General features: G+C 44.6%; 4 protein-coding genes across 8 annotated transcripts in view; 3 read left to right on the top strand and 1 right to left on the bottom strand.

Moving 5' to 3' along the window:
* LOC136494014 (ubiquitin carboxyl-terminal hydrolase 3-like) overlaps window positions 1-97 on the top strand; it is a 3,263-nt gene extending 3,166 nt beyond the window's left edge. The window contains exon 10 of one of the 2 annotated variants that reach the window (XR_010768466.1): window positions 1-97. This exon is cut by the window's left edge and continues 264 nt beyond it. The gene's annotated coding sequence lies outside the window, so the exon portion shown is untranslated. The other variant, XM_066490153.1, reaches the window with a different exon arrangement.
* Window positions 98-4,641: 4,544 nt separating this feature from the next.
* LOC136494331 (2-oxoglutarate-dependent dioxygenase 21, chloroplastic-like) lies at window positions 4,642-6,620 on the top strand. Its single transcript, XM_066490495.1, has 3 exons — window positions 4,642-4,832; window positions 5,347-5,585; window positions 5,699-6,620. Exons 1-3 carry the CDS (start codon window positions 4,695-4,697, stop codon window positions 6,276-6,278), a joined length of 957 nt encoding a protein of 318 aa, XP_066346592.1. The 5' UTR covers window positions 4,642-4,694; the 3' UTR covers window positions 6,279-6,620.
* A 24,503-nt stretch (window positions 6,621-31,123) lies between these two features.
* On the bottom strand, window positions 31,124-36,747 carry LOC136492676 (protein ENHANCED DISEASE RESISTANCE 2-like). Of its 4 annotated transcripts, none has more exons than XM_066488672.1 (11): window positions 36,510-36,747; window positions 36,023-36,323; window positions 34,142-34,639; window positions 33,359-33,519; window positions 33,210-33,249; window positions 32,965-33,098; window positions 32,817-32,873; window positions 32,531-32,575; window positions 32,084-32,171; window positions 31,788-31,889; window positions 31,124-31,686 (listed from the first exon to the last, which is right to left on the bottom strand). In XM_066488672.1, the coding sequence occupies exons 4-9, from the start codon at window positions 33,416-33,418 to the stop codon at window positions 32,094-32,096; spliced, it is 414 nt and encodes a 137-aa protein (XP_066344769.1). In that variant the 5' UTR covers window positions 33,419-33,519; window positions 34,142-34,639; window positions 36,023-36,323; window positions 36,510-36,747; the 3' UTR covers window positions 31,124-31,686; window positions 31,788-31,889; window positions 32,084-32,093. The 4 variants fall into 4 exon arrangements, with proteins under 4 accessions (XP_066344769.1, XP_066344767.1, XP_066344768.1 ...); XM_066488670.1 differs by having other exon boundaries at window positions 33,359-33,462; XM_066488671.1 differs by having other exon boundaries at window positions 33,359-33,411.
* LOC136492675 (2-oxoglutarate-dependent dioxygenase 21, chloroplastic-like) lies at window positions 34,706-38,366 on the top strand. Its single transcript, XM_066488668.1, has 3 exons — window positions 34,706-36,250; window positions 36,608-36,846; window positions 36,965-38,366. Exons 1-3 carry the CDS (start codon window positions 36,065-36,067, stop codon window positions 37,539-37,541), a joined length of 1,002 nt encoding a protein of 333 aa, XP_066344765.1. The 5' UTR covers window positions 34,706-36,064; the 3' UTR covers window positions 37,542-38,366.
* Window positions 38,367-70,779: the final 32,413 nt, after the last annotated feature.

The raw sequence follows: 70,779 nt of genomic DNA, 5'->3' as shown, positions 1-70,779 counted from the left end.
TTTGGCAAATAACAGCCCAAACTGATCTCGACTAGTGTCAATCAAATATGTTGGTTTGCCGGAGAATACTGGAAGTAACCACATTCATTGACACTTAAAAGAGATCAGTTCGATTCTGAGGCGTAATGGTAAATACATCCAAATTTGATTCACATGCATAAGAGCTAGATGGCACAAATATCTTATTTGAAGGACTCTCTTGGCGTAAGAGACATAGTACTACTGATATTACAGTCATACAGCTACAGTTTTGATGGTTGATGAGTACATGGAACAGGCCAGAATAAAAAATCCTTTATCTAAAAAACAGTTGCAAATTTTAAAAGGCAGAATAGTTATTTTGGTCCCTGAACTATTCCTTGAGACTCAGTTCATCTCTTAACTTTCAAAACGGCCGTTTTAGTCCTTAAACTCTACTTTTAGGCTCAATTACATCCCAAAACTACGAAGATGATCGTTTCAGTCTACAAACTTTGCATTTTCGGTTCAATTTCATCCATAAAGTATCAAAAGTGTATTTCGGTCTTTAAACTTTTATTTTCAATCCAATTTTGTCTATCCAAAAAGAAAACTTTATATTTTAGGCACAATTTCATCCATGAATTATCAAAATGCATTTTGGCTCAACTTCATCCTTTGTTCAGCACCATGTGCGATTTGAGATGGATAGTAATCGTTAGGTACTATTGTCCCTGGCGTCGCCCTAACTACTGAATCAGATAGCACACTTTCAACATTTATATTCATATTCTAAGATGAATATAAATATAGATCTAAATATTCTTAAATATGACTTATTTTTAGCCTATGGAAAAAAGCTATTATTTTATACACAAATGGTTATTAGTTGAGCCTAACTCTAGAAGTAGCTAATAAAAAAATAGATCTATTATTGTTTTCCATGTTTCTTAAGGAATAAATAGCGTTCGAAGCAACTATAATTACTCTCACAAAAATGAGTTGGTATACTTATACTTTTAATAGTTTATGGATTAAATTGAGCCCAATATGCAAAGTTGAGGACTGAAACGATCATCTTTATAGTTCTACTAGGACGAAATTGAGCCCAATAATATGCAAAGTTTGAGGACTGAAACGATTATCTTTACAGTTTTAGGATGAAATTCAGCCTAAAAATATACTTTTAGGACTAAAATGGCCGTTTTGAAAGTTTAGAGATAAAACCGAGCCTTGAACAATAGCTCGGAGAGCAAAACAGCTATTCCACCCTTTTAAATGTACCAAGGTGCCACTGGACTTCTGTACTCACTGTTTTTTAGTAATAGAAACAGCTAGTAATCTGCTATCCAATAGTACAGCGAAATGCTCTGTACACCAATTGTTTTTCTTATTTCTTGTTTCTTTTAGCCAATGGCTTTGTTCTCATCCTCCATACAGTATAGTTTCTGGTTCGCCACGCTGTTTATAGCAGATATATAAAACAACTCCCACTTGAAGTTATCATAAGAAAAACAAACACAAGTAGCGTCCCATGCTCTGGTAGTTCACCAGCGTGTCGTCGCCGAGGTGGGTTTACTCTTGAAAGGGCTATTTTGGAGGCTACCGGCGACAGGCCCCTCCTGCCTCCATTCATCTCCGCGGCAGATTCATGCCTGCGACTGCCGGAGACACTTGGTTATAAATTACATTATCTGTGATGAAAACCCTGAAATCAAAGACCACTGCAACTGTCCGAGACACTTGGGTATAAATTACATTATCTGTGATGGAAACCCTGAAATCAAAGACCACGAGGTTTTCTGTTGTCATGGGCTCATGGCTGATGGAAAAGGGGTGTGGATAGATAGGAGCTAGGTTTCTTTGCCCCTCCTCGTTAGTGTTAGGTAATTGATGGGGGAGGAGCGCAACATATAAGGCGGGGATAACCCTCACCTGTTAGGCTATCTTTTTTTTTGAAACAAAAGGCAGGAGCTCTGTCGCTCAATTAAGACAAAAGAATGTAATAATGTACCAGAAGGTTAGCCAACCGAGTAGCCAAAATGGCACCCGAGGGGCTAACCACCCCACGCGACGCGATTGAGCACAAACACGACACACTGTCATAGATCATCGTTGCCTAGCATGGAAGCAAAGCTACCAGCAGCTTGGACTTCCCATGGCAGGCCACCCACTGGTCATCTCCCGACGGGTCCAAAGGAACGACCGCCACCGGTCATCGTTGCCAGGCTCAACCATCAAAGAGCAGCTCCAACTTCCAGTCGCAAACCCATGCCTCGCATCGAGGCCGCGACGATAATCCAGATGCGACGCCTTCAGGAAGGGAGCGACGCCGATGGCGCCACCGTCGCACGTCCAAAGTGGACCGGGTTTTCACCCTTGGATGACATGCTAGAGGGGAAACACGACGCCCCCAACAGGGAAGCGCCGCCCAATGGCGTCGCCATCGCCAAGGCTTTCACCCAAGAACCCTCTAGCCCGAGAGGCTATCTTTTGGGTTGAGTTAGGCACAAAACCTTGGTACGTTGTGGGCTCCGGTGGACCTGAGCCCGAGGGGCGCTGGCTCGTGGGTATAGCAAGCTAGGCTGGATTTCGCTACGCACTCTAACAAAGTGGTATCAGATCCCATGGTCGGAAAAACCTAGAAAATCTCAAGGGTCATATGGTGACAGGGGAGCCCGTTAACGTTCCGGAGGTCACACGGGTTATGTGTGATATGGAGCGTTGGACTATGGGCTTGTATAACGTCTTCTGGAGGTCACACGGAGTTGTGTGATGTGAAGGGCCTGGATAATGTCTTCTGGAGGTCACACGGAGTTGTGTGATGTGTGACGGGAGAGATTGTTAGGTTTAGTTCCACATTGGTAATTGATGGTGGAGGAGCACAATATATAAGGCGGGAGTAGCCCTCACCTATTAGGCTAGTCTTTTTAGTTTAGTTAGGCCTAAGACCTTGGCATGTTGTGCTTTTTTCCGATCGTAATTAGTTCGGTTATTCCACTCGTTGCATTGGCTTGGTTGTTTCCGAACGGGAGCTTTACTAGCTTACGTCAAGATTACATTCCTTAGTCACTAATTTAGGGCTTGTTTTGACTTTGGATTTAAGATTATTCTTTCATAATAACAAAATTAGGTGATTTAGATGCAAATGTATGGGATATTTCAAATTATCTTTTACAATGGCAGATGTGTGTAATTTAAATACAGATTTATGAGGTTTTTTAAATTATCTTTTATATGGACAGATGTGAGTAATTTAGAAGCAAATTTATGAGGCTAGTTTATGTAATTCACATAATGGCAAAGCTGGATAATTATTTAGGAAATATATTCAACTTTGTTATTAGTGATGATGATTAGAGTCACCAAATTGAAGTCTATAAGATTATTGTGAGAATTCTTATTATTTATTTTTTCTTAACGTGTCTCATGAGGATTAACGAGCAATATTAAGATTTCCGTAGCCTAAGGGGTCGTTTGGCAGCATTCTTTGGAGTAGCTCCTCCTTGAGAATCACTTCCTCGGCCAAACAATAAAAAGTTGCACAAATTCTGATAGGAATCAGACAAGAGTTACTTCTCCATTTATATAGAATGAGCCCGTGTTTAGTTCAAAAAAAACTTCCTAAAAAGTGCTACAGTAGCCATCACATCGAATCTTGCGATACGTGCATGGAGCATTAAATGTAGACGAAAAAAAACTAATTGCATAGTTTAGTTGGAAATCGCGAGACGAACGTTTTGAGCCTAATTAGTCCATGATTGAACACTAATTGCCAAATAAAAACGAAAGTGCTACCGTGGTCAAATTCCAACTTTCCCCCAACTAAACACGCACTGAGAGCTAAAAAAAACTCCACTCCTTACTAGTCACTACTTAATATTCAATCTCTGTAAATCACTTCACGATCACTTCCACCCTATACCCCATCAGATCACTCAAGCTAAAAGTTAGTTGAGCTCTATCCTAAGAGCATGCGCACACGTGGGAATGGAAACATCTGTAATGTGTTGCTCGCAAGCCGCCAGTGCGGTGCACCAAGCAAAGCACTGTCTTCCACAGGACCACCGAACAAAATGTTTTCATTGTCGTGCAGGTGCCAAAAGGCAGGAAGGACTGAAGCCACCCAAAGAAAAAGGGAGGCTTAGGGCCAGTTTGGAATACGAGATTTTTTCCCTATTTCTGTGTTTTTCCTGTAAAATTGAACTGATTCCTGTATGATTCTCCTGAAATTCCTACGTTACAAACAGACGCTTAGCTTTGTCAGCATCAGCAGCCGGAGCCCCACTTGCCGTCTTGCCAAGGACGGCGAGAGCACATGAGCCGAGCGGAGCCTCGCCGCGCCGCGACGAGCGCGCCAGAAACGCAGAGGCGGCCCCAAGCTGAAGAGGCACCCGCCGATGAGCGGCACTGCCGGAACGAAGCCAGCAATCTGAGCTGAAGCCTCCGTGTCCGACTGTCCGTGGCCTGTTCCTGGGCCGGATCTGGTGACGTCGTACGGTCCTCGTCACTCGTCAGTGCAAGCCTCCAACAATGCACAGCGGGCAGTGGGCGGTGCGGCCATGTGGCTGCCATCCAGCCACCCCTGAGTCCCTGACCCCTGCTCTGTTTTGCTGAATGTTCAGCCATCAGCAGTGCCTAGCTGCCTATAAATACCACTCTCGGCGGTGCACTTGTGCAGCAGTGGGGAGGCTCCAGAGAAGAGCATCAGAACACACGTCTACTCACGGACACGAATGGCGGCGAGCCAGCCGCAGCCACCACGAGGGTCGCCGCCGGTGATCAACTTCGGCCGGCTCGGCAAGGACCCGGCCACGAGAGCGCTTGCCGTCCAGGACATTGCGCGGGCGTGCCGCGACCAGGGATGCTTTCAGGTCAGTGCTTGCTCGCTCGCTCGCTGCCCATGTTCACTGACAGAGTGACAGTGAACTCCAGCTGCGCTGGCCGCTCCAATTAAGCACATGCACGTGCATGTCATGCTGAACTAACGTGGCCGATGGCTTGAGTGCCAATCATACTAAGAGTAAAATTACTACGTACTACTGATCATGGTGTCCTGATCAGTCTAATCTATTTTTTTTTAATTTCAGTAGTAATTAGGTCCTAACTCCAAGTTGCTGCAGACACTCTTAGCCGAAGTTCCACTTGATCTGAACTCAAACTAGCCAATCTGAGAACTAACTTCCTAATCTTCATGAACCAACATTTACATAAATAAAGAACAAAACAAATGAACAAAGTGCATGTCGAATAATTTTCAGATACTGGAACGCCAATGTTGATACTTTGTAGGTTTTTTTTTTGGGAACGAATTGGCGCAGGATAGTGCCAATTTCATTGAACCAACGAGGCCCGGTTTCATACCTTTCTTTGTACTGACACTGACAGGTCGTAAACCACGGCATCAGCAAGTCTGCCATGAAGGAGGCCCTCGAAGTTGCGTTAGAATTCTTTGCACTTCCCAAAGAACACAAGGAGAAGTTTGCTTCACTCGACATCCAACAGCCTATCAGGTACGACACGAGCTCAAGGGATGGGATCAGCGTGGCCAGGTCATTCCTGAAACACTATGCTAATCCCCTGGAAGACTGGGTTCAGTTCTGGCCGGAGGACCCTCCAGCATACAGGTAACCTGCACAATTCCTTCATTTTTCACTAGTCCATCAATAAATAACTAAGTTCACAACCAAATATCATAATTTGTTTATATCGTTTGAATAATAAAAAAAATCACCACCAGGAAGAAGATGGGGGTGTATGCCGTTGAAATACAAAGGGTGTCGATGCAAATCATGGAAGCTATTCTGCAAGGCCTAGGATTAGGACCATCATACATGCAAGAGAAACTGGAGAACGGAGTGCAGTTCCTGGCCCTGAACAACTATCCACAATTCACACACCGAGGTGACGACGTTGGACTGGGTTCCCATTCCGACTATGGCTTCATCACCATCCTTCTGCAGAGCTCCCCAGGGCTTGAAGTGATGCACCATGACGACGTCGCCTGGACGGCTATCCCTGCCATCTCCGGAGCCCTCCATGTCCACGTCGGAGACAACCTGGAGGTTCTGAGCAACGGTCAGCTCAAGTCCCTCGTCCATCGGGCCATCCTCGATCCTGACGAGCCGAGGATTTCTATCGCCAGCATCCATGGCCTCTCCATGGATGAAAAGGTGCGCTGCGCCGAGGAGCTGATCAGCGAGCAGCACCCGGAGATGTACAGGGGAAGCAGCTTCCAGGACTTCCTAGACTTCCTGCTGTCCAACACCAAAGGTTACAAGAGGTTTGTTGAGAGCCTCAAGATCGGCAGAGGCGAATAATGACTGTAAAGGTGGATCAGCTGCACCAGAACGCATGCAGCAAAATTGTATTCTGAATTGGAGGAAAAGAGTGCACAGTTATCTCTAAGGCGTAATTTGGGTGTCATTCAGCTGGATAGATGTCCACGAGTGATCTCTATATTGTATAGTAGAACCCACTACCAGATGCAGATTCATAATGTATCAAGTGCAGTCTTCAGATAGGCGCTGCCAAAGTAAAATATCTTCTCGTTGTTGATGCCAAATTAGGGAGGATCATACATATTTAACTTGTATCTACTAGTACCTGAGTGAGTACACATACGGGTACCTAATGAGAAGTGAAATGAGTATCTTCCATCACTGTATAATGCTTGCATTGTCACACTACCTGTATTTTCTAGTACAACCAAATTCATGGCATGAATTAAATGAAGTCTCCAAAGATTTGCTTTGTTCCTTGAAAAATATAAGAAACACTCTGCTCAAATTCTTATTACAAAGAGTGCCCCTGGTGAGTGGTTCAGGATGCAGCATGTCTGCGGATGCATGCGGTCGAGAGTAATCGAGGACAAAGAGAAAACAGAAGAGCAATCGAGGACAAAGCGAAAACAGATAGGATGCAACATGTCTGCACAGAAGAGGATGCTCGTATGTGGTCGAGAGCAATCGAAGACAAATCGAAAACAGAATGTGTAAAAAACAATATAAGAAAAAGGAGAATGGAATATATAAAGAGAAGGACAGCGGCCGCGGCAAGGGCACATGCACAGAAGGGTCATTGTCACTAGTTTGCTTATAGTTGGAGACAGAGAAAAAAGGGGTTATGTGTATGTCTGGAGAGGAGGCGATCAACAAATTGAACAAGGGGCACGCCATGACTCATCGGCACGGCAGAAGCTGCCTTAGAGTACAGGTACAGGTGGCAAAAGGAAAAGGAGTTGAGGAAATATCAGGAAACGAAAAAGAAGTCTGGTGCTACCTTCCAAATGATAAGGCGTTTTGTTTTTTCTAATTACATAATTTTTGCTAAACAACTAAACATACACTATATCCAGATGCTATAACTTTTACTGTGTATTAGAGAAACCAGAACAACATATAATCTGAAATGTAAGAGCAACTCCAGTAGAACTCCTGCTTAAATCCCTATAGCTAAATATTAGTGTCCAGGCCAAAAACATGGCCCCTAGAGCCCCTAATTTGGGGTGGCCATCCAAATCCACCCTCTACACCCTGTTCCCGTGGAAGAACGGGGGCTCACCCCTCGAACCCCATCCCACCGGTGCGTCAGTTTCCTCCACGCTAGCTTGCACGGAAGCACGGTGACGCCCTCCCCAAGCTCGCGACGCACGCCATCCCCAAGTTCCCGGCAACGCCCTCCATGGCCGTTGCGACAATTTTCAGTCGCCTGCCTCCCTCCCTGGCGCGGCCTCTTTATTGGAGCGGCCTCCTCCACGGCGCGCAGCCTCCGCCTCCCTCCCTCCCACCGCGCGCAGGGGCCTGCTCCGCCGGTGTGCTGCTCCGGCACGCTCGCATAGATCCCGCCACCCCTCCCCTCTCCTCTCCTCTGGCAGTACCCGCAACGACCGCGGCGGTGCAGGGCTCGCGTGGGCGCGGCACCCGAAGGCATGGATCCAGCGTTCTCTACGGGCGACGGCTCGGTCCTCCGGTTGCGGTACCTGTCCAAAGGAAGAAGAAAGAGACAATGACAAGTGGGTCCCATCTATCATTTTCTACCGAAATAGATTTATTTAGGGACCTAAATTTGGGTGCTGTTGTTGGAGTTAAAGCAAAAAAATTGAGTCAAAAAATAGAGAGAGCATCCAAATAAAAAATACGTACTATCTGAGAACTCTAAGGGATCCTTTTTTTTTAGGAGATGGAAATTCCAAGGGGGTTGGTAGCATAGCTCTCATGAAAAAAAAACGGGGAGAGCTGGACAAGTGCTGGGCAGGTGCACTCATCGAGCCAGCGTCACCAACGAGAGGAGGCTTTCGCAGCGTTCCCGTTACTGGCCACGACTATATATGTGCAGTGCAGTGAGGCAGTGAGTTGGGCTCTTGCAGATTTCCATTTGCAGGCAGGACTCGTGGGTCGCCCGCGAGCAGCAACGTATAATGCTTGCATTCTGACGCTACCTGTATTGTCCAGTGCATCCAAATTCATGACATGAAATGAAGTCTGTGAAGATTTGCTTTGTTCCTTGAAAATAGAAGAAAGACTCATGTTTGCATATGCGGTCGAGAGTAATCGAGGACAAAGCAAAAACAGAAGAGGATGCAACGTGCCTGGGTATGTGGTTGAGAGCAATGGAGAACAAAGCGAAAACAGAAGAGTAATCGAGGACAAAGCTAAAACAGAAGAGGATGCAACATGTCTGCACGATGCTCACACTACCCTAGATGTGGATATCACCGCTAGTTAAAAAACCCACTTTATTACCGAATTTGAATTTTGAATTGACAGTGGCATACCGACAGTGATGTTCACTACCGGTTCTTATGAAACAACAATTATGTGTTTTTTATGAAATCCAAAAAACAAGCTGAAAAAATAGGATTTTTTTTTTAATTTTAGGAGATGCCCTACTGGACAGCCACACAGTCGTAAGTCACAAGTCACGCGATTTTTCGCGTGAAAAAACGCGCGCTTCGTGGCCACCGACCCTCGAACTCCTGACCTCTTGCTTTGTGTCTTCGGCTCCTAATCACTCCATCTGCAAGCTGTTTGTGTCCAAATGAGATTTTCGTCATAGCCATTTTACGTTCATCTGATTTTAAAATGAGCATTTGAGACCCTAAACGAATTTAAATGAAAAAGTTGTCAACTACAAAGTTTTATAACTTTTCAAGATCTACAACTTTTATTTTGGTAGTTTCTCCATCCGAGGTCGTTTACAAAATTTGAATTTCAAATTTGAGAAATTCAAACATAGTTTTACATAATAAGATGATTTCGAATAAAAAAGTTGTCAACTACAAAGTTTTATAATTTTTTGAGATCTATAACTTTCGTTTGCGCTGTTTGTCCATCCGAGGTCGTTTAAAAAAAATTCAAATTTTAAAATTTTGAAAATTCAAACACGTAGTTTCCCTTGATAAGATGATTTTAAATTAAAAAGTTGTCAACTACAAAGTTTCATAATTTTTTTAGGATCTACAACTTTTATTTTGATAGTTTCTCCATCCGAGGCCGTTTACAAAATTTGAATTTCAAATTTTAGATATTCAAACGTAGTTTTCCTTGACAAGATGATTTCAAATGAAAAAGTTGTCAACTCCAGAGTTTCATAACTTTTCGAGATCTACAACTTTTATTTTGGTTATTTAATCATTTATTTATCCGATATAGTGGTAGTAGGGGATATGTAACATTTGTGAAAAATGTTACTACCACTTTATCGGATGAAGAAATGACCAAAATAAAAGTTGTAGATCTTGATAAGTTCTACAACTTTTATGTTCATGATTTTTTCAGCTGAAATCATTTAGTGCTCCAAAATGATGTTTGAAGTTGTCAACTTTTGAAATTCAAAATTCAAATAGATAAAACACAATCACATGAAAAGATGGATAAAATAATAGCTGTAAGAATAAAATAAATTGATAGAGCATGATTTCAAAAATTTTGAGGAAAAAATCATTAAATTGAAAGTTAGTACGAGGGAGAAAGATTAGTTATAAGTTTTAGCCAGAGATTAAAAAGAGAAATCAGAGTTCTTTGACAATTTTAAAATTTAATTTTAAATAGCATTTTGATATAGTAAATGATTTCAAATGAAAAAAGTTATCAACTATAAAGTTGCATAACTTTTCAAGATCTACAACTTTTGTTTTGGGCGTTTCTCCATCCGAGTTCGTTTCAAAAATTCAAATTTTAAATTTTAGAAATGAAACATAATTTTTGTTATATAGATGATTTCAAATAAAAATATTTGGACATCCAAACAATTTCAAATTAAAAGTTTGAACTACAAAGTTGTAGATCTCGTCGAGTACTACAACTTTGTTATAAAGTTTGTCCACATCGAACATCATATGAGAAACTTATGAAGCTTCCTTGCAGCATATCACTGTCGGTTCAAGCCATGAACCGATAGCAGTGTCAGTTCTTGGCTAAAACTGGCAGCGATGACCCAATATCACCGCTGGTTCTTGGCTAAAACCGACAGTGATATGAACCGACAGTAAAGACCCAAATATCAGTGTCGGTTGGTCCTATCACTGATATGAACCGACAATAAAGACCCAAATATCAGTGTCGGTTGGTCCTATCACTGTCGGTTTTAGAAAAAAACCGACAGTGACAAGGCCGACAGTGATACCCAATTATGTAGCAGTGTCGTTTGTGGTCGAGAGCAATCGAAGACAAATCGAAAACGGAATGGAAGATTTAAAGAGGACAGCGGCGAGAGCACATTCACAGAAGGGTCATTGTCACCAGTTTGCTTATAGTTTGAGACAAAGAAGAGAATGATCATGTCTGGGAAAGAAGGAGAGGAGATCAACAAATTGACAAGGGGCACGCCATGACTCAGCACAGACTGAGGCCAGAAACAGCCACGGGAAGAAGCTGTAGAATACAGATACATGTAGCAAAAGGAGGAGGAGTCAAGGAGATATCACAAAACGAAACAGAAGGCTTGTACTATCGTCCATTTCAAATTATAAGTTGTTTTAACTTTTCTAATTATGTAGCTTATACTGTACATCTAGACATACACTATATTTAGATAATTTTACTATATATATCAAGAAAAGTCAAAACGACTTATAATTTGGAACGGAGAGGGTACGTACTATGTGAAAATTCTAAGAACAACTCTAGTAAGGCCCCTATTTAAGCCTCGATAGTTAAATATTGGGGCTCATCAGCAGGGGCGGAGCCAGAAATTGAATATAGGGGTAGGGGGGAGGGGTGAATGGACAGCAAACAGAGTATAACCAATAAACCATACCAGATTTTATAGTTACATATAAGAAGTAATATGCTTTGCAATTTGGGCTGAATCATACCAGAGTTTCCGCTTCCACATTCTGAGCTTCCATTTCTACATTACTCCGGCAGCCTCGACCTCTAATAGCTTCAAACAATTAGTAGTTTCACCAATGGGATTAAAAAATTATGAATGGCCTTTCTTTTCTTCATATTATCTAGAATCGGAAAGAGAAAATTAGATAGTGATGGCTGATTAGATAAGGGAAAGGAAATACATTAGCCGATTAGAGATCAGATTACCGGCCGAACAGCGGGTGTGTTGACAAGCTAATAAATCAACAGACCACACTACTGCAAGCAGCTGGCAGCGATGGTGTGAATTTGGACGGCGGCGCTGGCACGGCGCGGCGTCTTGCCTCCGGCATTCTGGTCCTACAGCTACGGCGCCGTCTCGTCCCTGACGCCCGCGAGAACCTGAGAAGGCGAAGCGAATACGAATAGACATGCGGCCGCTCGTCAGGACGAGCGCGATGGTTCGTATTCCCATTGTGAGATGAAGTGAACGTGCCGATATATGCTTACATGGACCAGCCAGTGATCTTGTATTTATCTCCCTCTGAAAATCAATGGGATGCTTTCTAGCTCCTTTCACTTACCTTATACTCGCTTTCTGGCTCCTTGAATCCTAAGAAAAAGATTCTTTTGTTTTCCGGAGATATTTATTTTCCTGAAGAGGCAGATAACATAATATTAGGAGGTTGTTTGGGATCAATTTAGCAACACAACATTGAACTATGACTTGGAAATAGGATTACGCTACGAAACTCGGAAGAAGATCTAGTTTCAAGTCAGCTAGGAAGACCTCTTTCTTAAATGAAAGGGAGGGGGGGGGGGGGGGGGGGGGGGGGGGGAGGGTTGGAAACCAACATAAAATCAAATATCATGTTGCTCCTCGGAAAACGCGTATAGTAGTCTCATTGGCCTTGCCTTCTAGAGCTAGATCCCATCCCGTATCCATGGAATGTAGGAGGGCGAAGAAAGCAGTTGATTCTTCCCTCGGACGTATACATATAAATTGAATTGTCACTAAAAGAAAGTAAAGTAAGTTGGGTGGGTTGAGTTGTGGAAGTAAGTTCCCTTTTCAGAACCTAGATCACTCTACACATTATCGATCGAGAAACAGGAGCTGACCTATCTGTTCGTGCTATAGCAGTAAATGGGGATCGAATTTGTTCGCATCCTAGAGCTTCTTTGGATATTTATCTCATGTGACGGCACGTTTTATAGGCTTTCGCGGTTGGTCTGGCAATCCAGCTTATGTGGGTTATTTGATTTTTAGTACAGGGATGGCAGACGACTACTATTCGGAGAAAGACATTGGTCCAAGGAGTGATCCCCTGGTCGATTCCAAATGCAACATTTCCCGGATCTGCTTTACATGAGTGATGCCCAGGCTTTCTTGGGTAACGAGTCCTTCTCCGGCTTGACTACTGAAACCCGCGCTTCCGGCTCCAAATGTCAAGTAACGAACAAGCATATCTGAAAGCTCTAGTTTGGTTTTGGTAAACTGATAAAACCCTAAGTGCTAACCTAGTTTATCAAGTGATCATGAGATAGGTAGCACATTCCAAGTGGTGAAGCAAATAAAGATCATGACATGATGATGGTGATGCCATGGTGATGATCAAGTGCTTAAACTTGAAAAGAAGAAAGAGAAAAATAAAAGGCTCAAGGCAAATGTATAAATGGTAGGAGCTATTTTGTTTTGGTGATCAAGATACTTAGAGAGTGTGATCACATTTAGGTTTGATAGCCGTACTATTAAGAGGGGTGAAACTCGTATCAAAATGCGGTTATCAAAGTGCCACTAGATGTTCTAACTCATTGCATATGCATTTAGGATCTAGTGGAGTGCTAACACCCTTGAAAATGTTTGTGAAAATATGCTAACACATGTGCACAAGGTGATACACTTGGTGGTTGGCATATTTGAGCAAGGGTTAGGAACTTCACCGACGGAGTGTCCACCCGTAGAGTGTGGACAGTTCGACGGTGCCACCGACGCCCTAGACAGAAAAGACGGAGGTCACTGTAAGTGACTGGACGCTGGTCTCGGTTGGACGGCGCGTCCGGTCAGTGGCAACAGCGGGCGTGCAGCATCGGTCTCTGACCGGACGTTGGGTCACAAACTGACCGGACGCTGGAAGGCTGCGTCCGGTCCTGCTGACGTGGCAACACACAGTGTTGAGGGTGACTAACCGGACACTGCCTGTGTTCGGTCAACTGCCTGTGTCCGGTCAAGCATCATGAAAAGTCATCTCTGGATACTTACTGGAAACGACCGGATGTTGGGGTTCAGCGTCCGGTCACTTTGAGCTGCTGCGTCCGGTCATCACATGCCCGTTGAGATCGAGCGCTCAACATTTGATGAGAGGGGACACGTGGCACGCATCGTGTGACCGGACGCTGAGGTCCAGCGTCCGGCCGATATGACCGGACGCTGAGGTCCAGCGTTCGGTCGATATGACCGGAGCGTCTGGTCACCCTGTGTTGTGCCCAGTGAAGGGGTACAACGACTCTATTTCGTGGGGGCTCACTCCCTTGGCCATTTGCATTGACATAGCAATCTTGTGAGCTTAGCCAAAGCCCTCCCACTCATCTCCATCATTGATTCATCATCTTTATGAGATTGAGAGAGAATCCAAGTGCATTGCTTGAGTGTTTGCATCTAGAGGCACTTGATGTTCGTGTTTCGCTGTGGGATTCGCTTGTTACTCTTGGTGGTTGCCACCACCTAGACGGCTTGGAGCAGCGAGGATCGTCGAGTGGAGGTTGGTGATTGTCTCCGGCTCCGATCGTGGTGATTGTGAGGGGTTCTTGACTTTTCCCCGGCGGAGAGCCAAAAGGTACTCTAGTGGATTGCTCGTGGCTTGTGTGATCCTCATCTTATATTGGTTGTGCGGCACCCTATTGAGGGTTTGATGTGTGATGCCAATTAGCTCGTGAACCTCCAAGTGAGTGAATCGCCACAACGAGGAGTAGCTTGCTGGCAAGCAAGTGAACCTCGGTAAAAAAATAATTGTGTTCATCATTTGATTCCGAGGTGATTGGTCTTCATTGGTATTCATTCTTGTGATTGATTGGCTTCTTCCTCGACACGGCGGTATAAACAAATTGCTCACTCTCTTTACTTTACCGTAAACTAGTTGTCAAGCTCTTTAGTGTAACTAGTTGTGAAAGCTTGTTAGTTTGGTTAGTGTGTCTCTTTAGTTAGTCTTTGAGAGCACATTAACTTAGTGTAGTGTTATAGCTATTGTGTGGATAGAAACTATATAAACTAGAATTATGGTAGGTGGCTTGCTTTTTTAGTAGGCTAGCACAACACTTGCTTCGTCTTATAATTGTCTAACCGGATTGTTAAGTGTTGTTGTAGAATTTTTAATAGGCTATTCATCTCCCTCTAGCTATTAGAACCTTACAATATCAAGGAGCCGGTAGGTGGTCAAGCTAGCGTATCAGTCAATGTTGTAGACGTTCAGTAATAGCCAAGCCTAGCGATGCATCATCCCAGCCTGCGATCTGAGACACCTTTGTCTGAACCAAAATCTAGCTCTTGAGACTTGACTGGCATATTTTGGACTCAATGTCATCATAAAAGAGTTTTTATTGGCATGATGATAACTTGCATATTCTTAGAAATACAATGCCAGGTTTCACAGCCTTTCCGCCGCCTTTCACTTTCCTGGTAGCAAGAAGAGATTCCTCCCAGTGATCCAAGGGCAATACCACCTTACCTTGAATTTCACCTGGGCTGCTTTGAGTGCTGGGTGTGGGTGTGGCATGCAGCCGAGGACAGGTTCTGCTCCCCCGCAGGTCTTGGAGTCCAGACCCCCGAGGCTCTGCTTAGTGCCCATGTCTTTTTACGACCATTCAACTAGCGTGATTGCCAGCGGCGACCCACCCCCTGATGCACCGACCGTCGAGCGAGCCCCGCAGCGCCGGTTCGTCTCGCCGGCCTACGTACCCTGCACTGCTGCGTTCCTGCCTGCCTCCACTGTCCACCCCACTGCCCTTCGCTCATGGCCGCGTTGAGTCACATCACATGCACGAGCCTTTGAGCTTCGTCGCGCTGGCTCGCACACCTTGGCCTCCAAACCAATTGGTTTCTCAGCTCCAGCAGCCCGTGTACGCCATGACGGGTGGCATGAGCATGAACCTCCAGGAAAGCTTGCATGGTTGCACTGGGAGGGAGATCTCATCTAGGCCAAAGGGAGAGCTCATGCTCATTGAGCACCAACCCCCAATATGCATGGCTCTCAGTCTGACACATCGTAAAGCTTGTGCTTTAGAAATACTATGTTCGCTTGAGGTAGTTTTCAGCCATGGAATAATATTTTCTTCTCATAACATTTCAGCATAAATATTAGTATAAGCTAAATTTTAGCGGAAGCGAACATGCTGCTAGAGATAATAGGGGAAAAGAAAAAGGGAACAACCATGCCGCTCTTGCGGAAAGCCAGAAAATCGAGCCGGCGGCAGTGTACTTCGAGTCTCGGAGTGAGTGCTGCCGCTCGTCTCTTGGAGGCGCTGGTTAATCACGGCCGGAAAAGAGGGTTTTTGGAGGCTAGCGGAGACACCACGCGCCGGCAACTGCGGCCACCAGCTGACTTTGAGCCCCTCCTCCGTCCAGCCCTCCTGCCTCCATTCATCCCCGCGCCAGATTCACCCAACAACCTTCGGAGGCCACTCGCAGAAAAATAACATATCAGCGACAGAACCCATGCATGCCCGCTGCGGCCTGCGACAAGGAACGATTGTGGCCGGCCGGGCATTGCATCACGGCTGATGGCAAAGGCATGCAAACATATTTCACCTGTTGCAGTTCGGTGGCCAACAATGAACTAAGCTATAGCGCTTCTGATTGTTTATTTAATTTGTGAGTACTCCCTCGATGCTAAATTATAAGATGTTTTGATTTTTCTAGATACATTGCTATCTATTTAGAAAAATTAAAATATCTTATAATTTGAAATGAAGAGACTATACCCGTGCCATGTAGCAGTGGAGCCTACGGCTTGATACACGCGCCAATAATAATAAGGTGACTATCTTTGTGAAATTCATTAATTAGGCTTGGTCCAACCTTATTTTAACTTATTTGGGCTTAAAACTCAATTAAGTCTACAATATGAGTGTTGCGGTACCTGTGAAGATTGCGTAGCTCCAAACTGGTAGCACAAAGTCTAGTATTCTAGATCCACTCTTATAGAGACAACATCAAAACAGTTAATTGTTTTGTAAATTGAGTTCTACGGTCGTCTGACTTGACTTTTTGCCAGAGTGAGGTAAGAAGACAGAGTGTGCTAGCTCATAAATTGGGGCCAAGAACTCGGGGCCACCATAGACATGTGCGGAGAAAGTTAAAATGATGCTATGTCCTATGTGGGGTTTCATATAAAATCTTTGAAGAATATACTAATATAACATCTATACTGATTGTTAAAGGCCAAATCTTTTATGCTACCTAGGAGACAGCATGGGGGAGCGAAGCTAGCAGGTAGTTATATTTGTTAAACACCTTAAGAAACAATGTAAAGTTGTGCATGAAGGTATTGACTATAGACACATATCTAATGGAATTTCTAATATATAGCAGTCTTCATACAATATCGTGGTACTATGTGTTAATAGTAACCTCACTTCATATGACATGTCATCCTTAAAAAATGTGACATGAAGCACATGGGCTATCCTCTAGAAGCACGCGTCGTAGGGTTTAGTCGCAGTGGCTTTACAACATTGACTCAAATAGTTATAGTATTTTTCTCAAAGATACATGAATGGCGATCTAGTCTCAGAATTAATAGTCACAAGAAGATACCCCGCGCGTTGCTGCGGGACTCTCTTATAAATAAAAATGTTGCATATATGAGTTAAATCATCTACATGTTCTTACATCCATTCTTATCAAAATTGGTTGCATTAAGAGGTTAGAAGTAGTGGGATGACATGGCTATTAGTGAGAGATGATGTGAATAGTTAGTAGAAAATGACGTGGATGACTTGCATTTTGAGATATAACTTGTAGTGGAGATTAGCTTTATAAGAGATATAGATATAGATATAGATATAGATAAATATAGATTAAGAGGTTGGAAGGTAGTGGGATGACATGGCTATTAGTGGGAGATAATGTGGATAGTTAGTGAAAAATGATGTGGGTGACTTGCATGTTGAGGTAGAACTTGTACTGGGGATTAGCTTTATAAGACATATAGATAGATATAGATTAAGAGGTTGATGGCAGATGATGTGGATAGTTAGTGGAAAATGACATGGCTATTAGTTGGAAATGATGTGTATAGTTAGTGGAAAATGACGTGGATGACTTGTATTTTGAGGTAGAACTTGTAGTGGGGATTAGCTTTACAAGAGATATAGATAGATATAGATTAAGAGGTTGGAAGGTAGTGGGATGACATGGCTATTAGCGGGAGATGATGTGGATAGTTAGTGGAAAATGATGTGGACAGTTAGTGAAAAATGATGTGGGACTTGCATGTTGAGATATAACTTGTAGTGATGATTAGTTTTATAAGAGATATAGATAGATATAGATTAAGATGTTGGAAGATAGTGGGATGACATGGCTATTAGTGAAAGATGATGGGGATAATTAGTGGAAAATGACGTGGATGGCTTGCAAGTTGAGATAGAACTTGTAGTGGGGATTGGGATGACATGGCTATTAGTACTGGGAGATGATGTGGATAACTAGTGAAAAATGATGTGGATGACTTGTATGTTGAGATAGAACTTGTAGTGGGGATTAGCTTTATACGAGATATATATGGATAGATATAGATTAAGAGGTTGGAAGATAGTGGGATGACATGGCTATTAGTGGGAGATGATGTGGATAGTTAGTGAAAAATGATGTGGATGACTTGCATGTTGAGACAGAACTTGTAGTGGGGGATTAGCTTTATAAGAGATATATATTAGGCTGTCAAGCTCTTTGTTTTTGTTTTTAGGCGGTGTGCTTTTGTAGAAGCCAAAAATAGATTCATAATTATTGTATCAACTCGATGTAATGCTTATGAATTAATAAAATAAAAATAGAAAATACAAACTCTAATATAGTCTAAGTCAAGCTATCTCAAGCTAAATATATTTTCTCTCATAGTTTGAAATTTGTCTAAGCGACTTATATATAACTTAAAACAAAAGCTAGAGCTAAGTTCTTTTTGAGGCTCATTGAGTAATAGCTAGCAAATATGCACGGCGTGTTGCAACGAGAGAAAAACAAGTCTTACAGACATAATAAACAAAGGTTAATACGACTTAATTTGTTGCCTTCTCTATACCTTCATGGAACAAAATAAAAGGCATTATCTTTTCTCATGACACCGCATTCGGGGTTAACTTACCGTAAATTTCTAGAGCGTTTCACGTGTCCATGACCACTCGATCACGCTAACGCATGGCATTGGGGACCTACTTCTTTTCGTGATGCATAGCAGGACATAAGCATCCCGCATCCTAGTATCGGATTCTCCATCCCATTGTCTTTCCATCTATTCCCTTTTTCGTGGCAAAACGTGTACCGCCATTCACCGTCTCTCCACCTCCAAACCAGTTCTCCTTCTCTTATCTTGCTGCTTGGGAGAGATGAGCATGCTCATAGAGCATAGCTAGGTGCGAGCTCCTCCAAATCCCTTGCAACAGTTCTAACATGTGAGCTTCTAGAGCAGATCCCACCGGAGCACCTCACCGGGGCGTTAGTCCGCAAGCTCAGCGAGGCGAGTAATGGCGGAGCCCATTGCAACGCGGCGGGTCCTGGAGTGTGGGTTAAGGGATCTACGGTCGCCCCAAGTGCAAGGATGGCGGGTCCTGGCGTCAAGGTGTCGACTCTCGAGTCTCGATTGTCGACCGTGCATGCTTGAGGCGATGATGACCTCGTTGCTATGTGCGATGCCGTTTCAAGCAGACATCTGCCATGGCCACTCCATGAGGCCCGCGACGTGTAGCGTGGTGAACGGGTGGTGCGACAGGCCGGTAGCTTTGCCGTGGTGGCTTAGCCATGCGGGCGGTGTGGCAGACCAGCAGCTCGGGCAGTGTTGCGGCAGACTCAGCCCCCGCAACCGTGCTGATGAGAAGTAGCACCAAGGCGGCGACAGGTTAGTGCGGTCCAATTATTTATGGTCGTCTTCATCTATTCTAGATTTTCTCCTGATTTACCTCGCTCTATTAGGTCCGTGTTGGACTCGATTTGGAAAAAAAAAATTGCGTCTATACATGATCCGTGTTACATTTTTATTGAAATGTTGAACCCATGTTTATTCACCACTGATTTTGGATGTTTATTCCTTCTCCTCTACGTTTGGATTCGAATTAGTTTTGGACACGGACGTTGGAGTTGACAGCGGTTATGATTCTTGTGAGTTGTGACGGCGAGGCCCAGATTGTTAGGAGAGAGAAATAAGCACGGAAGAAATTTTGGATTTTTAATGTTATTATTTACAATGGTAGGAAACGTTTCCTGACGCTTCATGATGCCTACCCAAAATAGCTCTTTTTTGTTTATTTTATTCGTCCAAGGGCATTATGGTCATTTCGCACATCTCACTTCCGACCCCGCCGCCCCCCTCCCCCAAGACTCCAATCCCGCACGGCCTCGCCGTACTCCCCCACCTCACCCCACGCCGAACTCCCCATTCCCGCACGCACCTCACCCTAGGTGCCCTCGCAAGGCGTCGCGCCGGCGGCCCTGCCCTGCCGCCGCCCTCGCCCCCAGCGCGAGGCCTGTGGTAGTCGCCTCCGTCGTCGGTGGCCCTGCCCCATGCTGCACCCGCCCCCAGCGCGACGGCGGCGGTGGTCGCCTCTGTCGCCACATTCCTTGAGTCTGACGGGTTCCCACACACCCTGGTCGCCGGCCTCGAGGTACGCACTCCCCTGTACGCTTTTGGTGTTGCCGTTTTGGTGCGCTGTCGCTGAGGCGCCGGATTGGGGAATTTCTTGTTTTTTTCATTTGTACTGAATTATCACATGTCATTTGCAGCTGTGTAATCCTTAATTTGTCTTGTGATTTGATATCTTCTATGAATTCATCTTCCATCACTAGTTACTGCCTAAGACTTATGGATGCCTTAAATATTCAAACCATCAAGTTGTACCAGTGCTTTATGTGAATACACATGAATACATGAGCATGGAATGATCTGTGGTTTGCTTAGGTGTTTGTATTGTATATAAAAATGTGTTTAGACTCACCAAAAATCAGGTTAAATATATGAGTTCAGTGACAAGTCATGTAAATTCCTATTGACAATATATTGAAAGAGAAGTTTATGTTCAAATATACATCCTAGAAAATTGTGCCATGTGAAAATTGACACACATTATCACATTAATGCATTTTTTCTTGCATATATCCTTCCATGCTAGCATTGTGCGTAGAGGGTTTTATCTATTTTTCTAGGTTTTTAGTGAAGTTTCAAATCCATGTTCCTGTTTCAAATGGTGGCAATTATTTTTGCACAATACACGTATGGTATGTTTGGGTGAGCTCCGGTGGATCTGAGTGTCTCTAGCTCCATTTTTTCATGGAGCTTGAGCTGTGGGATAGATTGGGGGTATTTGGGTGAGCCACCTGCTTTCTGAGTTAGATTAGCTAATGTTAAATGCCTAAACCACTTTATTTCAGCCTGCAAACTCCAGTCTGAGAATTCTGGACTTGGCGCTCTCCCAGATAGGGCTTCACTTGAAAATGATGCATTGTATTGTTGATATTATTCTTTCTGGACATGCTTTATTTCATTTCAAAAGAATGGTTGCCCTTTTATCTTAGTGTACTATCTTTGAGCTGTGCTTTGTTATTCTATTGTTTATCTACTTGCTAACATCTGTAGTGCTGAATATTTTTTGACATTGCCGTACAGATGTTTGCTGCTGCTAGTTATAATTTTTTCCAGTACTTTGTTTGCTATATTTAGGCACTTCACCATCAGCGTTACTAGGTAGAGCAACTGAATGACTTGTATGTGAAAATGTAGCATGAAAACGTGCCTTTACAGAACTATTCCTTCAGACTTTTCTCAAATGATGCTGATTGATGCAGGAGGAAATGCCGGGCTTTGATTTTTTGCTAGAGTACAGTGAAATTGTTAGGAAGATATTTGGTAGTGAAACAGAAGGATATCTGTTTTATAACAAATACGCTAAGGGGAAAGGATTTAGTGTTAGAAAAAGCTATTGTGAGTGGGGCAACTATCACAATGAGAGGATCCTTCAGAAGTTTGTTTGCAGTTGTGAAGGTTTCCGCGAAGAGAAGGAGCTGAAGAGGGAGATTAAGAAGCGGAAGCCATGGAATATTACTCGTGTTGGATGCCCTGCTAAATTTGTGATTGCATGGGATCAGAACACAGGGCAGTGGTATGTGAAGGATTTCATCTATGAACACAACCATCTAATGGCGGAACGAGACCTTGCTTGTCTTCTGCGTTCACTTAGAAGAATCAGCGATCAGCAAAAAGCTGATATTGTGGCGATGCAGATTTTTGGGATCCGCAAACACTAGATAATGGATATTATGAAAATACAGTACAGTGGGTATGATAAGGTTGGATTTACAACAAGGGACTTGTATAATTTCTGCCATCGCAATAAGGTGGAGACAATTGCTGTTGGTGATGCTCAAACAGTCATCAGTTACCTGACAGAGTGCAGACGTAGGGATCCTGATTTCTTCATCGACTACAAGACTGATGGGAAAGGGCACCTCAAGAGACTGCTCTGGTGTGATAGTCAGCATTTGGTGATGTCATCGTATTTGACAGCACGTACAAAACAAATCGGTACAATCTGCCCCTTGTTCCTTTTGTTGGGGTGAATCACCATGGCAGCACAGTTCTTTTTGCATGTGGAATTATTTCCCAGGAGACAATTGAGTCATATGTATGGATCTTAGCACATTGTCTGATGCCATGGTTCAGAAGCATCTGGTTTCCATGATCACTGATGGAGACCTTGCTATGCAAAGAGCAATTGGGCTGGTGTGGTCGAATTCATCGCATAGGCTATGCATATGGCATATTGAGCAGAACATTGTGCGTAATCTTCACGATGATGGTGTGAAGGCTGATTTTAGGTATTTCCTTTATGATTGTTGCTCCATAGAAGAGATTGAGAGGAAATTGCTGGAATTCTTGGATAAGCATAACATTACAGATAAGGAGTCGTAGCTATATCAGATGTATGAGAGGAGGGAAATCTGGTGTGCTGCATACCATGCTAATAAGTGCTATTTAGGACTAAGGAGCAACCAGCGGAGTGAGAGCCTAAACTCTAGGCTTCAGGTAAATCTAGATCGTAAAATGACATTGTTCGAGCTGGTTGAGCACTTTGACCACTGCCTTTTGCGACTGCGCAGTAATGAAGCGAATCTGGACTTTGAAGCATCGAATTCTTTGCCATGCTTAGAACTAGATGCTTCAATTATTGAGAAAGAGGTTGCGAAATCGTTCACACCAAGAATTTTTGCCACGGTGCAGTTCAGCATAAAAGCAGCCAAAAAGTATCTTGCGAGAGAGATTCTAGATGACTATGATGCGATTAAGTATATTGTTGGCAGGGAGGATAAAGGAGACAGAGAATAACATGTGGAATGTGAGATATGTGTTGATGAAGGCAATCTGAAGGGAATTTCTTGTTCTTGTCTTAAGTTACAGTCCCTTGGAACCCCCTGCTCACACATCTTCTTTGTATTGGGATATCGCAAAGAACGCTAGCTTCCAGGCTGCTGTGTTTTGAAAAGGTGGACAAGGGGGGCCAAGAGTGCATTTCCTCCTATAAGGAAGAGCACCATGTATGACTATTCCGATAACCTAGAGAGGTACCATGAGCTACGCAATATCAGTAACACTGCATCCTTTGTAGCATCTTGTTCCCCTGAGGCATATGAGCGGCTGAAACGTGTTCTGCATGAGGAAGCTGCTATGATCCTACCAAACGGAGGAGAGAACGGAGACAAGAGGTATGGTCCGGTGCTGCCGTAAGGCCTGGATGTTGATTCTGTAGAGTCCAAAAATGTCTTGGATCCCATGCATGTTCCTGGCAGAGGGGCCCCGAAGAAAAAGTTGAAGTCAGTTTCAAATAAAAAGAGATCTAAGGTAAAATGTACCATGTGTAAGGGTAAGTGTCACAATCGGCGAACATGCTCCATGAGAGAAGAGGTAGTTAAGAGTAATGTTTATCAAAGCTAACAACTGCCTGTCTGTGAGGATTGTCTAGTTATGGCTAATGTTACTCTTCATTTGTAGGAAACAAAGCTCCCTGAAAATGTGCTAGATATATGATTTGCCAAGGATTTGCTTGTTGTTGCATAATAGGTACGCTAGTGTATAACTCATTTAAAATGATGCTTGTGTTGTTATGCTACTCAAGCGCAAGCCTAGCAGTTAGTTGGACCTTGTGATGCTGCCCTCAACTAAACTGAAACTGAAACATTGCACTCGCCACTTTACTGGAGAATATAGCTTTTCTTTCATATCGTTTGAACATTGTCACATGATCATCAGTTTCTTTTCCTCTGGTTTTTGTTCGCTAAGAATATGTTAGTATTGTAATCTGTACAATTTTACAGCCTGGAAATTTACATGGAATGGATAGTGTACTTCAGTTGGTGAGTACAGTCACTATCATGATGCTTGCTTGGCAATTGTAAACATTTTTCTTGAATTTTTGTGTTGTCTTTTACTTGTTCATCCCAATTTTAGCTCAAAATGTTCTGCCTCTAATCCTTTTAGCTACTAAAAGTTCACTTTACATGTAGGGAGACAGTAGAGAACTACTTGGTGGTTGGTTATTATTTTTGGTTCTATTGTATTTCTGTTAAGATTAGCTCACAACTAATTTTCTTTCCTAGCAAAATGCAAGCCTACTAATCGGTTTTGAATTTCTTGCATTTCCAGTTACTGAAGCACCAAAGGTTATTGAGGAACTGCGGGAGGAAAATGAAAATCTGCGTCAGATTCTCATAGAGGAGCGTAAGGTTTCACCAACCAAATTTCAGTGCCGCCGCAGAAGTCAGAAAGCAACCAGATAGCAGTGGGCATCGCCTTTCTGCATTTTAGCAAAATTTTGATCATTTATTCAGTTGCTTGCAGTAGTTGATTTCATTAGAACAATATCCTCTTTGAGAAAATGCAGAAGATGTAGGAAGTGGGGGCAGTTGTTCTTTTTTTTGTTAGTTTCCTGTTAGAGTTGACTGAAAGAAGGTAGAACATTCAGGGAGAGGTGGTCTGTGTGTTTCATCTTTATTTATGCCGTATATTAGATGGAACCCTTTAATATTCTTTATTCCTCTGTTTGAATGATGCACTAAGAAATCTGTACGTATGTTTGAAATCTCCACTTGGTCTATATGTATGAATGAGCGAACTGTACATATGTTACTTGATTGAAATTGGTCTTATGCTTCGCGAAGAAGTGTCATCTTGAATTCTGATGACTTATGTGCCTGACTTATGTACCATTGAATGCCCATGTTATGTACCATTGAATGCCCATGACAAGGTAGTACCTAGTCTTGCTCATTTTGGAAGAATTTCTGCTTTCTTGTCCTGGATTAAGCAATGTGATCAGTCATCCAAACAACTAGCGCAATTTGTGGTTATCTAATTGACTGAAAAGTACTTGCCCATTTCATCCATGCATTACAGAGACAAAAGGGACTGATAAAACATATGCAAGAACAAAAGGACAACTAATAGTAGAGAAGCATAGCCAGCACCACGGCATCATTAGTGCTGCACAAAATGTTACCCTTAACTATCTAAAAAATTAGAGGCAACCACAAAGTACGACCTCCGTGAACTACTTTTTCAGAATGCGCCGTCTTTTGTAGGATTAGGCACGAGTATTCTTTTCGCGAGTATCGTTACCCGTTACTTAATAAGAAGCACGAGCTAATCTCTAATCCCCTGAGGTTTGGCACAAGTTCATGCTGTGGCTCAAGAATCTGTGTTCTGTTATTTTCTGTATTGCTCTTTTGTAGCTGAAGTTTAGAACCTGTGTTCTGTTATTTTCTGTAATGCTCTTTTGTAGCTGGTAACCCCAGCAAGATCTTGTATGGTTACCTTGCTTTCTTAAAAGCAGAGTTATTCTCCTTTAAAAAAAAAGGTTTGCCACAAGTTTGTTCTCACTTGCATAACCAGTGATCGACTCACGGTTCAACTTACAGTTCATGGCTGCTTGTGTACATAAATTCTCTGATGTGGTGACATTAGTGACGCGTAAAAACTTAGACACTGTCTTTATATACAGCAAAATAACAAACAAATCCACACTATTTCAAAGATTAACTCAATGAATACAAGATTCACAATTTCAATTCCATCCAAATAGGCCAATAGGGTTACTAAAAACGACTACACTGCTAGTAGCCCCATTATCTGCAAACTACTGCCATGCCGCTGTAAAGATGCCAGCGTCCTTGCAGTAGTCCAAGTAGCCCACCATTATCTGCAAAGTTAAGAAAAACAACACTTTCAAACAAAAATGATGAGAGCTGAAGATCCTTGTACTTACAGCTAGCATTCTTCAACTTGAGATAAGCTATACTCTGTCCACATATAAGTAGGTACAAACTAGTAAGGTCCCAGTCAAACAAAAGAAATTACCAAGTAACATCTTATAGCAAATTTGGATCTGCCAAAATTACAAGCTATCAGTAGTATACATAAAGGTCAATTTTGCTCCATATTAACATATTCACAAATCACAATTTTGTAAAGTCCATAATCTGTCATCAAGCAGGTCCTAGCAATTAACTTCCCAAGTTCTAGAATAGACATCAGTTGGAGTTCTGGCAACCTCTTTCAGCTTACAAGAGTTAAGCATATGTACTGTGGCTTGCGAACTGTTCCGAGAGACAGCACTACGAATAGTAGGTTAAAAATTCCGCAGAGCACCATCTAACTAGACCATTTCCTTCTCTTCCAGCAGCCCAGTCTTTCGCAGCACTAGATGTAAAATTGTAGTCTACCTGAAATATAACACGATCAGTACATTAGATTAACATTTAAAAAATTACATTACCAGGTAAAATTTTCATACCTCAAATTTTCTCAGCTCTGAAAACACCAAGGTGATCACCAGTTCCTGTGCCAGTGATAGCAAAAAAATGGCACAGGAGAAAACCTAGCACGAACCAACAGAAAGATGAGCTGAGCAGCTTGGGTGACTGTTGGGTAGTAAAAGAAAAGGCAAACCATAAAAAAAGTCAATCCAGGCACATCTAAATTATTTATAAAATCCATTGCAAGTTCTAATTTTCTGTTGGTAACATCTTGTATATATCCTATGTACAGGATTTGCTGCCCTAACCTACTACTACATAGTTTAAGTTTCTTGACAAGTCAAACGACCCAAATCTTAGACTACAAAGTAACATAGAGACTTAGAAAGACACTATATTAATTTGCTAATGCAGCTGCTGCTGTAAAAATTTGCTAGCATAACGCAATATCTTTCCTGGAATAAATTGAAAGCAAAAGTAAAGAACATGTCAACTCACATGTTTCAAATTAGAGATATAATAGGCTGAGAAGAACTGCATTTGCAACTGAAAAACCTTGTCGATTTCCATCAACAAAACCAACAATACCAACATAAGAGATACACGAATGGCAATTAATATTCATAACCTGGAGGGTTGGACTGTCAATAAATGGAAGATATTAAATTCTGCACCCATTTTGAGGCTTCTGGAGCAACCAGACAAAGAATGAATCATCATGTGTCTCTAGGAAGCTTGTAATTTCAGGATTGCACTATAGTGTTAAGACTAACATAGGGAGAGATGGTAAATAAGAAAGAAATGTCTGGATGAGAACAGAAATCCATCAGAAAAGCATACATGTATTTGACCAACCAGTGATAAATTCATGAGGGAAGAACTGAACTTGAATGATAAATTGAAAAAGAAAGCGTGTAAACAGGGAAATAGAGCACTGCAATCATATACAGTGAAATAAGATGTTAGCAAACTTATACATGAAACCCACTTACTACCGAGCAAAACAAATACCTGATCCCAAAAGCTAGAAAAGGGCAGAGGAAAGTTGCAGGAGGGAGCTGTGGCCACGAGAGGCAAGTTCATCATACAGCTTCTGCCGTCTCCGCAACAACGTACGCGAGCACTTAGCGAGGCGTGACCATTGCGATCAATCGGTCGGCCTGTTGTGCGCATATCAATTCATTAGAGTCATGCAAAACGAGGAAACAGAGACATAAAATCTACTCACATGGAAGGCGGACAGTATTAGTTTTTTCATTTACAAGAAAGGCTGACAGTAATAGCATTTTCACTTACGTGCAAGGCCTAATGAACGGTAATAGTTGCTGTTGGCAAATCTCCTACGGGGTTTGCATGTTAATGCACAAATTTAGTATATATGCAAAGTAAGATTAGGCAAGTTAGGAAACTAAGGCGATAAGGATGTTATATGTTCGCTTTTATTCTGGAACTTTTAAGTACTACATCAACTGGTTGGAGTTCAAAAACAACACGGGAGAGAGCGAGAGAGAGGGCGGGAGGGGCACCGACGGACTGCTCACCTCACTGCGAAGGTCGTGGAGGGTTCTAGACGCCGGTGACGCGGTGAAGGCGGAGATCAGCGGCGGCGGCGGGTAGAGCTTCGGGCGGCGGCTATGGCGGTGCGCGGACTAGGGCTAGGGCTCGGGGCGGCTCCTTTAGGGTTCAAAGGGGCGGCGCGGTGCTCTGGGCCTACTCTTTATAGGCACGGGTGCGGGGAACCTCGAGGGCGCATTCGAGGGATTCGGGCGGCGGTGGCTTCGCTCGGTTGATGCAGCGCAGCGGGGAAGAAGGGACCGGGTCGCTGACGTGTGGGCCCAGCCACGGTTGCTGGGCCTAGCGGCCTGCGCGCGCACGCGTTGAAGCGAGGAGGGGGAGCGTGCCGTGGCTGGGCCAAGGCGGGGCGCTGGGCTGCGGGAATGTGTTTTAAAAGATTTTTAAACCAAAATTTGATTCATATTTTGAGATTATTTTTGGAATGTGTTTTAGACTATTTTGAAAGTGTTTTAGACTATTTTTAAACCCTAAACCAAAATTTTGAAAATTATTAAATCTTTTATTTTATTTAGTGTTTTCTATTCACAACCCAAAATAGGAATTTTGGGGTGTGACATGTATTAAATTGAGCGCGCTTGTCAAGTGGAAGGCTATAATGAGGGCTTCAAAGAGAGCAAGACTTATGTTTGATCCAGTGCTTCTTGTCAGCCGTTCCACAGGAATGTCTATGTGGAAAAACATCGAACAGTTGGTGTCGGTGCGAAAAGTGACCAACTAGTAAATATTTATCGTTTTGCCGTATGTTGTGATCGGATGTGGCCTAGCACTCAATGACACAGGGTTTATACTGGTTCAGGCAACATGCCCTATGTCCAGTTTGAGTCGGTCGGTGACTTTATTCCTGAGCCCAGGTGTTCGAAGTTTGATGTGGGGTTACAAACAAATGGGAGTAATATGGGGGTGTTAGCGGTCCGGTCGGACTTTGGACCGAAGGGCTGAGAGTGACAGGAGCTCCTACGTGCGCTAAGTATTGAAACGTGTGCTCTGTGTAGCTTTAGAATGTCTAAAGCTAGCAAAGAGTGAGTCGGGGCGATCCGTCTGTTGTCTGTTGTTCGATCGTTTGAATCGTCCGTCCCTGTTGGGAGAGGGCGCATCCCCTTTTATAGATGAAGGGGACGGCCTTACAAGTGAGAGAGAGTGTGTGCTACCTAGTCTTGTTGCCCACGCTGTCGGGTACAAGACGGTTTGTCGGTGCCCATAATACTGTTGACGCCCAGATGCATGTGGTTTGGTTCCATCGTGTTCTTCTGGTATGGTAAATATCGGCGCCTACCATACTGTAGGACAAATGTTGGCGTCCACAACACTGTTCGTTGTTCTAACAGGTCTGGAAGATTATAAAGTACCCTTCTGGCATGACCTGACAGTACTATCCTGCAGGTGTGCTGGGTACGGTCCTTGGTATTGCAGTTGACTTGAGTGCCCCGTCTTACTTGCTCTGCCTGATTCTCTAGGTCCTTACCGAGCAGGTGTCCCTGTTCGGTCTTTTCCTAGTCGGCTCCGACCGCGCTGGTCGGAGAAGAGCTATAAGCAGAGGTTCGGTGTACTCTCGATCGGAGAAGCGGGTCAGAGTCGGAAGCGAGTGTCGTCCCCTCCTTGGCCAGGCCTTCCGGTCGGAGAGGCGGGTCAGAGTCGGAGGCGAGCGTCGTCCCCTCCTTGGCCAGGTCTTCCGGTCAGAGACTGGATTGCTCTTCTGGCCTGTCGTTCGGTATCTGGGCCGGCCCAGGAGTTCTACGTCGTTCGCAATGTCGTCTGCTGGGGCGAGCTTTTGCTGAGAAGCAGGTCCATTAGGGACCCTAGGGTTATGAACCCGACAGATGGCGTCCACCAACATCCACCCAAGAACAGGAAGCAACGAAACAAGCAAGCTTAGTTACTCACAATGGCTTTGAAGAGGGTGGACTTGCCGACGTTGGGCAGCCCGACGATGCCCGCCCGGAGGCTCATGCTTATCCATGCCGCGTGTCCGGACGAGAACCGCGGGGTGCGGCTGGCTCGACTCCAGTGCCGGGTGCTGGAGTAGCACCGACGAGCCACATGGGGGCAAAGTGCTGGAGTAGTGCTCCCCGTCGTCTCTCCCTCCGCTCTGGCAAGGTTCGCGGGTCGTTGACTGGACCTCACTGCTGCATCGGCCCCACCCGTCAGCTCCATCCCTCTCCAATGTCTCTCCTCTCCGCTCTGGCCGGGCTTCCGAGCCAGCCGGGTGACCGCGCTCCCCACCGCTCGACTCAGCCCGCGTCCGCGCGCCCCATGCGTGACCGAGCAAACCACGCCGCACCTATCCGGTCTCTGCTCCACCTCCTCGACCCTCGTCCACTCGTCCCGCTCACACCGAGTCACGGCACCCGCCATTGACGAGCCGCACGAGCTCCTCTAGACCGATAGGCAAAAACTAACAAACTTGTCCAAATTGGGCCAGCCCATCGCGAGGTTGTGGCCCAACTAAGCCACGTTTTTAAGGTAGTCAGCCATCCGCGTCGAATGGTTTAGTCCCACTTCGCTCGCAGACCAACCAAGAACGTAGCATAAAAGAACAGGCGAAGTGACAGCCATCGAACTACTGAACTACAATGCCTACTCTCACTCTTGTCACTTGGGCCAATTGGGCTGCCGCGGCCTAGTTAGGCTCCCTCCGTGGTCGAGCCCGGCCTAGCTGCTGCTGGCACTTTGGCCCGTGGCAACATTTTTTTGCCCCCATTTATTTTAAAATAAAAAATTGATTTTTTTATATATCTGCACTTTGGTGTGGCGGAGGAGCGCGGAGAGGGAGGACGAGGAGGCGCGGCGGGAGAGGAGCCTCCGCGCGGTGGCGGCGGCCATGGTGGTAAAACCCTAGCTGGCGGGGATAGTGGACGGGGGCAATGGTGGAATGAATGTGGAAGCGGAGTGTGTGTGGGGATCCAAATTTAAAGCTGCTTGACGGCGAAAGGTTTAAGCCCAGTGGGGTTTGGGCTGTGAATGGGCCTAAAGTGGCATTCATTGACCGGATCTGATGAGCAATCCAGAAAGCCCAACTGATGAAAGCATAAAAAGGGAGTTTCAGCGGTTCAGGATGTGCATGAATTTCAACGAGTTAAACTTCAGTTTCAGAACTTACTCGTACTACTATTCGATACATTGCAAAAAAAAACCCCATAACTTCTTATGCCCAGTACGTAAACCTACAATACAAACTATAAGTTCTTATGACCTCGTGTCTTTTTTATTGCAACATGTCTCAAAAATAGTTCTAAGTTTTTGAAATTTACTCAACTTCATCTACACTGCCAATTGTGTGTCTCCATTGCCCTTTTCTTTGTTTTATCAAAAAAAAAATTGTCCTTTTCTTTTTTGTGAGGAATAGAGATTTTCTTATTGGATACCTGAATTTCAAAAAAAAAAGTGCACAATGCACAAAAGGTCATCTACCAGGCTTGTGTATATTTTTCAACCAATATACTATAGCACATGAATTGGTTTCCGAACCATGCTGTATCTGTATATCTCACTTCGGTGTATCTATTGCATTACAATATCTGTAAGAAGCCCAAGCTACACCAGTAAAGTAATAAAAAAAGACCCCAAAAAAAGTCAAAACTGTATGAAGGCGAGGTACAAGGCACTTGTGCATTGCTGCAGTCTGTCTGAACCTCACTGTATCGAACTGCAAAATGCTGCAGTGACTGAACAAATTGAGACCATTTGGGTCTTTGGGGGAAAAGAATGAAAGAATCTGCACAGATTGAGTTGTCCCGTTCAGGAAATGTTTTCAAGGTCAGGATACACTGCTGCGGAAGGTTTGATGTGTGATAGCCATGCTAGGAGCTGCTCTGGGAGCTCGTCGTATGTGTTTGCCTACAGGTGCAACGCAACAGTCAGAAAACAAGCATTTGGCAGAGAAGTCACTGAACTAGAGCCGGAAAGAAACAAAGATTGTCTATGGGGGTTTCATTTACCTATATAAGAAACGCCATGTCAACTACCAAGGTGGTAACAACACCAAACACCAAGTCCAGTACCCCATTGGCTACCGCGGATGAACCAATATCTACATCCACCTGCAGAATTGTCACGTTGTAAGAATGTATTCATCATAGGTTTGTAGTCCGTGCATGACCAAAAAGAATGCGACGTTCTACTTGTTCAATCTGAATTCAACTGAACCATGTTCACACATGACCAATAGAATGTATTTCGCTGTTCATCAACTAAAAGAATTTAAATTGGAACTATTACTGATGAAGGGACTTACTTCTAAGTAGTCAGGACCACGCAAATAGCTGCAATCCACGGCTTTCCCCAGTAAGCAAGGTGGGAGACAGTGACTTAAAGAGCATAACCTAAGTATAGAAGAAAAATCAGCAATAGGAACAAACTTGGAAGAAATCCATAAGTTTATCATTCAATTCTCAAAATTAGTTGAGAAAGTGATAAATAACAATCACGCAAAGAATGTCTGTCATAAGTAAATTTTTAATGTATTCGCACCTGCTCTTGTTTGTAATGTTTATGAACTACTCTGTATGATTTATGAATCAAATACCAATTAGTCATTTAAAAAAAACATGCAGATTATTGTGCAAGGCACAAATTTATCTTTATTTTCTTTTGTGCTCTGTGCGGTCACGTTTCTGTGAGAAAAGATCCAAGCAGGACAGAAAGAAATGAACATGGAGGGATTTTTAGAACAGGAGCTTACTTGTATGTTTACCAGGAAAGTGAACATTCCCTTATCAGCAGCAACCTACATTAGTAAAGGTTCAGTTGAAATCATCATGTAGCAGAAGCACTGTATTAGTTAGGAGCAGGAACACTAATCTAAATCCATATGCAACAATGGTATTTTATTTGAAAGGAAAGTTTTGGTTGAACCAACAGTCCTCCGAGACAATGGTATTCTACTATTCCAAGTTTGCATTACGGTTATAGAAAAAGTGGGCTAAGATAGGAATGTGCCATTAAGCAACCATGACAGGTTTTCTGACCTGAGCCGCAGATCCTTTCCGCCTAGCAACGTGATCAAGATACTTCCCTGCTGATACCTGCAAGTCAAATGACAAAATACTAAACACTTGATTGCCTGCTAGGCTACAAAAAGAAAATAAACCAATTGTGTCACTTGAACGCCTGGACCTTTGATTTGTCATGTGGAAAGGTCTTGCTACGAACTTTAAAGGTCTTGCTATTGGGTACTGCCCAACAGTTACGACTTTTCTCATTTGTATCCTGACAAATAATGCCCGAAAACCAAGACAAATCTATTGCGTCTGAAGGACCACCAAATATAATGGCAAAGGGGTCAGGTTAAGACATAACTGGGCAACCTATAAAGTCATCAATCAAACTAAAAGAATGGAAATTTGAAAAAAAAAATTAACCTGAGCTCTTAGCATCACTGTCGGATTTGGTAGGTTCTTCCTGTACATGAATTGCAATGAAACTGTGAAGTGATGAACAACAAAACTTTTGGCAAAGTACAAAAGTAGGGTGAATGTTTTTGGGGCGTGACTGTAAAATAGGTATTCACCTCCAAATCAGCTTCAGGGACTTGATAGTCATCGTCATCTTCCGACTCTTCATCTACCATATCCAAATGTTTGCTATCAGTTTGTTTGGTCTTCGAGTCAGGTTCTTGAAGGTCCAAATAACACAACTAAAATATTTTAGGCTTCTGCACTTAGCTTCACACTAGTGAAAATAACATCAGTTTCGAAAGTACAGACCAACAATTCTGTACTGAAATTTCAGAAAGCATACAGGCAATAGGCAACACGAATTGGCAAATTCAGAGACTGATTGAACACACTACTTCTTGTATGTATTACTTCCGGTATCATTTTTCTGATATATAGTTGTACTATATATAAAGCAAACACAGGGAATAGAATAAGCACAATTGGTCGTGCTCAGAATGGCAGCAGAGGCAACTACTACTATGTGAACAAAAACAGATAAGAGGCAACATGCTATTTATCTAGTGGAAATACACGCTATTTATCTGAACTACTATTTTTGGTCAGGTACACATTATCACATACACAACTCAAGCTTTTTCTCAGCAAAGATTATATTGTCCATCACCAGAATGTTTAGAGAGCAGCTCAATTTATCATATACACAATTCACAAGAAGCTTAATAAGAACAAAGCTAAAAACAGAGTAATCTTGTTTAGAACTAAGTTCAAATAAAGTTCAGAGCTAAGTTTAGGGGTCAATAAGTTTTTGAATGTCACTGTTCACATATCTATTAGTCGGAATGTGCTCTAGTCAAGTATGGATGCATTGATTTTAAGGAGACAACAGGGGCAACCTTCAGATAGAGCCACCTTCCTTGCCTCTGCGGCTCCATGAGCAAGGGAAGGACGACAAGAGGCTGAAGAACTCCGCGGCAGCATCTTGATGACCCGCACAGCCGCGCCGTTAGCCCACCCGCGGCCACTCGCGTCGCCGCCGCAGCCTGTGTCTCCTGCACGGCGGGTCCGTCGCAGACGAGGCGAAGGGAGCCATGGATGCCGGCGCGGACGAGGCAGAGGGACACTATGGGACTTGGGAGCACGCGACGGGACCCTCCCGGCAGCAGGGACGGCCGCCGCCGCTGTGATCGGGAGCGTAATCCTGGTTCAACTCCTTGGGACGGGCGCCACCGCTGTGACCGGAGTCGCTGCCGCGGCCTCCATGTGCTCGGTTGGGGAGCTGAGGGCCGGTGAGAAGGGGTCGGGCTTGGATCTCGCCGGAGACGACGCAGGAGCGGCGCAGCGCGTCGAGGTCCTCCCGCGGACGGATGGCGGACGGCGGCGGCGAATGAACCCTAAAAAGAAAAAAAATATTCATCTTTTTTTAAAAGCAAATATTCATCTAACTATAGTACTTAAATCATACATCCCAACTATACTACTCAAAACATTATTTTTATAATTGTGGATTTACCGTTTTACCCTTGATTAAAAAAATAGCTACGAAAAAGAAATTGTCACTCTTTTATTTGAAGTCCTAATCCTCTCAACTTGGGAGGTGTTACGGCGCATATGGGCCCACCGACCATAGACACATCAAACGCCTCTCGACGCCTCCCTCATTGACGCCTCTCAACGCCTTCCCTCATATGGGTCCATCAATCATTGACACAGCTACTGCTTCCAGACGTCTCCCCAACCATAGTAAAAAAAAGTTCATATCTTGTGTCGTTTTCTAGTTGGATTCTTATTCAGACTATTGAAGATAAGAGAAATTTATTTGGATTAAGGTTCCTAGCTATTAAGGTTACTTTCAAAAAAGTCCTACATATGCCAAATATAAAATAGAAGAGGTAGACAAACATGAACAGAAGCAATTTCCACATTTACGGAGTTAGTTAAGGAATGTCAGACGAAACAAATGCGAGAAATTTTGCTTCTTTATTACTAGCTATATATAATATATGCAGTCCGAACAACTGGACGAAAATAGAAAAATATCTTCTCTCAATATGTAAATTGTAGTAAAATATACTATCCATTCCCCCGTATCATGAAAGCTATATACTAGTATATCCCTGATCATCCGCTACAACGTCTGCCAACAACTTGTACGCCAAGCGGCTTGTGCTACATCACCGAAAAAGATCCCCTGTCTTACTAAAAAGGAAAATGAAAAAAAAATGAAAACAAGAAGACGCCCCCTTATAACAATCCACAGAAAAGGTCCAGTTGCAAGCCACAGAAAAAATGTTTATCGTGACGCTTCTGGCAGTCTGCCACTGACAAAAAAAAAAAAAAAAAAAAAAAAAGAGACAGTTCGCACCACGTAGACGGGTTGTCTACCCCCAAAAGAGCGGCTTTGTCAGCATCCGGCAGCCGAAACCGGAAACCTCCCAGTCCCAGTCCCAGTCCCAGACCTTGCCGGCGGTCGCCGTGGATTCGGCGTCCTCGCTGCCAAAAACTATCTGGGAGCCGAGGTGCGGGCGCGTCCAGTCCGCGTCAGCCGTCAGCCACACGCAAATACACTGCACTGCAAGAGGGGCGGTGTATGTGCCCGGCGCAACTTGGCGCGAGAATAATAGAAAAATGGCCACCACCACAGCTGGTGACCACTGCCAAGCGAAAGGAACCGGAGCGATGTGCTTATAATGACAGCCGAATAGAGCCATCTCAGCCACCTCGACCTCGGAGAGAGCTAAACTGACGGGAAGAAGAGCATTAGCGTGAGCACACACATTGCTCGCCTGGTTTGCTGGCTTGGAGGTTGACGACGAGGCATGGCGGCCTGCTTCTTACCAGCATCCATGGCAAGTCAGGTGCAGCGGATGCTGCCGTCCTCGTCCTCGTCCTCGCTGCGGCCGCTGCCGGTCATCAACCTTGCCAGGCTCAGCAAGGACCCTGCCACACGGGCGCTCGCCATCCAGGACATTGCGCGGGCGTGCCGTGAGCAAGGGTGCTTCCAGGTCAGTTCGTGCTGCTGTGTGCTGCTTGTCTGTTGCTCTGTCTATCATCCCAACACTTGTTCGCTGGTCTGCACTGCGTGATCAGTTAAAACAAGTGTCAGACATGGGTATTCTCGAAAAAAAAATACAAAGACACACATGTCTTGTGTGTTCTTTAAAAGAAAGTTAAAACAAGCGTTGCAATACACATGCAGCTCATGCTGTGACCCAGGCTGACCAGTTTTACTTATTAAGATGGAATTTTGAAGTGTCACGTTACCAGTGATCGAGTGAACAGACCACGTGCATGCAAACCCAATTCTGATCTGATGCTTCAGTGCCAATGCTGATCGATACCGCTGTGCTGACGATTGACAGGTGGTGAACCACGGTGTCAGCAAGAACGTCATGGCAGGCGCATTCGAGGCCGCCTCGGAGTTTTTCCAGCTCTCGCCAGAGCACAAGGAGCTGTTTGCATCAACCGACATCCGAAGGCCTGTCAGGTACGACACGAGCTCAAGGGACGGGATCAGCAAGGCCAGGTCGTTCCTGAAGCACTACGCCAACCCTCTGGAAGACTGGGTCGAATACTGGCCACTGCACCCTCCATCATACAGGTAATTAACCTGCAAAAAAACCTGCACACATTGTTACACAGATGAATAGATAGGTCTTAGTTTTCCATCAGCTATCCTAACTTCTGTCATTTTTTTTGTTGTCTAAAATGATTGACAGGAAGAAGATGGGGGACTATGCAGTTGAAATACAGAGAGTGTCAATGCAGCTCATGGACGCTATCCTGCAAGGTTTAGGGCTAAGGCCATTGTACATGCAAGAAAAACTTGAGAAGGGAGTGCAGTTCCTGGCCCTGAACAACTACCCACAGTTCTCACATCGAGGTGACAAGGTCGGATTGGCTGCTCATTCCGACTATGGTTTCCTCACAATCCTGCTGCAGAGCTACCCAGGGCTCGAAGTGATGCCCCACGACCGTGACACCTGGACGGCTGTCCCCGCGATCCCTGGGGCCCTCCACGTCCATGTCGGGGACCACCTAGAAGTCTTGAGCAATGGTCGTCTCATGTCCCTTGTCCACAGAGCCATTCTCAATCCTGACGAAGCAAGAATTTCCATTGCCAGCATCCATGGCCTCTCAATGGATGAGAAGGTCTGCTGCGCTGAGCAGCTGGTCGATGAGGTGAACCCAGCAATGTACAGGGAAAGCAGCTTCCACGACTTCCTCGAGTTCCTACCGTCAAATATCAACAACTATAAGAGGTATGTTGAGAGCCTCAAGATCGACAGAGCTTAGAAGGAAAACTGGTTCCGCCACACCAGAACATAGATAAATGGCATTCTTCAAATCAATATATCTGTCAGGTGGGGGATGCTCTCCCCTCCTGTCAAATTATCAAAAAAAAATGGCATTCTTCAGATAAGAATGGAAAGCTAGATGAAACAAAAAAAAAATGGATGTCTTTCAAATGGGTATTGTGATGGCAAGAGGAATCTATATGGCTTGCAGCACTGCTACATGCAGCCAGTTCCTATTGGAAGATACAGATTCATATAGACATAGCAAACACTTTGGCTCTACAATATATATTCGGCAGAGCAGATCTCTCCAAGTGATATCTGGCTGATGCTTCTCTGGAAGTTAAAGAGTCTAGTCCTACATTCTTAGTACTAAAATGGTCATTTAGTTATGTCTAAATGGTGGAGAGCCAGACTATTTACTGTTGTGTTGTACCATATGTGTATCTCTTATTATTACTACTAGTCTACTACAGTATCTGCAGTGTATATGCAGTCAATAATCGCTGCAGGTAACTTAGGTAAGGTAAGGTAATGTATCAGTAGAGCTGCACCCGCGCTCAGCCTGGGTGCATCAGGCTGGACAGAGGTGGGTTCCCTTTTTCCCCCCTTTTTGTTTCTTTGGGGAAATGCATCGTAGCTGTATGTCTCTTTCACTAAAAGGAGGACCTAGGGAACCTTGCTAGGTTTTTCAGGTTGTTTGGTCCTACACTATGTGTTTATCAATCTTGTATCAGTTAAATGAATAATAAAGTGTAATAATTATTGCATGAGATTTGCTGCCCACCATATGTCCATATCATCATATCATAAATTGCAAAGATTTTTCAGTTACCTGGAAAAACAAAAGAGAACTATGTGGAGACCCATGAAAAGATTGATCAGCATGATTGAGGACACGACCCAAGTGTGTGTGCTTGTCGTTCCAGTCAGCGGTATTGGCCGACAGAGCAAAAGTGGTAGATGTAAACCTAGAAATAAAGGAGGTGGACAATGCAAAGAGAAAGAGAAGTACACTGACACAAGGCACATATAGAATAGAAGGGTCATTTTCATGCAGTCCCTATTAGTCAATAATTCAAGACGACAGAGGTGTCTGCTTCAGCTGCGGAAATTCAACAAAAGCTGCTATGTTGCAGCTACAGAAAAAAAGGACAGCAAATGATCCTGAAGGCACATGAAAGTTCCAATTGAATGACAACCAAATCCACATGACACCACATCTTCTCTTGGTTGAAAATGAAGAGAGGACTGACGAACTGTTGATTTTATTTTTCAGATCCAGGATAAGCCCAGTATCTGTTGAAAGAGATTGTCAGCTTATGGGGGGAGTTGGGACACCAGTTAACTATAATACTACTGGAATGGAATCAATTCCTGTGTAGTTGACTGCAAAGTGCGTTTGTCAATGGCAGGTGGGGACCATGACAAAGTCGCATGTGACGTCTCATGGCACTGGAAACTAAACCACTCGCTGAAAAAAAAGGAACAACAAAACGGAGTAACTTACTCCCTCATCCCATATTAACGTCCCCGTATGTTAAATGATGTTTTAGAATCTTTCATGGAAACCAAACGCAAAAGTCAAAAGACCGAGATGTATTGAGAAAGAAAAGTATATTAGAAAAAGGAAAGGATGCAATGGAAAGTGAGAAGGTCAAATATTTTAGAAAAATTTGGATACTAACTAGTTTGAGACGGATGGAGTAGCGTAAAACCCTGAAGGTCAAAATGAAAGACAAGGAGGCAGCACTGAAACCAAAATTCGTTTGGGGTACCTTTTTGGAACTTCTCAAATTTCCTTCACTAGATAAGGGCAATAAGAGCATACCCAACACGGGCTAACAAAGATGGTGGTCTCAGATAAAAGTTGCTGCCATGCTAGATGTTGAAAACTTGAGACTATCAAGTTCCTAACGCAGACTAACACTTCCACTCTTTTACGGTCCCACGAGTCTGTACTTGTAGCAGACAATTTGCTTCAGCTTTTGTGCCTAAAGTAGACTACCCCAGACAAGATTCACCCCAAACCACCGGTCTGTATTTCACAACGCAAGCCATAGCTAGTGCTTCTGCATTTCATCAGACCAAGTTGTAGGTGCTCCTGCAGGCTGCTCTGCGCAGCTGGGACTACTATACAGCGTGTCGCGTTGGGGTGGCCTAACAACAACTAAATTCTAACCTAGTCAGCGAAAATCAAGGGACCCCAAAAAGTCTAAGGGCAAGTATATCGCTATATCACAGCAGTCTTATACATGCCGTGCTACTTAGGATTTTTGCTAATATGAAGTGAAGAGAGCTAAGAGAGAAAAAGGTCGTGGACATTAAAAAAAAGAAAAAGATCGCTCTCATGAGTTAAAATTTAGGATTATAAAAAAACTATTGTACTATCGTAGGAGTTGCTGGTGCAACTTACAACTTTAACTTTTTACCTGTGAGTTACTGTAAGACAACTAGCAACTTAAAAGACAATTATGATACATGTTGTCTGTTAATAAGTGTCTTAAATTAACGTGGCATTATATAAGACTCCTACAAGACAAAAAGACTCCTAATTGACAGCAGAACCAACATTTCTGTGGCACTAAAGCGTATTTTCTTTCTTTTTTTCTAAAGAGAAAAGAAAGGTCTCTTTTTAGCACACGTGGGCCACGGCGTGTGGCAACGTGGCCGTCTGCAACTCGTCGAGACGACTCCGCTAGTCTGCAACTGCAACTGCAACTGCAACGAGCGAGGAGAAAGTTGGATCACGAACTACAACCCTGAATGGCGGAACCGGAGCACAGATTCCTAAGGAACGGAGAAACCCTAGGGCCAAATCAATCACCGGCGCAAGCACAATCAACCATGGCATATTGCACCCCAGAGCAGAGCTCACGTCTGCACCAGCAATACTGACGAAGGAAATGGCGAGGAGAAGCAGCAGGCGGAAGAAGAAGAAGGGCCGACTGGCCGAGGGCTGAGGCTGACTGACCTTCGCTGCCAGTACGCCGAGTCGACCAGTCTGCCCCCATGCAGGCAGGCAGAGGCCGCTATCGCCACTCCCACTCCTGAGCAGGGGCAGGGGCAGGGGCAGGGGCAGGGCGCTGGAATCTGGGAGTGGGAGTGGGAGTGGGGTGGAGACGCGGAGTGGATGCGCGCGCGGTGGCCCGGCGGTGCCGCCCAAAACGCTCGGAGCGTCAACGCGGACGTGTCGAGGAGGAGACGGGGGCCGGAGGGAAGGGCCGGCGTGCGGGGGCGCGGACACGTGGTGCACGGGTGGGTCCGTGGGTGTCGGGTGGGCAGCCCTCACTACACTCGCCGCGCGACGACGACGGAACCACACGCGTCTGGTCTCGCGCCTGTTTTTTTTCTTTTTTCTTTTTCTTTTCTCCTCTCGACTGACTGTTGCTGATCCAGACTCCAGAGAGCAGGGAGGGACAGTGCATCTCGCCTGCCGAACGTCCCAAAGCAAAGCAGCCAATGAGTGATAGGCCGCAGGGCCGCAGGGCAGGTTATGCCCCTCCATCTGTCTTGGAGTTGGAGGGAAGGGGCGGAAGGGGTTTGGTTTTGGTTTGATTTCTGATTTTTTTTCCGTCTCGTCTCAGCTCGTCACGACCCGGTTTAAAGATGAGATAGGACGAGATCGGTTTTTTATATGTGATCGTTCAGTTTTTACGACGTGTGATCATCTATAATTCTATATATTGTGTGTGTATGGTTAAGAAGATAGATTTATTTTAGGAGGCCGTTTCGATCCTTTTATTTTGAAGAAATTAGAATATATTTAATGGATTAAGCTATTTAGTTTAGAATTTAATATTCTATAACTTTTTCAAACTCACAAATAAGACTATCTTAAATTCATAGGGCGGGAGATAGAAATTAATTCTATAGATCACTATGTTATATTTTTACTTTACAACTTATAGCATGCTCTTCAACTCACTTTTCTATCGTAGAAATACAACATATAAGTATCTCCCTTGTATGGCTATCAATAATATACAAATATATTTCATATACAACCATATTAGCTAAATTAATTTATGTCTAAATTATAATTATTAAAATGAATTCAATTCTAAGGATCCAAAGATTTAGACGGATAAAATACTATATTTTAGTTATCACTGTGGACCCTATGTCTTTTAACCATTACTGCTTTTATCTCATCTTATTATTTTCTTCTTCCTCCTCCGTCCCTTAGTTGCAAGAAGCCAGTGTCGCCCATTGCCACGCACTTCCTACGGCTTGTGCCGCCACCGCTCCCTTCCTCTACGCCACCGTCCTCTTTTCCCCTGCTGAAAACCCTAGTTTGGTTTTGGCTAATTGATGAAACCTAAGTACTAACCTATGTCATCAAGTGTAAACATGAGCTAGGTTGGTACATCCAAGCAATGGATCTAGATGATGGTGATCAAGATGGTAGTGATGACCAAAAGAGATGATCGAGTGGTCCAACTTAGAAAAAAAGAAAGAGAAAAACAAAAACCAAGTGTTGACCAAGGCAAAATTATCAAATAGGTTTTTGTTTTGGCACTCAAGACATCATAGAGGCTGTGAGTGTATTTAGGATCGATAGCAGTACTATAAAGAGGAAAAGTCTTTGGCTAAGCGGTTATCGAGAGCCACTAGGTGAAGTCATAATTACATATGCATTAGGGACCTAGTGTGCTAACAATTAACCCTTAAAAAATGCTAACACACGTGCGCATGAGTTATACATACTGTGGTTAGCAACTTGGAAGCAAGGGTGAAGTATTTGAGGAGATAGAAAAATAAAAGGAGGAGACTGTCTAGGACCAGACCCTGACAGAATGAGTCCGGTCAGTGCTGTGACCTGGCCGAGAGGGCCAAGTTAGGACCGGACCCTGCGATGTGGAGAGACTGGACCCGCGTGCGGGAGTCTGGTTATGCTGTAGAAACTGCGGAGATGACGTGGAGAGGACTAGACCCTAAGTCCAAGTCCGGTCATGTTTGATCGGACCCAGTCCGAGGGGTTTGGGAGCTCTCGATGTGATTTTGCGCGAGATCGGACCCTCACGAATTTGAGCGATCGGACCCAACCTCGGTGAGTCTAGTTCTAACGATGTGGCACGAAGAGAGAGGCTCGGGAGGGTACCGAACTCTGCTGTGGGTCCAGTCGGTCGTTATTTGAGCCTTGGGGAGCTCTCGGTTTCCCATCGGACCCAGGGCGCACGTAGCGATCAGACCCTATCGCCTGGGCCCGGTCCAAAGCTGTTGACTGCGTGCGACTTGAGTTAGCCATTGGAGATCAGTGGCTACGCTTAAACAGAGAGACATGTGGCAGGATCTGGAGGACTAGACCCTGACTGTGCGAGTCTGATCTAAGGGTCCGATCAGCCCCAAGAGTGCAACGACTAGTGGACTCCTTGGGAGTCTATAAATAGACTTGGGACAGCTTGGGTTCACTCTCTTGCACATTTTCATTAGTGATATATCCTTGTGAGCCTAAGAAAACACCTCCTACTTATTTTCATCATTGATTCATCATCATAGTGAGACTGGGAGTGATTTTTGGTGTATTTGCTTGAGTGATTGCATCTAGTGGCACTTGAGATCGTTGTGGCTGCGGATTTCTTGTTACTCTTGGTAGTTGCTGCCATCTAGATGGCTTGGAGCAGCGGAGGAGCGTTGGCACGAGTTGGTGATTGTTCGTGACCATCTCCCGGTGATTGTAAGGGGTCATGTACCTTTTCCGGCGAAGAGCCGAAAGGTAACTCTAGTAAATTGCTCATGTCATCGAGTCACCTCACTTCGGGTAAGTTCTTGCAGCGCCCTAGTATGGGCTTGGCGTGATGCCAATTAGCTCGCGAACTACGAAGTGTTGGTCGACACAACGGGAACTAGCGTGCCGGCAAGCACGTGAACCTCGGGAGAAAAATTGTGTGTCTCATTGTCTCTTGGATATCTCCCGGTGTTCATTGGCATTCATATTGATTGATTGATCATCTCGCTTGCCACATGCGGTATACATCTCTCTACCTCCTGTATTTACATTTCTAAAGCCATCTTGTGTAGAGGTAGTTGAGTAGCTAGTGTAGCTTAGTTGGTAATCTAGTTGTGGTTTGTTAGCTCACTAGTTAGTGAAGTAGAGACATAGCCTTGTTTGTGATTAGTGATCATAGTAACTAGAATTGTGGTATAGGTGGCTTGCAACCCTTGTAGAGCTAGAGCAATATTGTATTTCGCCATTTAGGTATCTAACCATTTGCTCTAGTGATTTTGTAGAGATTTTGTTGCCCCTCCAAATTAAGAGACTAGCGCGGTGCGGATATTTGAGGAATATTCTAAAGAGACTGCTTTATTCTCACTAGTTCCACGACCAAACATAGATAAAGTGGAGATCACACCATCGCATCCCTAGTGGTCCTCCCAACCAAACACACTTTGTCACCAAGAGTTTCTCTTAAACTCACTCTATAAATCATCACTTAGATAGTCACTTGAATAAAATTACTCACTATATCTTTTGGCCATCCAATTTCTTTATTTCCTGTGTGCACTCTAGCAGCCTGTTTGGGAGGTCGTATTGTATCGTGGATTATTTACTGCTGGCTGGTTTGGTGTGAGAGAAAAACACTGTTCCCGGCTGGAAATTTATGATCGTTTACGAGCAAGCGAACAGGAGGTAGATAGCTAGCTCCATTCTTCATCTTTGACTAGCGAGAAATCAAAATAGAGGATGACTATAGTTGGAGGGCCAATTAAAGAAGCTATTGGATGGTATTTTCACTAAATTTCTATTTCTATCAATTAAGAAGGATTTAAAGAGGCTCCTAGAGTTGCTCTAGATGTTTTTTTGTTCCCTGGCGCCCCATGCAAATATCGACCGGTGCGTATTCTTTGAACTAGCCTTGTCAATATAAGCGACCTAAATTGGTTTTTCCAAGTTAGTAAAGTAAAACCCTGCATACATAAAAACAATTATGTAGGTAGACAAAAAACAATCAAATACACTACTTATTCTAGGTTCTTGTCTAGCGAGATGGGTTGAGCTCGAGCAAGAGATCCAAATAACGCTCCTTACGAGATTAAAAGTAAAATACACGAGTGGTCCTTAAACTTATCTTGTAGGTCCTTAAACTCTCGTAATGTATTTTCAAGTAACTCACCTTGTCTTCGGGTGTCATCTAGGTCTAGAACCCTTAAAATTTATTTTAGGCTCTCAAACTTGTCACAATGCGGCATATAAGTCTAAACAAGCTTCAACTAGTCCACATGTTGGTTTCTAGTGCTCCATCTAGATGCTCTCTCTCTCTCTCTCTCTCTCTCTCTCTCTCTCTCTCTCTCTCTCTCTCTCTCTCTCTCTCTCTCTCTCCTATAGCTCCATCTCCATGCTCTTCCCCTCTCTCTGTCTTTTAATCTAGTGTGGCCTCGCATCACAATCGCGAACTCACCATCGCCAACCTATGCCTTCATCATCCTCCACGTCAAAGGCCACGATGTTATCAATAATGGTGGCAGTAAGGTCAAAGCTAGTGCCGCTTAGACTAAAGAGGTAGGCGAATGATTGCTTTGCCATTAAGTTCCTGCCTCGGTCAAGAATGGATCCAACCGTTGTGGCATGTGGCGTCATGAGACAAAGTAGATCTGGTCTATTCGAACCTAAGTGTCATGCTATGGCAAGTTCAGGGATTTAGATGACACACTAATACAAGTCTCGATACCTAAAATAGCATTTTGAAAGTTTGGGACTTAGACGGCACACAAAGATAAGTTCGGGGACTAAAAAAATACATTTTAAGAGAGAGACTCAAATAACATCCGGGACAAGTTTAGGTACCACTCACATGTATTTTACTCAAAGTCTAAAACCCACTACACATTGGTAAGGACCAGCTGCACCTTGTCACTAATCTAGTGAGACAAATTCAATATGATAATAAAGAATATACCATCTTATTGCCCACAAGATAAGTTTTGTTGCACTCCTCGCTCCATGACACAGTCAACGGGAATGCCAAATACAGTAGGTTTGAGAAGCTAGATGACATTATGCATGAGGATTCCTTTAACCATTTTTTTTTACAACAAACAACTTTATATTAGCAGCAAGGAGCTGCAAGAATTTTTACATCGTTCAAGCTTACAGTATGAAGAGCTTGAAGTAAAGGGCAGCGAGTAACATGATTCTCATTGGAGCAGGAGAATTCTAAGTTGGTGCTCTGAGAATTGTGGTGTGCTTCAGCTTGGTGCGCCAGGGCATCAGCCGTGGAGTTTAATCGCCGGCTCACCTTGAAGAGCCTGGATGAAGTAGTTGTTGAATGTTGGCGTAGGTCTGAGTAAAGTACTTGATCCTCCAGTCAGGAGGATTGGATAGATCATCCTTGTTGAGTCGAACCAGCTGCTCGCAGTCGGACAAGAAGCTGATGGCGGTAAGATTGAGTCTGTGAAGGATACCCGAAGCAAGGGCTAGGCTGGCTGCCTGAGTCGGTTGTTCCTGGAAATTAAGAATGAAAATGCCCAGTCCAGCAGGCCTGGACAGTCCATTCGGTTGATCCGGTTGAGTGGAAGCATCCACATAGCATCTGGAGCCTTGTAGTAGTGCCGGATTGATGATTTCATGCCTGTTCTCCAGTGATACCTGCGGAAATGTAAGTGTGATACCTGTTTGCAGAGCAGGCAGGCTTGGCAGCGGTTGTGGTTGTGTGCCTGTTTGGTCATCAGAGGGAGGGCTGAGGGCAGCCGGTACCACGCCTGGAGTGTGGACAGCTTAAGTACCTGTTTCCGGAAACATTGCCTGGTGGTGGGTGTTTATGGGCGTGTTTGGTTTGTTGGTTTCTTGAGCCTGGCTAGCAAACGTAGCCTGGGCAGCCCAGGCCTGGCCCTAGGTAGCCAACCAGCGTTTGTTTGGTTGCGGGTGAACATGAGGCTGGCTACGGCGAGTTCCTGTTTGGTTGGTTGGTTTTCTCAGACAGAATCACCACGTCTAGACTTGGGTAAGTTTACCCAATAGAAGCAATTCGTCGAACACCTTCCGAGCGCGGAATGAGATCCTCTGCAGTCAGTGCCAGCGACTCTTCTCTGCAGTCAAGCGTATCTGACCCTCCGTTTCAATCGAACGGTGATCAGGTCGCACCAGACTTTCAAGCGCCCCTTCCTTCGTTGCGCTGGGCCTTGGCCCAACAAGCTCACGGCGCTGCTGGGTTTGTGCGAGCGTCTCTCTCTCTGAGGAATAGATGCGTTATTATTCTTAACCGTAGTATGTAATCTCTTCCTGTGTGCTCAGATTGCATGTGCCACTAGTAGAGAAATGACTTTTGATCCACTTCGAAATTTGGCTTTAGTCCCGATATTTTTCGTGCCCGGGACTAGAAAAACCTTTAGTACCGGTTGGTAGCTCTAACCGGGACTAAAGGTCCTGCCCAATGGCTACTGTGGCAGCCTTTTGTTGCAGGGGACCTTTAGTCCCGGTTGGAGCTACCAACCGGGACTAAATGTTAACTTTTACTCCCGGCTGGTCCCTCCAACCGGGAGTAAAAGTCTACTTCCGGTTAGGCTCCGTCCAAGATTAGAAATGAACCTTTAGTCCCGGTTGCTGTCTCCAACCGGGACTAAAGGTCTCCAACCGAATACGGGAGCGACATTTTGTTCAACCGGGACTAGTACGTAGAGTAGCTGCTACATTAGCTAGCTAGTACATTAGCTAGCTGTTCACCGTCAGGACATGTCAGTACGTGTCTCTCTGCTAGCTAGCTGCTACGTACGTAGGAAATCAATTAGTCCCGGCTGATCCCGGCTGACCATCGAGGACTGCTAGCTAGCTGCTACACTAGTATGTAGGAAATCAATTAGTCTCGGCTGGTATTACGAGCCGGGACTAAAGATATACTTTTAGTCCCGGCTGGTATTACCAGCCGGGACTAAAGGTCTTTTAGTCCCGGGTGTTTATAGGAGCTTCGATGGGCCGGCCCAGTACGCAATATACTGGAATTGCTGGCCAGTCCCACCTATTAGCACCACCTCGCTTGTTCAGAAAAGTGAAAGCTAACTTAAAAGCTCAACTCTCGAACCATGCAGCACGAACTTGAACAGGATCTGCTCTATGGGATTGTACCGCTGATCCTTGACTAAAGGTCCTTCGTACTATAGTTTATACAAAATGTTGAACATTATAAACGTACGTATATTCTAGCAGCGTAGAATGCGTATTCAAAAACCAAAACGAATCATCAATTAAAAAAAGAAAAAAAATAGAAATAGAAACAAAAAAAAAGAAAACCTTTAGTTCAGTAGCAGCGTGAAAATAGAAAAAAAAGGAAAATAGAAATAGAAACAAAAAAACCTGGTAACAGCGTGAAAATAGAAATAGAAACAAAAAAAAGAAAAAAAAACCTTTAGTCCTGGTTAGTATTATCAACCGGGACTAAAGGGTTTAGCCCCGGTTGGTATTACCAACCGGGACTAAACCCGGGCACGAAACCGGGACTAAAGGAGGGGCCCTTTAGTCCCGAATTCGTGCTCTTGGTTCCAAAACCGGGACTAAAGGGGGTTGCGAACAGGGAGTAAAAGTAGTTTCTCTACTGGTGTGCGTGTAATGACATGGCTGTTTCTTTTTCTCCGCCAAATTGGACACCTATTTAACAGTACAAATAATACCATGTCATATTTATTTTGCAAAATAGCACATTGTTACAAAATTGAAGCCTGTACACTTCGCTCAGGTTTTGCCGCTTCTATACACAATTTGCACAAAATTGCTAGTACAACATTTGCTTCATGTCCAATTTCCTGCATGAATTGCTGACAATACTATGCTTCCTGTACAAAGCACAATGCTTATAAAATATAACAATTATTACAAACCTCAGTGCTAGTAACACAAGCAGTAGCAACGAACTGGACGTAGGGATATTCTGCCCAAACCGGTATAAACCTCGTGTCCTCTTAGCACACCATCCGAACCAGACACGTAATATTATAAATTTACTCGTTGGTGTTTACTCGAAACGCCGACACAATCTGTGTTTGTAATAATTGTTATGTTTTATAAGCATTGTGCTTTGTACAGGAAGCATAGTATTGTCAGCAATTCATGCAGGAAATTGGACAGGAAGCAAATGTTGTACAAGCAAATTTGTGCAGATTGTGTATAGGAAGCAGCAAAACCTGAGCTAAGTGTACAGGCTTCAATTTTGTAACAAATTGTGCTATTTTGCAAAATAAACATGACATGGTATTATTTGTACTGTTAAATAGGTATCCAATTTGGTGGAGAAAAAGAAACAGCCATGGCATTACACGCACATGCAATCTGAGCACACAGGAAGAGATTACAGACTACGGTTAAGAATAATAACGCATCTATTCCTCAGAGAGAGACGCTCGCACAAACCCAGCAGCGCCGTGAACTTGTTGGGCCAAGGCCTAGCGCAGCGAAGGAAGGGGCGCTTGAAAGTTTGGTGCGACCTGGTCGCCGTTCGATTGAAACGAAGGGTCAGATACGCTCGACTGCAGAGAAGAGTCGCTGACACTGACTGCAGAGGATCTCATTCCCCGAGCGCAGCAGGCAACTCCGCGTCACCTCCACCATCATCGCGAAGCATCAGCTCGAGCTCCTCTATCCTCATCACCGGAGCCTCGAGCGACCACGCCGGAGAGGAAAGCTCGTTGCTGCAGCCATCGCGAGGGCGCAGAGGAGGAGCAGCGCAAGGGGCGTGGAGGAGGAGCACTGCGAGGGCCGAAGGAGCAGCACGACGCGCGAAGAAGGACGACGGCCTCGCACTGCAGTACCAGGAGGTGGCAGCGCTCTGCCTCGCCGACGATGTAGACGAGCTCTGCCTCGCCCACCTCGCGGATGGATCCAGCCAACCGACGCCGCAGAGCTTGACTGCTCCGCTTTGGCGCAAGGACGCCTCCATCCACTTTGGGGCAAAGACGCCACAAGTCAAGCTCCACCACCTCCCGTCGGAGCTCGACGAAGGCCGACGAGGAAGAGGAGGGCTTCGGGGTGGTGGTGGTGGCGTCTCGACAAACTCCGACCAGATGTGGTCGGCGCCGGCAGCGTCGGAGGCGGAGGATTTGGGGGATTGGGGTCCCACTCGAGGTGGAGCTCATCGGTAGGAGGTCAGGCGGCGTCGGGGCAGGAGGTGACGAACTGCTGGTGCTCGGCGTGGGAGGTGAGCCGAGCGAGACAAACGCTAAGCCAAGCCTGGCTCCACGGATTCGAGCGTTTCCAGGAAGCCACCCTGGCCGTACAGACTGGGCTTAAGAAAGCCTGGTGTCAGCGTTCCTTCTCATGGACCATGCCGGATAAGCTTCTGGGCTCGGCGGCTTCAGCTAAGGAAGGAGGACGCGTGAAGGATTAAGAGCACCAAAGTGTTCAGTCCGGAGTGGGCCGTCTAGTGAGCCCAGTAAGAGTAGGTGTGAGTTCCTATATGTGCTATGTTCTCTGCCGTGGAAAAGCATGAAGATTGTAAACAAAGAACTCTGAACTCGAACCTGAGATTCATCCGTTTCCTGCCCCTGCTGTTCTTCTCGCCCCTTTTGCTCTGTTCCTCCAATCCGTCTCCCCTTCTGCTGCTAACAAATTGGTATCCAAAGCCTATCCTTCCTCGGCTGAACCAACGATTCATCCACCTAGATCGGAGGTTGCAATCTCTGCCTTGATTTCCATCCTGGAACCCCACAAAATCATCCACGACCACTTCACCAGGTTTAGAAAACACACCGGGGCCATGGATTCCAATACCAAGCTTCTTCTCAATGAGCTCAAATCGGTGAAGGTCTCCCTCGAGTCATCTCTCGGCGGCCAAATCAGAGAGGTGGAGGCATCGCTGGGCAAGCGGATTGGGGCCGTGGAGCATTCCATCGCGGGCCGGTTCAATTGCTTGGAGGAGGCCGCCAAGGTGCTCGACGAGTGGAAGCCCAAGGTGGATGCGTCGGTGGCGGAGCTGTGCGCGGAGTTAGGCGAGGTCCGCAAGTCCGACGCCGTGGTGGAGCAGATGCACGAGGAGATGACCGCACTCCGCAAGACCGTGAGTCGTGTGGTGCTCGACTCGGATCCGTCAGCATCCGCTGGGGTCCTCAAGCCTCATCCCGTGGTGGCCACGGCGACATCATCTGCCGGACACCCAGCCATCGGCCCGTTTGTTGGGCACGGCGCGGCACATCACCACAGGGGGTCTAAGCCCATGGCTCAACCCTCGGTCAAGGGTAAGCTCATCGAGACCCTTCCCCGGCCCACCCATCAGTATGTTCTTCACAAGTCGCTTTCTAGCTCGGTGTTGGAGTTGGGGGATCCGTAGTTTCATAGTGCTGGGGGCGCCTCGCATGAGCATCGCATGCATTGGGGGGCTACAGTACTCTTGTAGTAAATTACCCAAGATGGATTTTCCAATTTTTGATGGGGAGGATCCGAAGTTGTGGCTTAGCCGTTGTGATGACTATTTTGACATGTATATGGTTGAGCCCAGTCAATGGATTCGTGTGGCCTCCATGCGGATGACTGGAGCCGTGTCTCGCTGGCTGCAGTACTTAGATCTCAAGGTGAAGAAGATGAGTTGGGAGGAGTTTTGTCAATTGGTCCTTGATCGTTTTGGTCGGGATCAATATGAGTTGCTGATTTGACAGTTATTTCATATTCGTCGGTCTAGGGCTATTCAGGAATACGCTGACCGATTCACTGGCTTAGTTGATCAGCTCCTCGCCTATGGCAAAACTATAGATCCTTTGTTTTATGCTTTACGTTTTGTGGATGGGTTGCGGGATGATATACGCTCTGCTATTCATATGCAACGACCTTCTACCGTGGATGATGCCTGTGTTCTTGCCCTGTTGCAGGAGGAACTAGTGGATCCGTGTCGCCGGAAGTCACCATCCAGAGCCGTGCCCATGCTGCTGTAGGCACCGGTTCCTGATCATGGGTGCCGTTGCTGGAGAGGAGCGATGTCCTCAGGGCGTCAAGGACAAGCTGAATACTCTTTGCTCCTATCGTCGCGCCCGCCGCCTCTGCATCCACTACGGTGAAAAATGGTCTCACGACCATAAGTGCCCCGACGCTCTTCAGTTACATGCACTGCAAGAATTCTAGGATGTGTGCAACAGTGAAGACTCGGAGTGTTGTGAGGAGATCACCCCTGGGGATGATTGTACTCAGGTGTTTGTTGTCTAGGTATTGACCACAGTTGCTGCTCCCACACCTGTTAGGTTTATTCATTTTGAGGGCACTGTTCAGGGCATTCCTATTCAGATTCTGGTGGATTCAGGCAGCTCTTGCTCCTTTGTTAGCACCACTCTAGCCAGTAAGCTGATAGGTGCTACATCGCTGGACAATCCGCCAAAGGTTTGCATCGTTGATGGCAGTTTAGTTGAGTGCCCACAATCTTTTAGTGCTTTGTCTTGGGAAGTTGATTCATGACAGTTCACTTCAGCTTTCCTGGCTCTTCCAATGCCCTCTTTTGACATGATCATTGGTATGGATTGGCTGGCTACCCATAGTCCTATGCAAATTGATTGGCAGCACAAGTGGGTTATGATTCCATATGGTCAGTCTACTGTGCGGTTGTAGGGCAAGCTCACGGAGTTGCCGGTGGGTTCAGTTATTCAGGTTACTGCATTGTCTTCTGATGATCGTACTCAGCAGGGGTCTATTACTCTAGTTGTATCAGAGTTGTTGAAGGAGTTTGAGTCAGTGTTTGCCCCTCTAGCTGGTTATCCGCCCGCTCGGCCATTTGATCATGCTATACCACTCATTCCAGGAGCATCTCCTATGCAAGTTCGTCCCTACAGATATCCACCTTTGGTCAAGGACAAAATTGAGAGGCAAGTCACTAAAATGCTAGATGCTAGCATTATTCAGCCTAGCAAGAGCCTCATTTCCTCATCTGTTCTCCTGGTTAAAAAGAAGGATGGCACATTCTGGTTCTGTGTTGATTTCCACCACCTCAATGCGATCACAGCCAAGGCTAAGTATCCAGTTCCAGTAATTGAGGAGCTGTTGGATTAACTCACCCATGCATCATGGTTCACTTGTTTGGATCTCACTGCTGGTTACCATCAAATTCGGCTACAAGTGGGCGACGAACTGAAGACGGCTTTTCAAACTCATTCGGGTCAGTATGAATTCCGTGTGATGGCGTTTGGATTGACTGGTGTCCTGACTACTTTTCAAAAGGCCATGAACACTACTTTGGCGCCCTTGTTGCGTCGCGGGGTACTAGTCTTCTTTGATGACATCTTGATTTATAGTAGGTCTCTTGAAGAACATCTGGTCCATCTTAGGCAAGTGTTGGAACTCTTGCGCCGTGACCAGTGGCAGGTGAAGGTGTCCAAGTGTGTGTTTGCTCAACGTCAGTTGAAGTATCTAGGGCATGTGATTTCTGAGAACGGAGTGACCATAGATCTTGATAAAGTGCATGTAGTTTTATACTGGCCTGTGCCCTCGTCTGTCAAAGAACTCCATAGTTTCTTAGGGCTGGTAGGGTATTACTAGCGCTTTGTTAAGCATTTTGGTGTCATCACTCGTCCGCTGACGGAGTTGCTCAAGAAAGGGGCTCTGTTCGTCTGGTCCACTGTTCATGATGCTGCTTTTCATGCTCTCAAACAGGCCTTGACTTCTACACCTGTGCTGGCCTTGCCAGATTTCTCCAAGCCATTCTCTGTGGAGACCAATGCAAGTGGGACATGAATTGGCGTGGTGCTTACTCAGGATGGCCACCCGCTAGCATTTCTTAGTAAGTCTCTTTCCCTCCGTTCCTAGGGTCTCTCGACCTATGAGAAGGAATATCTTGCCATTTTGATGGCATTGGACCATTGGTGCAGTTATCTACAGCACACTGAGTTCCACATTATCACTGATCAGAAAAGTCTAGTGTAGCTCTCAGAGCAGCGTTTGCATACCCCTTGGTAATAGAAGATGTTCACCAAGCTCATCGGACTGCAATATCAGATTGTGTATAGGAAAGGGGATGACAACAAGACTGTTGATGCTCTGTCCCGCATGCCAGCTGGGAATTGTTCAGCACTTTCTGTGGCTCAGCCTCAATGGTTACAGGAGGTGGTTGCTTCTTATGCGTCTAATTCTCACGCCCAGCAACTCATCGCTAAGTTGGTTATTGATCCTTCCATGGTGCCCCGTTTTACATATAAGGATGGTCTGTTGCGTTATGATCAACGAGTTTGGATCAGCCATCAGCTTGATCTGCAGCATCGCATCATTGCGGCTATGCATGACAGCGCCATTGGTGGACATTCTAGCATTCCTGTTACTTACAGGCGCATTAAGCAGTTGTTCGCCTGGTCGGGTCTCAAGTTAGTTGTGCAGCAATTTGTTCATTCTTGTTTGACATGCCAGCAAGCCAAGCCAGATCGCTCCCGCCTGCCAGGGCTGCTACAGCCATTACCTGTTCCTAATCGCGCCTGGCAGGTCATTTCTCTGGATGTTATCGAAGGTCTTCTGGTCTCCGAGGGTTTCAATTGCATCTTGGTGGTAGTGGATACATTCTCCAAGTACGCCCATTTCATGGCCTTGAAGCATCCTTTCACAGCGGCAACTGTGGCTAAGCTGTTTTTGTCTCAAGTTTATAAGTTGCATGGCCCGCCCAATGCCATTGTGTCTGACCGCGACCGCATTTTTACCAGTCACTTCTGGAAAGAGCTCTTCAAGTTGGCAGGTGTGGATCTGTGTATGAGCTCGACGTACCATCCGTAGTCGGACGACCAAACTGAGCGTGTCAACCAGTGCTTAGAAGCCTTTCTTCGGTGTTATGTTCACGCTTGTCCCTAGCAATGGAGCTCTTGGCTTGATGTGGTGGAATTCTGGTATAACACCTCCATGCATTCTGCTTTGGGCCGATCACCTTTTGAAGTGCTCTATGGCTTTGCTCCCCAGCAGTTTGGCCTACATGCTACCCAAGACTCGCCCATTTTAGATTTGTCTGAGTGGCTCCATGATCGTGAACTCATGACGGATCTGATGAAGTAGCATCTCCACCGTGCTAAGTAGAGGATGAAAAAGCAAGCGGATGAGAACCGTTCAGAGCGCGAGTTTTAGCCGGAGGATTGGGTGTTCTTGAAACTATAGCCTTATGTGCAGTCCTCTTTGGCTACTCGTTCTAACCAAAAGTTGGCATTCAAGTATTTTGGGCCTTTTTGCATCATTGAGCGCATTAGGTCAGTCGCTTACAAGTTAGAGCTTCCTGCTTCCTCTTCCATTCACCTCGTTTTTCATGTATCATAGCTCAAGAAGGCCGTGGGTGCTCACCAAATTGTTGAGAAGCTACTGCCACCATCATCTGTTCGCTGGAGTATTCCAGAGAAGATTCTTCAGCACCGAACAATCATCAAGGGCTCTGCACCTGTCCGCCAAGGTTTGGTCAAGTGGTCTCACTTGCCTTCTTCTTTGTCTACCTAGGAAGATTTGGACTATCTTCAGCAGCAGTTTCCTTGCGCCGCTGTCTAGGGGCATCTAGGCGCACAAGAGGGAGGGGATGTCAGCGTTCCTTCTCATGGGCCAGTGTCGGATAAGCTTCTGGGCTCGGTGGCTTCAGCTGAGGAAGGAGGACGCGTGAAGAGGCCCAGGGTTAAGAGCACCAAAGTGTTTGGTCCGGAGTGGGTCGTCTAGTGAGCCTAGTAAGAGTAGGTGTGAGTTCCTATATGTGCTATGTTCTCTACCATGGAAAGGCATGAAGATTGTAAACAAAGAACCCTGAACTCGAACCTGAGATTCATCCATTTCCTGCCCCTGCTGTTCTTCTCGCCCCTTTTGCTTTGTTCCTCTGATCTGTCTCCCCTTCTGCTGCTAACACCTAGCTAGCAGGCTTTACAGGGAACAAACATGCCTAAGTTGTATTATACAAACCTGGCTAAGAGCTAAGAGTGATCAGTCGCTAGTGATAGGGATTTATAGATTTCTCTCTCCCATTCCACGTGAGGCTGTTTGGTTCGCTATTTTCATCCCACCATCGATTCACAGTACGAATTGCTAGTGTTGTTCTGCGTTTGGATGGGCCCGGTGGTAATAGATTATAGTGCGAACTGATCTAGTCCAATACAACTTCGTTCCCACTCCCCTCCCCGTGTTATCCGCTTGCGGAGTCTGATGAAAATCAGCGCCGCCACCCCAATACTCGCCCCCACATGCTCTGAGCTATTTCTCCATGCACTCCCATTGCCGCATCCGCCTCCATGGTCGTACCCACGCTCAAGTCCTCCAAGGCGAGACGAGCACCCACCGCCACGCCAACCACTCCCGGCTTGCTCGACTCCTATCGGGGCACCAGCCAAGGTTCCATGGCGACAATGGCCGCGTGCCTATGACCGTGCTAGAGGCGCCTGCTGCAGTTTGTGACACCAATTGAAGATCAAACCCGACCATGGCCCTCGCCCTCACGCCAACCAAGCAGGAGTCTGAGGTCGTTGTCATCATTGAAGGACATGAAGAAGAACAGTGTTGTGATGGTAAGGTAAGGGAAAGCACTCCAACCCAAACCAAATAAATCGTCTTTTCGGTTCCCTACAATGGCTAACGTCAGTAGTTGATTGCATTGTCGTCCCTGCACCCACCACGGAACCAAGCAGCACCTTAATTAGCTATCTTGGTGTCAGACCTGGTACACCTATGACCTGAAGAAGAGGTAAACCAAGAGAAGTACGCTAAGGAAGTCAGAAGACGTATTTAGGCAATTATTTAATACATATAGTATGACATGTGGGCCATAGGCCAATGGGGTGTTTTAAGCATGCATTGTATCAGATTGAGGACGATCGTATTTCTAAAATTGAACTCGGTGAAAGAGGAAGGTTCCTCTTCCCGTTCCTCGTCTCTCACGTGCTCTCTGAAGCTCCTCACGTCGACGGCGTTGGTCGGCGGCAACGGGGCGTGACAGTTGGTATCAGAGCACTTACAGGAAAATGCCACCAAATGGTGGCAAGCTTACAAACAGGGTCGCACTTGGCCCTCCTGAACTGCATTTTGCTTAGTAGTTCTATCTAAGTTTGGTACAGATGATTTTCGTACAGCCATCATTGATCTGCTAGGCCTTAAGCAAAGTGGTACAGTGGAAGACTACACTTTGGCTTTTTAGATGCTGCAGTACAACATTACCATGCACAACAGCCATTATGATGAGGTTTTCTTTGCTTCAGCTTATGTAGCTGGTCTCAAGGATGACATCCGAGCAGCTGTAGAGCCCCATGTTCCACTCATAGTTGACAGGGCAGCTCTAATTGCCAAGATCTAGCAAAGAACCCAAGAAAGAACCAAGGCAAAGTATAACAGAAACAATGCTGCTCCCAAGCCATAGTTTCAGAAGCAAGAAGCTTCTAACCCTTAGACAAACGATGCCAATCTGCAAAGAATTAGGCAGTTGAGGGATTACAGGCGTGCTAACAACCTGTGTTTTGCTTGTGGTGATAAATTTGAACCTGGCCACCAAGAGAATTGCCCCAAACATCACAAGGCTCAAGTTCATGCATTGGTTATCAATGATCTAAACACAAACAAAGAGGAAATTACAGAAGATATGTTGAATCAGCTAGCTATTGAAGATACTCTTGCTCAAGATTTCTATCACTTATCTCTGAATGCACTCTCTAGTATGGATACTGACAATTCTATGAAGCTCAAAGCCCTCGTGCAGGATAAAGTTATGCTTACCTTACTAGATTCGGACAGTTCACATAGTTTCATCAGTTCCAACTTTGTGAAACTAGCCAAGTTAGCTATTGTACCAATTCCAACAAGGACAGTGAGGTTGGCTAATGGAGACATGTTGACCACTACAGCCAAAGTACAGAACTTACAGTGGTATATTCAGGGGCATACTCTATGCAGTGACATGATAGTCTTGGACATGACTACCTATGATGCCATCTTGGGCTATGACTGGCTTAAGCAACAGGGCCCTATGGAAGTGGATTGGTCCAAGAAAACCCTACAGTTCCACATAAAAAACAAACCAGTTAAGCTCCAGGACATTATCTCCCCTCCTTTGCAAGCCAAACCCATTTCTGCCACTAAATTATACAAAGACACCAAAGGCAATAATAGTTGGGCTTTTGTTATTGTCAAACCCACCCATGACACCTTATCTCCACCCAACCTTCCACCAACAGAACCACCTCTAGCTATACAACACATTCTTGATCAAAATAGCCAAGTTTTCCATGATCCCCAGACACTACCACCATCTAGGAGCTATGATCACTCCATTCCACTCATTCCTAGAGCTATACCTGTCAATGCCAAACCCTACCACTATTCTCCTCAACACAAAACTAAATAGAAGATCAGGTCTAGAAATTGTTACAGGCTGGATTAATCACCCAAGCCATAGCCCTTTTGCTTCCCCTGTGCTCCTAGTCAAAAAAAGATGGGTCTTGGCAATTTTGTGTGGACTACATAAAATTGAATGACATGACTGTCAAGAACAGATTTCCAATGCCTGTTATCGAAGAAATTCTAGATGAGTTATCTGGAGCAGAAATATTCACCAAGTTGGACATGAGGTCAGGGTATCACCAAGTGAGAATGTTACCTGAAGATGGGTATAAGACTGCCTTTAAAACACATCAGGGCCACTACCAGTTCAAGGTAATGCCCTTTGGGCTCACAAATACACCAGCTACTTTCCAATGCATCATGAACCAAGTCCTCCAACCTTTTCTGAGGAAATTTGTCCTAGTGTTCCTAGATGATATTCTCATATATAGCAAATCATTAGAAGAACACCAGGAACATTTACAACTGGTTCTCCAAACACTGTTGGCAAATCAACTTTATTTGAAGTAGTCCAAATGTTCCTTTGCTCAAAGCCAGTTGGAGTACTTGGGGCACATTATATCAGCTAATGGGGTGGCCACTGATCCCCAGAAGACAGCAGCTATGGTTCACTGGCCAACACCCATAACATTTACGAAGCTGAGAGCCTTTCTGTAGTTAACATGATATTATAGGAAGTTTGTGAAGGGTTATGGCATCATTGCAAAACCACTAACCAATTTGTTAAGGCACAAACAGTTCTAGTGGAATCCAAAAGCCCAGACAATATTTGATGAACTCAAGATTGCTATGTCCCACACCCCAGTCCTCACCCTACCCAATTTCCAAGAGCCATTCATTATAGAAATAGATGCTTGTGCAGATGGCATTGGGGCAGTCTTGATGCAAAAAGGCCAACCAATTGCTTTTCTTAGCAAAGCCTTTGGTGAAAAACACAAACACCTATCTATTTATGAGAAAGAGTTCTTGGCATTGATTATGGCAGTGGAAAGGTGGAGACACTATCTACAAAGACAAGAATTTATTATTTTGACAGACCACAAATCCTTAGCTTATCTTTAGGAACAGAACCTGCATTCTGATATGCAAAGGAAAGCAATGACCAGATTGATGGGGCCGCAGTTCAAAATTGTTTATAAGAAAGGAAAAGACAACCTAGCAGTAGATGCGCTGTCTAGGGTGGCACACCTCCACACCTTACAAGTTGTTTCCATAGTTAGGCCTGATTGGTTGCAGGAAGTACTTCATTCTTATACAACTGATCCCAGGGCCCAGAAGCTGCTGACCCAACTGGCTATCCAAAGCCCTGATATGGTAGGTTACAACTTGGACAATGGTATCATTAGGTACAAGAACAAACTATGGTTTGCCCAAAACTCAGCCCTACAGACAAAGATTATAGCAGCTTTCCATTCCAGCGCTATTGGGGGTCACTCAGGTACTAAAGCAACATACCATAGACTCAAGACTCACTTTGCATGGAAAGGAATGAAGATGGCTATGGAAGATTTTGTTAAGCAGTGCTCTGTCTACCAACAAGCCAAGCATACTAATCACTCCCCACCTGGACTACTACAGCCTCTACCAATTTTTGAGGGGGTGTGGATGGACATATCTATGGATTTCATAGAAGGCCTACCTAAATCTAATGTCTACAGTGTGATCATGGTAGTAGTGGACAGACTTACCAAATTTGCTCATTTTGTGGCAGTTAAACATCCATACACAGCATCTATCATAGCTCAGCTTTTCATGGATAACATTGTCAAGCTTCATGGTCTCCCAAACTCCATTGTCTCTGATCAAGACACAATATTTGTTAGTGCCTTTTGGAAGGAACTCTTCAAGCTTTACAGAGTGAACCTACAGCTTAGCACTGCCTACCATCCACAGAGTGATGGACAGACTGAAAGTGCATCTAGCCCTTTAGTGGGTTTTTGATGATTGAATGACAACGTGATTAAAGGACTAACCCGTTTGCTAAGTGTGAACAGGTAATAGGTTATCTCACAGGTACTTAATGAAAGCCAAAATGATTTATTGTTGTATAAACAATCTAGTTCAAGCACAAGACAATAATACAAATGGAATTCATGTGAAGGCTTATTTCTTGTGGGATTTCCATGTACTATGTGAAAGCAAGCTTATGATTATTAGTTAATGAGACATGAGGGATTGCATATGGAATGGTCTCATATTTGAAGCTTGCTAAATTAAAATGAAAAAGATAACAATACATATGAATGGATGATTCAACATAAGATGTGACTTGATGGCTTGAGATGGTGAAGATAGCAAGGAAAGGCTTCGAGGTACTAAGCAAGGGTGAAGGGCAAGCGATGGCTTGGCGGCCGAAGAACCTAGCTAGGGTGAAGAAGAAAGTACTTGCATTTAGTTGAGGTACTAATCAAGCTAAGATGGTCATATTGATGTGAAGGATCAAATCTATAATGAAGTATTTGATGGAAGTGACTTGATACATTTGGGATTATTCAAACTTGATGAATGGAATCAAGTCACATGCTCAAGATGGCTATGCTCAAGTGAAAAGATCAACATCAACATGTTAGCACCCTTACTTGATGAAGATTGGAAGGGACGGCATCAATTCAAAAGAACAACTCAAGTGGTACAAATTCATATTTCCGTTTATCTTGAGTTTAATAGGTATGTCGTACTATTAAGAGGGATACATCATGTTGATAGATAATGTTTCATAAGTGCTCAAGCCAACCCATATGAGTTTTGAGTATTTGAGCGACAAAAGAGCTGACTGGTTTTTTGCTGGTCTAGCAATACCGGACGTGTCCGGTATTCATACCGGACATGTTCGGTATTTGTCCAGCAGCTGTAAAATTGTTGTTCTTGGGTTGGTTCGTTGGGAGTTCCGACGTAGGTCGGGAGTTCCAACGATCGAGAGTCCCGGCATGGGTCGGGAGTTCTGACGTCTCGCACTTCAACTGATTTGGAGGGTTCACTGTCCTGGTCATACCGGACGTGTCCGGTATTCATACCGGACGTGTCCGGTATGGATGACCAGAAGCCAACGACTAGTTTTCAAAAGCCGTGAGGGTCAGGAGTTCCGACGGTCGGGAGTTTCGACATGCATCGGGAGTTCCGACACCTCACTAACTTTAACTCAGTTACATGTTTTTCAAATATGCTAAGGGTTGGGAGTTCCGACGTGAGTCGGGAGTTCCGACGGTCGGGAGTCCTGGCATTCATCGGGAGTTCCAACGCCTCACAACTTCACTGTAACTTAGTTACCGTTGGCGCAGTGTGAGTCATACCGGACGTGTCCGGTATGCATACCGGACGTGTCCGGTATTGCAACAGCTGTAAAACGGCTAGTTTTTCAAGGGGCTATAAATACTCCCAAGCCTCCACCTTTGGAGGCTGCTGATTCTACTGTGAGAGACACACGTTTTTGAGTCTTGCCAACTCTCCTAAACCCTCTCTTAGTGAGTGTGTGATCCAAATTGCTAAATCAATTTGTGGGTTGAGAAAGAATTTGAAAAAGAGAGCAAGCCACCACTTGAGCACTTGTGCATATTGTCAATCTCATGATTCACATTTGTTACTCTTGGACTCTTCGGTCCTAGACGGCTAGGCGTCGCCGAAGAGCAACCGAGAGATTGTGGTTGCTTCGGAAAGTTTGTAACGGTCGATTCCGCCGCCTCGGAATCATTTAGTGGAAGGAGGAAAAGGAGTTGGAAAAGACTCTGGCTAGAGTGACCTTCATGGTACCCTCTAGGGCTGACCTTCGCTGGGTCGCCCGCAGCCCCCTCAATGGAGAGTAGGACTCGAACGAGTCCGAACTTCGGTAAAACAAATATCGTGTCTTAATTCGCATTTCATTTGATATTTGTGTTGCTCTAGCTATTCTACAGGTTCTCTATGTATATTACTATCTCTAATAGTTTTCTGTAGTTTGGATTGAAGATAGAAATCAAAAGGAGCAAGTTCGGGGCTGTTCCACTGAAGTCATGAATACCGGACACGTCCGGTATTAGCCCCTGTGCCAAACTGAATTGCATTGTGTTCTAACTCTTTGGTTGCAGGTGTTTGGCTCCTAGATTCATTTAGTATCTTTTATATACTCTGTGGCTAACTTGTGAGGGGTGGTACTACTCTTTATTTGGAGTTTCCATTTTGGAAACTCCCTTTACTAATCGTTTCCGCATTTAAAGGTGTTAATTTTCAGAAACGCCTATTCACCCCCCCTCTAGGTGGCATCCTAGGTCCTTTCAATTGGTATCAGAGTGAGGTTCTCACCTAAAGCTTCACCGCCGTGAGAAAAGGATGTCGACGCCTATCGAGTTGGAGCCGGTGCTTCTCCAAAATGATGGTTCAAACTTTCTAACTTGGTCAATACATGTACTCAATGCTTTTAGAGATATTAGTCCTCTTGTTGAGCATATTGTGGATGTAAGCATACCTCTTTCTATAGTTGATTGGAGCAACTACAAAAATTTGTGAAAAGAGGAAGAGATATGTGTGCAACTCAATGCTCAAGCTATTAATATTATTTTGAGTACATTAAGTGTAGAGGTTCAAGATGAGGCAATCTTCAATGGACAACCACCTCCGGAGAGTGCTCATCTCATTTGGACTAGACTTTTTGATTTATATGGAAAATCCAAATGTGATGATGCACTTGAGATCGAGTCAATGGAAAGTATGTCCATTGTGTCATCATACAGCGAAGAAGCCTCACAAGACCTCAAGAGCACCGAGCCGGAGCAAGAAGTGTAAGCAGCGCATGACCAGCTATATGCCTGCACATACCGGACATGTCTGGTATGCCTACCGGACGTGTCCGGTATGGCCGAGGCAGCAGACCAGCAAGCTGCTATTTGCAACGATGCTCAAGCCCGGTGGCGAACAAGTGATGAGTCAACCTCAATATCTCATGATACTCATCACTTGTGTCTCATGGCCAAGAAAAGCAAGAAGAAGAATAACAAGAAAGATCAAGAAAAGGAGAAAGCACAAGTAGATGATCAAGATAAGAGTAATGTTGAAGTTGAAGACAACTACAACCTTGATCATCTTAACCATAAATACAAGTTCATTATCATGAAGATAGTTGAAAAGAATGATGAGCTTGAAGAAGAGATAGAGAAGCAAGAGCAATCGCTTTAAAATCAAGAAAAGTTTCTCATCTCCAAATTGCAAGAGCTAAAGGCAATAAATGAGAGGTATGAAAAATTATCAATTGAGCATGCTTTAATTACTAAATCCTCTTCTAGTGTTCCACAACTAGAGAAGGAAAACTTCGAGCTCAAGGCAAGGCTAGATGAACTATCAAGCAAGTATAATGTGCTACAAGCAAATTATGTTCATCTAAAGTGCTCTCATGAGGAAGTAGTAGAATCAAGCATTATGCTTGAGGTGGCTCATGAGGTTGTGATTACATCGGTAAAATTTTGTCAACCTCTCACACATCCGCTCACTAGTACACCATCTCAATTAAATATTTCTTGTACTAATGAGTGTGCTCCTCAAGCAAGCCAATCTTCGATTGAGCTAAATCTTATAGAAAACATAGAGCTCAAAGAAGAAGTGCAAAGATTAAAGAAAGATGTGATTCGATTGAAGGGTAAGGAGAAAGCATAACCTTCTCAAGATAACCGTGATAACATGGTGAAGAAGCTTGAGAAGGGTTCAAACCTTGCTTCCTCCAAAGCCCAACAAAAGAATCACATCTCAAGCAAGGCCAACACAACCAAAAGCAAGAAACATGGAAAAAGGATGTGCTATGGTTGTGGATTGTATGGACATGAGTGGGCTATGTGTCCACACAAGAGTTGGGCCGACAAGGTTGAAGCCGCCAATCAAAAGGCTTCTACCAAGGAGGACAAGCAAGTGAAGAGTCATGGACAAAGTGCTTGTCTCATGAGCAAGAAATTGGGGCATCCTACCAAGAAATGCCCAATGTACAAAGAAGCAAGAAAGGAAGCCCAAGTTGCAACTAGAAGATGCTATGGGTGCAATGAGATGGGCCACAAGGTTGATAGATGTCCATACAAGCAAAGCAAGCATAGAGCACACAAAGGCCGCATATGCTATGCTTGTAGAAGAAAGGGGCATCTAAGCTATGAATGCCCAAATGGTAAAACTCCTAAGCCAAACACATTTGTTTATAATGATATGCTTAGGAAGACCACAAATGGAGTTAGCACTAGTAAGGTGATGTGTTCACCACAAACTAATGCTAAAGCCATTTGGGGGCCTAAGCACTTGTTGACTAACTTAAAAGGACCCAACAAGAGTTGGGTACCAAAGTGTGCTTAGGTTAATGATGTAGGTACTTGGTGATGAGATGAAATCTTCGGGGTGGTTGAGCAAGCAATTTGACTATATTCACTCAATCTATCAACCAATTTTTATATGGTTGACCCGAAGATAATTCAATGAACATCTCATATATTTCATCCTCACCATTCGTAACAAGTACCTAAACCTTTTAGGATAGTCACTTTGTTCGTTTCATGTTCTATAGTTCACAAATAGGTACATTTGTGAAATAATGGAAGTGGCTAATTAATTTCACTTGAGATTTATCATGTTTGCCATATGATGCTTTTGATCGCTCTCTAGTAGAGTAATTTATTTGTTGAGATGCTAGTATACAATAAATAATAAAGCTTTAATCAAGTTGTCATCAATCACCCTAGTATACAATAAATAATAAAGCTAAACAAAGAATCACAAGCAACGAATTAATTGTGTCTGTCCTGCACTTACCGGACGTGTCCGGTATGCCTACCGGACATGTCCGGTATTGTAGGAACCAGAACACTAATTGAATAAGCAACTGAGTTTTTGGATTCATATATTTTCATATATACTCATTTTACTCAGAAGTTTGTGGTTTACCAAATCTTAGTGGATTGTGAGCATCTCTTCAACTCAAATTTAAATATGGCAAATTATTTAGTTGTGGTTCAAAATAGAAAATTGACTCCCAAATTCTCAATAGAACAATGTGCTTGTTGAAAGTCATTCAATTACTTGGAGCACTTATTTAGGGGGAGCTAAATTTCTATTTTGCACCATTGTGGACTAACAAATTTATCTAGCATTCTTTGTAGTTCTTTAGATGAAAATGTATCTAGCATGATTATTTGGCAATTGAGGTCAACATAAAGATCATCATGCTGCTTGTCTTCTTAGTGGTATTCTTGTGGGCTCAAGGCAAAGATATGTGTTTACATACATACATTGTAAGTGCATCTAAGGCCCTTTATATGTCAGAATGTGCATTTGTGTGACATAGGAGAGATGTTTTTCAAAACCCCTAACTAGCATGAGTAGGAAGTGTGAATTTAAAAAACTATTTGAATCTTGGTCTTTGTGACCTAGCCTTGCCATGTGATGATTATAGCTCTCCTTGATTGTTTGATTGTCTAATCACACATGACATGGCTTTCTTAAGTTCATAATCTACTATGTCTCTCTCTCTCTCTCTCAAGTAAGCGAAATCTTATATATGCCAAATATTTGGAAAATAGAAAATCAATTTATGGCATTGGATAAGGAAAGTGATGATACTCAGTTTGGATCAAGATTATATGCCTTTTTGGACTAAGATATAACAGAAAAGGGGATTGGAAGAGACAAAACACATTTTGGAATAATTTGGGCCAGCCCGTGAATACCGGACGTGTCTAGTATGATACCGGACGTGTTCGGTATGAGCGGGACTATAAAAACAGAGCGTACCCCTTTGGCCCAAACAGACTTGCCTCCTCCAAACCAACCAGCCGACGCCCTTCTTCTCACCTAGGGCGACCAAGGATTTCACCAAGGAAAAGAGAGAGAGGGAGATTGCATTGGAGAAGGCTTGGATCAAGGATTGAAGGCCCGTGGATTTGGATTTCACATCGCTCTCTCTTCTCTCCTCTCAAGGTACCCTAACCACGAACCTCGTCCTATCTACAAGGTCAATGCATGATTTTAAAATTCCTTTAGTGATTGTGCTGCATTGGTGATGAAGAAGCAATGCCCAAAGTTTGGTAGTAATCCGTGTTGGTTTAAATCAGGGAACCCTAGTTAGGGTTGCTGGTGGCCCATACCGGACGTGTCCAGTATACTACCGGACGTGTCTGGTATGACCCAGCAGAGCAGGCTCTCTGCTTCCTTTGATTCAATGCCATCATAGAATTGTATATTAGGCACAGTTTCTTCTGTATCTATGCTTTGCAAACCTTGTGACAATGGTGTGTCAAGGTGATTGTAAAACCTTGGATAAAAGAATCTATGTCTAATTACAATTCAAGAATAAGCTATGGGCATGTATCTAAAATTCTTTGGAAATCTTTGGATACAGGACAGCAGCCATGAGTGGACGACAGGAGCCGAGGTCCAAGCACAGGCATGATCTAGCACTTGAGAAGTACAAGAAGGCGAGACAGGATATGCATCCTGGATTTTAGCCGACCAGCAGGAGGTCCACCAGGGCTGCCTCTAGTGCAGCAGCTTAGTATGCAGAGGGGTTCGGGAGCTCTTCTTCTGACACAGACACTGATGAGTTCAGAGTGGATTCTAGAGATGAAAAAAAGAGGAAGAGCACTGACAGAGGATCAGATGGTGACAGCTCAGATGAGGAGCAGGAGATTGAGGAGGAGGGGTCAGTTCCTCTAGTTCAGCACCAGCCTAGTTAGGGGATGCATTATGGTCTTCTTGAGATATGTCTGCCCAATGTGCCCTCCTATGTTCCCAGAGTTGACTATAGGGGAAAGGGTATGATCAGGAAGGCTAAAGATGAGCGAAGGGTTGATCCGAGGAGCTTACCTAAGGTTCAGTACGATCATCGCTTCCAGACAGCCTTTCACTTGGATTTCTACTCTAGTGTTATTCTCACTAGGAACCCTATGATTGCCAGGTCTTAGTGGATTGACTGGCAGTACGTTATAGAGTTGCAGAAGGCCTCAGTTGATCATGCCATTGCCATTTGCTAGCGCACTGGGGTTTATGAGATCATGGAGTTCTAGCATAACTGGAACACAGAGGTAGTAGCTCAGTTCTATGCTACTCTGTTTGTTGAGGAGGATGAGAGGCGGATGCACTGGATGCTTGAGGGCCAGTGGTACAGTGTTGACTATGATATTTTTGCCGCCCATCTTGGCTTCTTAGAGGATGATCTCCAGAGGGACAGGATCCACACCGAGCAGGTGTTACCTTCTGAGCAGCTCACCTACATGTATCCTCCAGGTGGTGAGAGAGGAGCTATGGGGAAGGTTCTAGGTCTTCACCCTACCTACAGATACCTAGACAGGATGTTTAGGAAGACTATTGATTGCAAGGGTGGAGACAAGGGCAACATTGTAGATTATTCCAGGAACCTACTCCATAGGATGGCACCTGATGCTCGGCCCTTCAGTGTGTTTGACTTTATTTGGTCCGAGATCAGGAGTGTTGGAGAGAGGCCCCTCAAGGGCTGTGGTTTTGCTCCTTATATCATGCATATGATTGAGCAGGTGATAGGGCACACATTCGAGTATGATAAAATTCACAAGGCCCTAAAGATTATTGCAGATCTGCCTGAGACAGGGTTACCTCTAGCAGGACCAGGAGGAGCAGCCGCAGCACCAGAGGTAGATGCACCTAGGAGTGGTGCACCAGCAGGAGCTTCACCTTCACCACGTGCTCCTTCACGTTCTACTTCACGCCGTGGCAGTCCTCCCTCGCCTATCCGCAGGCTTTTCAGCTCCATATTTGGGATGTGTCGAGACATCCAGACCAGGCAGCAGAAGGAGAGAGAGGCTAGGAGGAAGGATACTCGAACCTTGAAGCAAATTGCTTCTAGGCTTGAGCTTGATCCTCCTAGGTCTCCACTATCAGATGAGGCAGCTAGTGAACAGGAGACTGAGGAGCAGCAGCAGGCCAGATATGACAGAGAGTATGCTGAGTTCCTTCAGAGACAGCAGCAGCAGGCACCTGAGCACCCTAACACTCTACCACTTTAGGCTCATGTGCCTACTCACTCTCAGCCACGTCCCAGCACTGCAGATGACTATGCTATAGATTGGTGGAGTGACCTGATAGGTGGTGGTGGCTTCTACGGGTCTGGTGGCTATGACCCGTCTGGTGCGGGTGGTTCTCATCTAGCCGGTGTTGCACGCTCAGATGATGAGGATGCTGGTCGAGATGATGATGATGAGTGATCTCAGCTTTCCATGACAGCTTGTAGCCCCTTTGTCCTTAGTATGTCATTGTTGGACCTTTGTGGTGATAGATGACAAAGGGGGAGAGAGACTGATTAAAGCTTCAGGATCGTTTCATTTGCTTATCTTTGTACCTGAAGATATGTAAGCTTCAGGATAGTTTCATTTGCTTATCTTTGTACCTGAAGATATATGTACTGCAGGCTGTAGTTTGTTTTTGAGCTTCATTGATGTATCTTGGATTTGAGATATATGTACTGCAGGCTGTAGTTTGTTTTTGAGCTTCATTGATGTATCTTGGATTTGAGATAGATTGTATCATGTGAGAGATGAGACTTACTTATGCTTTATCTATGTATCTCTTGAGACATGATCTTTATCTATATATATCAGTGGTTTCTGGACTTGAGAAGATTTGTAATGAGTGCTATGTGTGAATTACATATGTCATATTTATTTTCATAAGGACTATGCATGCTAGAATGAAAATATTTGATGTGATGCTTTTATATTTATTCTTGTGTGATATATCTTGTCATATGCATCATGGTTTCACTTTGTCACACACACATGCACCCCACAGATGCAATGATTTAAGGGGGAGTCTCCTATTTGTTTTAGTATGTGCAATTGACATTTGAGGTCATTTTGTGAATTCTAATCATAAGCACATATTAAGGGGGAGCCTCTCATAAATCATTGAACCCAAAAGTTTAAATATTTATATCATTTTGTAAGCTTTAATCAAGTTGTCATCAATCACCAAAAAGGGGGAGATTGAAAGTGCATCTAGCCCTTTAGTGGGTTTTGGATGATTGAATGACAATGTGATTAAAGGACTAACCCGTTTGCTAAGTGTGAACAGGTAATAGGTTATCTCACAGGTACTTAATGAAAGCCAAAATGATGTGTTGTTGTATAAACAATCTAGTTCAAGCACAAGACAACAATGCAAATGGAATTCATGTGAAGGCTTATTTCTTGTGGGATTTCCATGTACTATGTGAAAGCAAGTTCATGATTATTAGTTAATGAGACATGAGGGATTGCATATGGAATGGTCTCATATTTGAAGCTTGCTAAATTAAAATGAAAAAGATAACAATACATATGAATGGATGATTCAACACAAGATGTGACTTGATGGCTTGAGATGGTGAAGATAGCAAGGAAAGGCTTCGAGGTACTAAGCAAGGGTGAAGGGCAAGCGACGGCTTGGCGGCCGAAGAACCTAGCTAGGGTGAAGAAGAAAGTACTTGCATTTAGTTGAGGTACTAATCAAGCTAAGATGGTCATATTGATGTGAAGGATCAAATCTATAATGAAGTATTTGATGGAAGTGACTTGATACATTTGGGATTATTCAAACTTGATGAATGGAATCAAGTCACATGCTCAAGATGGCTATGCTCAAGTGAAAAGATCAACATCAACATGTTAGCACCCTTGATGAAGATTGGAAGGGACGGCATCAATTCAAAAGAACAACTCAAGTGGTACAAATTCATATTTCCGTTTATCTTGAGTTTAATAGTTATGCCGTACTATTAAGAGGGATGCATCATGTTGATAGATAATGTTTCATAAGTGCTCAAGCCAACCCATGTGAGTTTTGAGTATTTGAGCGACAAAAGAGCTGACTGGTTTTTTGCTGGTCTGGCAATACCGGACGTGTCCGGTATTTGTCCAGCAGCTGTAAAATTGTTGTTCTCGGGTTGGTTCATCGGGAGTTCCGACGTAGGTCGGGAGTTCGGACGATCGGGAGTCCCGGCATGGGTCGGGAGTTCCGACGTCTCGCACTTCAACTGATTTGGAGGGTTCACTGTCCTGGTCATACCGGACGTGTCCGGTATTCATACCGGACGTGTCCGGTATGGATGACCAGAAGCCAACGGCTAGTTTTCAAAAGCCATGAGGGTCGAGAGTTCCGATGTGAGTTGGGAGTTCCGACATGCATCGGGAGTTCCAACACCTCACTAACTTTAACTCAGTTACATGTTTTTCAAATATGCTGAGGGTCGGGAGTTCCGACGTGAGTCGGGAGTTTCGACGGTCGGGAGTCCCGGCATTCAACGGGAGTTCCGACGCCTCACAACTTCACTGTAACTTAGTTACCGTTGGCGCAGTGTGAGTCATACCGGACGTGTCCGGTATGCATACCGGACATGTCCGGTATTGCAACGGCTATAAAACGGCTAGTTTTTCAAGGGGGCTATAAATACCCCCAAGCCTCCACCTTTGGAGGCTGCTGATTCTGTTGTGAGAGACACACGTTTTTGAGCCTTGCCAACTCTCCTAAACCCTCTCTTAGTGAGTGTGTGATCCAAATTGCAAAATCAATTTATGGGTTGAGAAAGAATTTGAAAAAGAGAGCAAGCCACCACTTGAGCACTTGTGCATATTGTCAATCTCGTGATTTGCATTTGTTACTCTTGGACTCTTTGGTCCTAGACGGCTAGGCGTCGCCGGAGAGCAACCGAGAGATTGTGGTTGCTTTGGAAAGTTTGTAACGGTCGATTCTGCCGCCTCGGAATCATTTAGTGGAAGGAGGAAAAGGAGTTGAAAAAGACTCTGGCTAGAGTGACCTTCGTGGTACCCTCTAGGGCTGACCTTCGCTGGGTCGCCCGTAGCCCCCTCAACGGAGAGTAGGACTCGAACGAGTCCGAACTTTGGTAAAACAAATATCGTGTCTTAATTCGCATTTTATTTGATATTTGTGTTGCTCTAGCTATTCTGCAGGTTCTCTGTATATATTACTATCTCTAATAGTTTCCTGTAGTTTGGATTGAAGATAGAAATCAAAAGGAGCAAGTTCGGAGCTGTTCCACTGAAGTCGT

This window comes from Miscanthus floridulus, chromosome 11 (assembly GCF_019320115.1).
Source record: "Miscanthus floridulus cultivar M001 chromosome 11, ASM1932011v1, whole genome shotgun sequence".
NCBI classification, from domain to species: Eukaryota; Viridiplantae; Streptophyta; class Magnoliopsida; order Poales; family Poaceae; genus Miscanthus; species Miscanthus floridulus.
Note: the sequence above shows the minus strand (reverse complement) of the source record. Positions and strands in the feature narration are given on the sequence as shown.

What these genes read in the sequence shown, in the direction of transcription:
- LOC136494331 (XM_066490495.1), top strand. Translation starts at nt 4,695, where the DNA reads ATGGCGGCGAGCCAGCCGCAGCCACCACGAGGGTCGCCGCCGGTGATC. An exon ending in GCGACCAGGGATGCTTTCAG is followed by an intron (nt 4,833 to 5,346) that starts GTCAGTGCTTGC and finishes TGACACTGACAG; the next exon opens with GTCGTAAACCACGGCATCAG. An exon ending in GAGGACCCTCCAGCATACAG is followed by an intron (nt 5,586 to 5,698) that starts GTAACCTGCACA and finishes AATCACCACCAG; the next exon opens with GAAGAAGATGGGGGTGTATG.
- LOC136492675 (XM_066488668.1), top strand. Translation starts at nt 36,065, where the DNA reads ATGGCGGCCTGCTTCTTACCAGCATCCATGGCAAGTCAGGTGCAGCGG. An exon ending in GTGAGCAAGGGTGCTTCCAG is followed by an intron (nt 36,251 to 36,607) that starts GTCAGTTCGTGC and finishes GACGATTGACAG; the next exon opens with GTGGTGAACCACGGTGTCAG. An exon ending in CTGCACCCTCCATCATACAG is followed by an intron (nt 36,847 to 36,964) that starts GTAATTAACCTG and finishes AATGATTGACAG; the next exon opens with GAAGAAGATGGGGGACTATG.
- LOC136492676 (XM_066488669.1), bottom strand. An exon ending in GAAGGTGGCTCTATCTGAAG is followed by an intron (nt 33,412 to 34,141) that starts GTTGCCCCTGTT and finishes TGGATATGGTAG; the next exon opens with ATGAAGAGTCGGAAGATGAC. An exon ending in TCCCTGAAGCTGATTTGGAG is followed by an intron (nt 33,250 to 33,358) that starts GTGAATACCTAT and finishes ATTCATGTACAG; the next exon opens with GAAGAACCTACCAAATCCGA.